We start from the raw sequence: 68,518 nt of genomic DNA on the forward strand, positions 1-68,518 counted from the left end.
CGACGTTGCCAGCGAATGGTTTTTAATTAAAAGCAGCCGCCGTTCCGCCGTGTCCCGGCTCCGGCGATGACCGCCGCTTCCATCCTCCGCCTTTGGTCTTCCTTTCCGCACAGCGTGAAGCGCGGAGATGAAAGGAACCCGAAAAGCGCCAGAAAGAAAACACCGAGGCGGCCGTAAAACCGCGCCGCCCCCGCTGCCCCCCGGGGCCGTGGGACGAGCTGCTCGGCCCCACCGAGCCGTGCCCGGAGCCGGTGCCTCCAGCACGGCTAAAAATAACAGCCCCGAGCGGCACCGACGGCGCCCAACTGGAAGCAGCTTCGGGGCGGCCGGCAGCAAACGGGGCTGTGGGTCCTTCTGGGAAAGAGCAATTAAAAATAGCGTTGGGTGAAAGCTGGATCTGAAAGCTGAGCCCCACCGCGGGTCCCACGCGTCCAGAGCAGCGACACGGCGCGGTGCTCCCAGCCCGCTGCCCCCACATTCCTGCAGTGCAGGCCGGGCAATGCGCCGTGCTCCTTCCGGCACCTTCCAGACCCTTCTGGGGGCTCCAGCCACGGTCCCGGTGGGGAATGGGGGCACAGCGCAGCTCCCGGCGCCTCTTCCCTTCTGCTGTGCCCGCACTGCTCCGTTCTGAGCGCCCAGCACGAGGAAGCAGCTCAGATCTGCCAGCCCGGAGCTGCGTGAGCCCCCCCAGCCGCTGTGACACGTTGTGGCGGTGGCAGGACACGGAGCAGCTGCCCGGCCCGTCTCCCTGCCCTCCTTCCACCTCTGAGCAGCAGCTGCTGCCGGGAGGTGCTGGCTGCGATGGCCCCATGTTGTCCTGCAATGGGGGCCTGCTGAGGAGCCCCCCTTCCTTGCTGGTGTCCCCGCTCTGCCCCATGAACAGCCGTGGCAGCGCAGCTCGGGGAGTTGCTCCTCAATGCAGTGAGCACCTGCTGGGCCCGCTCTGCAGTGGCACATTCACTTTGAGGTGACCCCAGGAGGGGTGCAGAGCTCCCCGCTCCCCCCACTCCCAGCTCTGCTCCCCCCAGCTGTGTCTGCCTGCAGCGCGCCCGGCCCCGCGTCCCCAAAATACTCGTAGGGCTGGAGCGGCTCTGCCACCCTCATCAATGCTGCCGGAGCCTATTTTAAGCCTTGCTAACGTAGGAGGATTAAATTTGGCTGGCTGAGACACGTCCTGCTCCCAGCTGTCCCCCGGCCTCCCCTGGGGCTGGCAGCGCTGCCACTCACTGCTTTGGGACCAAAGGGGGGGGGGCACCTCCTGCCTGGGGGGTCACGGTGGGACCGTGTGGGTGATGGATCAGGAGCAGCAGAGCTGTGCACCGAGGGGTGGCACAGGACACAGGGCAGCGCTGTGTCCCCATACACCATCACATTGCTGGTCCACACTGCTCCGGAGTCACTGTGAGTGCTCAGCAGAGCAGAGTATTGCACAGTGTGACTGAGCAGGGGGCACCTGCACGGCTGATCTCACCTGCAGAGCAACCTGCTGAGCCCACAGTGTGGGGATGGAGGGGGACACGGGGGGACATGGAGGGCACATGATATGGGGAGGGCATCAGTGGGACGTGGAGTGACACGGAGTGACACGGAGGGGACACGGCTGAGGCTGCCGTGGAGGCCGTTCCCGGTTTGTTCTGCCGGACGTTGGGTAACAATGGCTCCATCACCTCGGTGCCGCCACCGTGAATTGTCATGAGCCGCCACCGGAGCGGGGCTTTGAGCAGGAAAACTGCTGGATCAGCTCTACGCGATGATAAACAACACTCAGCATTTACATATTCAAAGCACTTTGATTAACTCTCGGGCTTTAAGGACCCGACCGAATTCCACCCCGGGGGCGGCCCGGCCCGGGGCAGCGCAGTCTGGGGCGGTGCGGAGCGATGCGGCGGTGCCGGCCCCGGGCGCGGAGCGACGGGAGCCGTCGGTTCTGGCCCAAACGCCGCAGCCGGGTGCGAAGTAGCTGCGCGGGGGATCGCGGCTCGGCTCACAGCGGAGCTGCCGAACGGAGGCGGTCGGCTTTAAAATACAAGGAGCCATCGCCGCCCCCCGCACCGCGGAGCTGCGGAGGGCACCGGACGGAGCGGGGCAGCGCTGTCCCTGCCGCCGTCGGGCCCGTCTCGTCGTTCCCCTTCGAGTCTCCGCCGCCGCGCGGTTCCCAACGATCCCCTCCCTCGGGCCGGCGCCGCTCCGCCTCCCCCCCCCCGGTAAGAGGATCGAGGATCCCGCGGCGTCACGACGAACATCCCCGGGAACGGGGCGCAGCGCGGAGCCGCCTCTGTCCGGCCGCGACCCGCCGCCTTCGGGGCGCCGCGGGTTTGGGCCCCGCCGGCCGGAGACCGCGTGGGGCCGCGCCGCAGCCCGAGCCGCGATCGATCCGCATCGACCGACCCCGCCGCGCTGCTCCACTTTCCAGCCAATGTCAGGCGGCGGCGGCGGCGGCGGCCCGGGGAGCCCCGGCGGTGGCACCGCGCGCCCGGCCTGGCGCACCGCCCGCACCGCGCTGCCACGAAGAGCCGGAATGGAGCACGGAGCCGAGCGGGGAGCGGGGCCGGGAGGGGCGGAGAGCGGGCACGGCGCTGAGCGGGGCGGGGCATCGCAACACGGGGCTGTGAGCAGCGCGGACAGCGGCAGCACCACGGTACAGGTGAACCCGCACCTCCACACCTGCACCTACACCTACATCCATACCTACATCCACACCTACATCCACACCTACATCTACACCACCGCCTGTATCTCAACCTGAGCCTATAGCTGCACCTTAACCTGCGCTCACACCGCGCCTGCACCTACAGCCAAACCTGCACCTACACCCGCATCTACCTCAACATTCACACCCACACCTACATCCCCCCCCCCATACTGCCCCCCTTCCTCCTGCTCCCAGCCCCACATCTGTCCCCACACACCACAACTCACAGCCACCACCTGCCCCTACACCCACACAGCTGCATCCATGCTCACACCCGACCCCCTACTCTCATTTACACCCACACCTCCATCTACACACACACACCTACACCCAGACCCACATCGAAGCCCACCCTGTGCCACCCCTGGCTCACTGTGCTGCAGCTGCCCCCATGGATTCCTTTGGGCTCTGGGGTCAGGGAGCAGCTCAGCAGCACGGCCGTGCCCAGTCACCCACCCCACCCGCAGCTTTGGGTTGCACACACTGGGGCTGCACAGCCGGGCTTTGGGGTGGGCGAGGAGGGGAGATGGGGGGGGGGGGAGACACTCTGTGCCTCGGTTTCCCCATGCTGCTGCTGCTCCTGCTGCTGGTGCTGGTGGTTCTGGTTCTGGTTCTGGTGCTGGTGCTGGTGCTGGTTCTGGTTCTGGTTCTGGTGCTGGCCCTGCGCTGGCAGCGTGCGGCCGCGGCGCTTCCTGTTTGTGCAGGATCCGCTGGCATTGTGCCGCACAGCGAGGGGGGCAGAGCCTCTTCTTGCACCTGCCCAGAGCATCTGCTAGGGAGAAAATCTCCATGGCAACTCGGCCGGCTCCTCCATCGCCGCTCCGCCGGGGGCCGGGGTTGCTCCCTCTGCGTCCCCTCGGCTGTTGGGGTCCCCGGGGCGCTGGGAGCTCAGTGCCAACCCACTGCCCCCCCCCCAGCGGGAACCCCGGGTCCCTGCACAGCGCCGGGAACACAGAGCGGGGCATCGCTGCACGTCAGGGTGCAACATTGAGCCTGGGGTCCCCGTGTGCCCCCAGGGGCTGAGGACGCAGCGCAGGGTGGGCGGCACGACGCTGCTCATCACGGTCTGTCCATGCCCTGGGGGCTGCCCGAGGGCTCCCAGTGCGATGTGTGTGCAATGGGGAGATGGGAGCTGAGAGCAGAGAGGGGTGGAGGGAAGTGGAAGCGGTTCCTGAGGGCTCCAGGAAGCATCACTGAACCACCCGGTGCTGGTGCCCATGGAGGCATGGGGGAGCACAGCAAACCCCTCCTGGCGATGGAGGACTCCACGTCCTGAAGGCCCCATTACCCCCCAGCTCCCGGCTGTGGGGACTGGGATGGGGCTGCTGGGGGCTGTGGGGCTGACCCACAGCACTCCAAGGCTTTGGCTCTAGGCAGCCCCTCAGTGCCATGGGGATGCTGGGGATCTGGGTGGGGGATGGACAGAATGCGCTCATGGCCCCAGTTTGGGCTGGGAGCTGCTATTTTGGTGGCTGTGACCTAATGCTCCGTAGGTGCCTCTGGAAACAGGGCTGGGTTACAGCGGGTGTGGTGCGGAGCTGCCTCGCAGCAGCGCTGGCTGTGTGCAGCCCCACGGCCATGGGGGTGTCAATGGGGCTGGCAGTGCATGACCTGTGTGTGCAGAGATGGCAGCGCAGGGAGCAGTGTGTGTTTTCTATGTGAGCGGTGGCCCCAAACGTGGCTTTTCCCGTGAGCTCTTCTGCCTGGAATGAAATTGTTTTTCCCAATCCAGCGGCTCCTGCAGGGGTTTAACTGCAGCCCCGTCTGAGAGCAGTAAAAAGCCTTTCCAAAATGTTTCCACTGCCCAGCAGCACTGGGGACAGGAAGGGCCGGGCAGGAGGGGCCGGGGTGGAGGCTGCGGGTGGGGCCTGAGAACGGGGCTGGGCACTGGGAGGCACTGGAGACCCCCACATCCATGTGGCACCGATGTCGCCATGCAGTGATGAAGGTCCTGGCATGGGGACTGCTCCGGGATCAGCTCCAGGCTGCAGCCATCCAGCAGAGCCACGGCAGAGCTGGAGCGTGGGGTGCCCGTGTGGGGCTGGGTGGGCACATCCTGCCGGTGCAGGGCTCCCACTGCCCGGTGCTGGCGGTGAGACCCCAAACCTCACCCCAGAGATCCCCACTGCTCCCCACTTCCCGACCCAGCCGTGCTGCTCTGCTCAGCACCAGCCCTTCCTCCCAGCATCCTCAGCCCTGAGTGGTTCCAAGGGCGATGCGCTGTGCTGCAGCGGTGGCACGGAGGCAGCAGCCAAGGCTGAGCCAGACAGAGAGAGGATTGAATCCCCCGAGTGTGCCTGAATCTGGAGGCACAGCAGGACGGTGGCCCAGGAGCCGTGCAGAGCCGTGCAGAGCCGTGCAGAGCCGTGGGGACGGGCTCTGGCTGTGGGTGCGTGGGGGCTCTGCACAGGGCCCCAGCGTGTGCCTCTAGGCAGAGCCATAGCGGGTTTGTTGGCTGGGCTGGGGGGCTTTTATGCTCGCTCTGTGCCTTCCCTCGCTCTCAGGAGTAATGAAACGCAGGAGCCAGCGCTAATGCACCATTAAGGCTGCAAATTTCAGCACGCAGCCATCGGAAACGCAGGCGCTCGGGTCCGTCGCCAGCTCCACCTCTGCTGCGACAGCGGAGGAAGGGGCTGGCGCTGCGCTGACCTTTGGCTCTGCGGCCCTGGCTGAGCCCCGGGCTGCCCGCGGGGCTGGGGGTGCCCAGGGGGGGCTGGGGCCGATGGGGGCAGGAAGGAGCCTCTGAGCAGCGCCGTCTGTTCCGCCTCGCCGCCGTGCCATGCTTCGCTGGCAGGGACCGTTCTCCATAAATTTGGGTGGAAGGGAGAGCTTGGCAGAGCCCCGGGCTGCAGGGGAGGATTTACTGCGGCTCCGCGCACTGCTCGCAGGCTGCGGCTCCTGCACCAGCACAGGGAGGAGGAGGAGGAAGGAGCCTGTGCTGGTGTCTGTGTGGGGACCTTCCCCCATTCCTGCAGAGGGTCTGAACTCGCTGGGGCCCGCAGGGTGCAAGCAGTGCCTGTGTTTGTAGCGCACCCCTTGGGAAGCACAGCCCAGCAGTGGGCTGCCTCCCTGCCCTGCAGGATGACGGATTCAGGGGCGCAGCCTCATGGCCACCTCCCCTCCTCCTCCCCTCCTCCTCCCCTGCTCTCTTTCAGCTGCCCCAGGAGGAGGAGGCCGTACAGTGCAGTTGTCCATCCCGTGCCTCCTGCACAAGGCGGGCGTTGGCTGCGCTGCCCGGGGATGGATGGAGGCTTTTCCAAGGCTTGGGAGCAAGGTGTGGACAGCACTGAGAATAGCATCTCGAAATCTCAACTGCCAAGCCCTTAGCCTAACCAGAAGGTTATTCTTCTTCCCTTATGCTCATACATATCCATTAGGATGGGACCATATGTGTGAGATGTAGATGAATTTCTTTCCTCTTGACAAGTCCAGTTGGTCGCCTAGGTAAGGAGATGGTGGTCTGTTCCCATCCAACTCAGCGCTGGCTCCTTGCCGTCATTCCTTGGGTTGGGCCCGTCCCGGAGGGAACCCAGTTCTGGCTGCTCCCAGCATCTTCCATCCACTGCGCTGTTTCTATTGGGCCTCTCCTTGGAGCAGCCCCTGGTCAGCATCCCCAAACTGGGACCATCCTGGTGTCTCTGTCAGCTGCCTCAGCAGCCCCATGTCCATCCTGTGCACATTCCTGTGCCCCGAGCAAATGGAAGTGCCCAGAATGACGCCGCTCATCTCCAGCTCGGTGCTTCACCACGGGCTTCAGCTGAGCACAAACACGAGTCCAGCCCCTCATTCAGCACAGGCTGTGGGCTGGCTGGAGCTGCCCCTTCCCCATGGGGTGTGGAGGCCGTTGTGTGGGGTGTCCTGGGCTCCATCCCGTGGGGCAGGTGGGCACCATTCCCAGTCGTTTCCCTGCAGCTCCTGACTCAGTCGTGCCCAAATTAGCTCCTGCCCTGAGTTGCTTCTGATATTTCCCGGGGCTGTGGTTTCTCTCCTGGATCTTTCTGCCCTGATGCTCTGCCCCTCACTGTCCCTCTGCCTGCAGGACCGGGCAGCAGCCGCGCTGCAGGAGCCCCATGTGGGCCATGTCCCAGCAGATGGCTTTTGCGGGCGCTGCGGATGCTGCAGCGAGGCGGCTATTTTGGACCACGTGGGCGTCTGAATTCCAGGCGAAATCCTGCTCAGAAAAGCGCCCGTCAGGGTCCCCGTGGCTGGGAATGCTGCGCTCTGTGTGTCCCCACGGCTCCTGCACGGCACCGCAGCCTCACGCAGCCCCATCCCCAACCCCTGGCTCTCCTCACCGTCCCATCTCCCTCCACGTTGCTGGCTCCATCCACCCTCCCGTGGGCAGACAGAGCCACCGGCCCACACCCCACGCTGCCCCATGGCAGCCCCACACCGCTCACAGTGGGGCACACAGCTGCGGGTGGGAGCGGGCAGGGCCAGGCGCTTCCTGCCCCTCTCCTGGCCGCCGCGGAGCGTGTTTGCTTTGAGGCCCGTGTCCTCCTGCCAGGACATTCCGGGCAGCTCGGCTGCAGCTCGCAGGGAGCCGTGGGACGGCCCCGACCACAGCTGCCCCGCTCCCAGCTCTGTGTGGGGCAGAGCCCCCCCCCCGGCCCCACACATCCCCAGAGCCGGGGCGACTGCCCGCCATGTGGGAGACAGCTGGGGTTAAAAATTAACGCGGCGCTGCCTCAATTAATGCAGCACGGCCGGCCCTGGGCTACGTGCTGCAGCAGGAAAGCAGCGCTGGCTGCGGGGCCCTGTTGCCTGGCAGTTCCCATTGCACCATCCCAATGGCCATTAATGGCCGCAGAGCCCAGGCCCCACCTCGGGGACACTCATGGCTGGGCGCTGACCCCGCTGTGCTCTTGGCACTGTGTCTCTGCAGCCCTGTCCCCATTCACTGATTCCAGATCACCGTGTGGAGCTGCTGAGCAGCCCCCAGCTCTGTCACCCCCTTGGTCTGTGGCATCCAGGCTCAGGGTTTGCAGGTCGGATTTGTTCTGGAACGTGCTTGTGTGCTGGGAGCCACAGGGACGCATCCTCTCACACAGCCCCACATCCCCACTGCTGTCCCATGTCCCATCAGCCCCACATCCCACTGACACCCCCACCTGCAGGGCCGTGTCCTGCCCGCTGCTTCCCCGCTGCTATGCCAGCAATGCTGCAGCAGCACGGCCGGCCTCCGCCTGGAGCCCAGAGCAGCTCCTGGCTTTGCTCAGCAGCCGGAGAGAGGAGACAGCACAGGGCCCCGCCGCGGGAGACACGTGCCCGGGTGGCGGGGATGGTTTTGGCACCGCTCCTGGCACACGGGGCTGGAGCAGCGCTGCCGCCTGCACGGCTGCTCTGTGCCCTCGTCCTCCAGCCCTGCCCTTCTCACTCCCCACCCCCGACTCCTCACCTTCCTTCCCATCCCCTGTGCCCTCTGTCCCTCCCCACCAGCTTCCTGCACTCAAGTGCCCTCCATCATCATCTCCATCCCATCCCCATCTTCATCCTCATCCCCACCCCTATCCCCATCCCATCCCCCGTGTAAGTGCCTCTTTGGCTCCATGCCTCAGTTTCCCCTCTTTTTGCTGCAGTCCCTGCAGGCTGCACCTTCCCTCAGCCCAGCTCACTGCAAATGACCTCAGCCCTCAGCTCAGCTTCATCCCAGCAGATGCACTTTGCAGTGTGCACAAAGCCCATGTGCAGTGCAGGACGTGGGGGGTTGTGGCCGTGGTGCCCCACTGTTATGGCACTGAGGGCCTCCATGTTACTGCTCACCAGCAGGACCTGTCCCCCCCCACCCCACCAGTGCCATCACAACCCCAGTGTGAGAACTGGTGCACGGGAGGGTCCGGCTGAGGGGCACTGAGTGGGACCTGGTGGGAACCCCCAGCCACGAGGTCAGCCCCACAGCCACACTCAGTTCACCACTGGGCTCATCCCATGACTGTGCTTATACTATCGCCACGCTCACCCCATACCCATGCTCACCCCATGGCCACGCTCACCCCACAGCCGCACTCACCCATGTGTCCCTGCTCGCCCCACACTGTGCTCTCCCCCACCCACGCCCACCCCACGGCTCCCACTTGTCCCACTGCGGCACCACGGGGAGATGTTGGGGGAAGCGGCCGCGTGGGGCTGAGGAGCTGCCGGGGAATTGGGAGCATCGTCACAGCAGCAGCAACCGCATTTGAAAATCCCAGTAGCTAAATATGTGAAACTTGCATAATTAACAAGACGTGGATCAAATACAAACAGCGCATTCACAGCGCTTCCACGTTCCGGTTCCCACCCCCCGCCCCCCCGGCACCGCTCACATTTTTGTTTCTCCGAGCGGACGGGATGGGGTGGGAAGTGATTCTGTGCCTGCGAGAGAAGCACGGGGATGTATTTAGATACAGCGATGAGCGCAACAAACCGGCTGCTGCTTTGTCAGGGCGCTGCCGGCCGGGCTGGGTGTTGGTGGGGCTGCAGGACGGAGCTGCGCCCCCAGAGCTGCGGGGCTGGGCAGGGAGCTGCGTCTCCTACAGCCCTACATGGGGATGGAGGTCCCACATCCCAGAGCTGTGCGGCCCCACAGAGCCCAGGGGAAGGGCTCCCCTCTGTGATGGGGTTTGGGGACATTGCCCAAGTGTGGGGGCAGCGACTGCCCCATGGGAACCGCTGGCCTCGTGTCCCTTGTGGGTGCCCCGTGTGCCACTGGGGACCGTCCCTGTCCCATGGGGCGCTGTGCTGACCTCCATGTTGCCCACCCCTGTGCTGGAAATGGGGTCAGGGGGACGGACACTGCACCGGGCTGAGATGTCATGGGGTGGTGGGGGAGCACAGCGGGGTGACACCCACAGAATGGATGTGTCGGTGACACCCGTGGGGACGCAGGCAGAGGGGGGGGTGTGCTGTGCTGTGCTGTGCTGTGCTGTGCTGTGCTGTGCTGTGCTGTGCTGTGCTGGGCAACAAAACAGCCCTAGGGAGGGTGGGTGACACCACTGGTGTGCATGGGACATGGGGGCACAGTGAGGTGACACTGCGTGGTGGAAGGACACGACTGCACAGCTGTGGTGGGACTCTGGGACTGGGGGGGTGCAGCGAGGTGACACCACGTGGGGGTGGGACGTGGGGAGCACACAATGGGGACAGGTGAGACCCAGGGGTCACATCATGGTGCCTATGGGAGCAGGTGGGGTGGGGGACACACGCTGAGGTGACACCCCTTGGGGGGGGGGTTGGCACTTAGTGAGGGGCAGAGAACAGTAACAGCCCACAGGGGGGGAGAGGACACAGCGGGGTCACTGGGCAGGGACGGCCCTGGGGTGGGTGTGACGTGGGGTGGGGGCGCAGCGCAGCGACACCCCACGGGGGACGGAAGGACACGGGGGTTCCCGGCTGCGATTCCCGACGGGAGCGGCGGGACACGGGGGGACGCGCCGAGGTGACACTCGTGGGGGCGCGGCGCCGTGGCACCGAACGGCGGCCAAAGGGACAGTGGGGGCCGCGGGGCGCCAACGGGAGGGAGGGACACCCGTGGGGGCGAGGAGGGGGCGGCTCTCGCGGCGCGGACACGCGCGGACAGCGGGGACACGGCGCGGCCGCACCCGGCGGGGACGCGGTTCGGTCACACGGAGCGGGGCGGGCGGCGGGGGGCGCGCGCGGCTCTCGGCGCGGTGCGGCGCGGGGCGGTCCGGTCCGGTCCGGGTTTTGCCGGCAGCCGCGGGCAGCGGCCGATGCAGCGCCGTGCAGCGATTCGGGGGCTGTGCACTCCCAGAGCGAGCAGCGATGTGGAGGTGGGTGTGCGGCGGCGGCGAGGCACCGCGCCCGGCTCGGCTCCGCTCCCGGCGGGGCCCGCTCCGCGCTGCGGGCAGGTGCCGAACCCGGCCCCGTTCGGCCGCCCGCGGTCCCCGGGCTCGGTGCGCGGCGCGGAGCGGCTCCGTTCCCCGACCGCCCCCCACCCCCCCCCTTCTCCGACCCCGGCCCGGCCCGGCCCGTCGGTGGGTGCCGGTACCGCGGGGCTGCCCCGGCGGGCGGAGTTGGGGGAAAAGTGTCGGGAAAAAGTTTGGCGGGGGGCGTTTGGGCCGGGGGCGGCTCTGATCCCGCTCTCGCTCTGCTGTGCTGTGCTGGTGCTGTACTGTGCCGTGCCGTGCCGTGCCGTGCCGTGCCGTGCCGTGCCGTGCCGTGCTCTGCTCCGCTCCGCTCCGCGCTGCGCTCCGCCCGGCGGTGCCGCTCCGCTCCGATACGCGGCGAGCAAAGTTTGGCGGCGGGATGCGCGGTGCGGTGCGGGGCCGGGGGGGGATCAGCGCCCGCACCGAGCTCCCGCTCCCCGTCCCCGCGGCCGCCGCCTCTCGGTGCCCGCCGCCGTTTCCCGGGTGACAATGGTGGCGGCCGGGGCGCGGGGGCGGCGGGCAGCGGGGCGCCGCTAGCGCCGAGCACGGGGGGGAGGCGGGGGGTCGGGGGGGGAGGGTTGTGCGGCGCCGGGCGGGAGGGGGCGGGGGGGGGGGTGCAGCGCCGCACCCCGGGGACCTTCTCGGGCGCGGGGAGGGCAGCGCGGCCGGGGGGCGGGGGGAGCTCGGCGCTCGGTGCCGGGTTCGGCCGGGGGCGGTGCGCGTTTTCCGGCGGCGACGGCAGCGGGGGGGACGTGGGAGCGGCGCGGCGGAGCCGTGCGTAACAAGTCCCGAACTTTGGGGGTTTGTCGTTTCGTCGCTTTTTTGGCGTGTCGGGTTTTTCCCTCTCCCGAAGTAAATCCCTCCGTTAACATCATTATTATTTTTCTTCCGCTCCGCCGCCGGCCCCGCGACGGGCGCGAGGGGAGGGAGGGAGCGGAGCGGAGCGGCGGGCGGCGCCGGGGATGACGGCGGAGCCGAGCGCGGTCGGTGCGGCGGGTGATGACCGAGCGCCGCGGTCCCCGCTCGGTGCTCCGCAGACCGCGGCCCCGCCGGGTTTCGTCGGGTTGTTGTTTTTTTTTTGCCCCCCCCCCCGTTTGTATTTTCTTGCCGCTCTTTTCCCTCTCATCTCATCCGGCTCCGGCGCTGCGCTCCTTCCCGCGGGGCCCCGCAGGCCGGGGGTCATTGCGCGGCGGTGATGGATGGTGCCGTGGGGGCAGGGGGCAGCTCCGCGTCCCGCGCACCAACAAAGCTGCTCCCGGCGGCGGCCGCGCGGTGCTCGGAGCCGTGCCGTGTCCCCCACCCCCCCCACGGCTCCCACGTGCGTGGCCTCGCGCCCCGGGAGCCGCCCGCCGGGCCGGGAGCTGCGCTGCTGGTAGCGGCCGAGCCGAGCCGTGTTGTGCCGTGTTGTGCCGTGCCGTGTTGTGCCGTGTTGTGCCGTGCCGTGCCGTGCCGTGTTGTGCTGTATCGAGCCGTGCCGTGCCGTGCCCCTCGTACCGGCTTTGTCCAACGCTGTGACCCCGCGGCCCGTGGACAGGCGCAACGCGCAGCGGGGACCCAAACCCGGAGCCGTCCCGCGGCCGCTGTGCGGCACCGTGTTCCCGCGGGCCGTGGCGGCGCTGCCGGGGCTCCCGGCCCCCTGCCACCCCCACCCCCCGCCCCGCCACCGCCACCGCCGTGCCCTGACCCCGCAGCGGCCGTGGGGGCCGCGCCAGCGGGTGACAACAAAAGCAAAGTAACAAAGGCCCCGCCGCGCGCAGAGCTGCGTCCCGGCCCCCCACGGCGGCACAGGGCGGCGGGGCCGTCGTGCAGCGGGAGGACGGGAACGCGGCGCTGCGCGTGGGGGGCTCCGCGCCGGGCGTTGGGGCGGGGGGTGTCGCGCCCCGCGGCTCCGTGAGCAGCGTCGCGTGGGAAACGTTGGGGGCGTGCGGGGCGCCGAGCCGGGCTGTGCTGGGGGGGGTCGTGGCGGGGATGCGGGGAGCGCGGTGCTGCCCGGGGGGGTCGGAGCCTGCGGAGCGGGTCGGTGGGCGCCGTGCTCCCACGTTCGGTCCCATGACGGGATGGGGGGGGGGGGGGGGGGGGGGGGGGGGGGGTGCAGAGGAGCTGCGGGAGCCTGCGCGGGCTCAGCACCCGTGGGCGGCCCCAGGCTGCGGCCAGGCACTGCGGGGCGCCGCGCTCCGATGTCCGGCCGTGGGGATGCCGGGTCCCCCTGGCACGGCCCCTCCCCGGGGTTGTCTCCTCTCCCCCGTGTGCGGCTCCGTCCCGCTCGGCCCCACGTGCTGCTCACACCGCCCCGTCCCGGTCCCTGCCGGCTGCGGTCCCACGGCCGGGCCGGACGCAGCCCCACGTCGTGCCGGCAGCTTTGCGGTGGGGCGGTGCGGGGCTGCCCGGCCCCATCTCCCAGCAGATTCCTCCACTCCTGCCCCGATGGTGCGTTTGTTTTCCCAAACCCCGGCTGTAGGAGCAACCTCTTGATTAAGAGTATTAATAGTTAAACTTTCAGCTCATAGCTTAGACTCACCAGACCACGAAAAGCCTCCGTCCTTTACTCATGCTCTGTTGCTCAACTAAAATATTGCACTCAAAAGGTTTTTCTTTTTTTTTTTTCCTTTCCTTTTCCCCTGACTCAACTTTGACTCCTGGGAGCTCAGGGGCCGCTCAGGGGCTCCTCGTGGCCCCGGCTGAGGGGGGTCCTGGCTGGCAGCCTCAGCACCTGTGGGCACGGGTCGGTGGGTGGGGAGGTGCGATGGGGGGCTGTGGGGCCAGGGGAAAAGAGGTCAGGAGTGGGGCCCTGGAGAGCACGGGGTGACCCACGTGGGTGGCCGAGGGCGAGTTGTGACCCCAGTGGTGATGGGGGAGCGTCGGGTGTCTGCAGGTGGGGGTGAAGGGCACCTATGGGTCCGCCCGTGTCGCTGCACTCGTGGCACCAGTTCTCTTGCCTTGCCCTCTGCCCCCTCCCTTTGGGGTGCTGCAGGGCTGTGCTGTGCTGCAGGGCTGTGCTGGGGTGGTTCTGTCCCAGCTTGCCTTTCCCTGTGCCTTGGAAGCAGGTGGAGGGCACTGTGCAGCCTGGGATGGCAGTCATCACCGTGTGCAGGTGGCAGCCTGTTATTAGATGAATAAAAGGATTTTTAAGGTCACTGGTTTTTCTAGAGGTGGAACAAAGGCCGTCCTGCTGCCCTGGGTGCCCGCTGCTCTGCGGGGCTGTCACTGCCCTGGGTGCCCCACTGGCATCTCCGGCCGTGGAGCTGCTGCTGGTGGTTGCAGGGCGATGTGCCACCCCCAGGGGTTGGTGGCCTCCTGGCAGCCCCCCATCCTGCTGCCCCAGCCAGGTGCTGCTGGAGCCTCGGGGCTGGGTGCTGGGGGGGGAACAGCCTTTATGGGGCACCCAGGCAGGGAAATTGTGAGGTGGGAAAGGGAGTGAGATAATGGCCCTGCTGGATCTGTGTGCTGAGGCTTGGCACTTGGTCTGTGGTCCTGCTGTGGGATCTGGGAATGTGACTCTGTTTCCTGTTGCTCAGGTGGTATTGCATGTACCAGAGGGTCTCCCATGGGCCTGGGCATCCTTAGCGCTGACAGAATGCAGAACTGTGGCCTCCATAGCACGGTGCTGTGGGGTTTCATGTTGGCCTCGTCCCTGCAGCTGATGGCACAGAGGTGTAGTGCTGTGTGCTGCCTGTCCAAGCGCGATGCTCTTAGTGCCGCAGCTCAGAGAGGTGAGGACAGTGACAGGCACTGGGTTGTGGCTCCGTCCCTCTCTGACGGTGTGATGTGGTTCCCCAGGCAGCTCAGTGTGGGTGTCCGTGGGCACTGTGCTGTACGATGTCACCACTCAGTGGTGGGGGAGGAGCTGGACCCATGGGGAGGTGCTGTGCTGGGCTGTGCTGGGCTGTACTGGGCTGTGCTGGGCTGTACTGGGCTGTGCTGGGCTGTGCTGTGCTGTCCTGGGCAGTGCTGTGCTGTGCTGTGCTGTGCTGCTCTCCATGCTGCTGGGCACGGTGGGACCCATTCAGCTCTGGTGTCAGCCTGGTGCCGGCTGTGTCCTGGGCATGGTCCAGGGCAGGGTGCAGGTGTGTGCCTCAGTGCATGTGTTGGGGTGCTCACCCCCTGCGCCTGCTGCCATCCCACAGCACTGCTTGGTGTGCTGGCACTTGGCAGCTGTGTCGGGGCAGCTCTGGCCCTGCCTGGGAGCGTGGTGTGATGGATGGTTAAATTTTGCCTTTGCAATCCTGCCTTGAGTTCTTGTCTCCACTCCAGCTCTTTGTAGAGATGTCTGGGCAGTATCCATCTCCCACAGTCTTCCTTTCAAGAGCCTTAATCTGTGCCCGAGCAGCTCCATCCATTCTGACCCCAGGTGGTCTCTTGGTGTCCAGCGAGTCCTGGGGTCACCATTTCTCATGTATTTTGCTAGACCTGCCCTCGGGCCTTTGTGCCTTGTTTTCCATCCGGCTTCATGAGAAGAGCTGTCTGCAGTCCAGCCCTGAGCTCAGAGCTTTCCACTTGGGCACCTCCCGGCCGTGCCTCTGCGTGATGCCATGTTGGCGGTGTGGCTGCTCTCTGTTCATGGCCCTGGCCCCAGGGCTGGCTGCCCCACAGGCTGTTCCATGTATCCCCATGTCTCTGTCTGGGGCTGAGATGCTCGAGAGCTGTTGGTGCTGGGATGGCGCGTGGGGCTCCTGTGGTGCTGTGCTCAATGAAGCTTTGGGTCCATGGCGATGCGCCCTCTGATGCTGTGTGCAGCTTGGCATGGTACCATCCCTGATCTCCGGGCCGCGGTCAGTGCCTGGCACTGTGGTGTCCCCCCGCACCAGTGCTGTCCCTGCTGTCCCTGCTGTCCCTGCTGTCCCTGTTGCCTGGCTCCCCATGTGCCACTGCTGGGACGTTTCCCCCATTTCCATACCCTGTGAGCATGGCCGAGCATGGCCGGCCCCAGGAGTGCTCGCCTTGCCCTCTGCTTTACCTTCTTCATCTCGCTAATCTGATGGCCGGAGGTATGCGAAGCATTTCAAATATGGCCTCGTTCTCTGGCTCCGGACAGAGCACGCAGGAGGCGTTGGTTCCTTCACACTCCTCCCCAGCCCTCCGCTCCCGTTCCCCCTCCCACAAGCATCCCGTGCTGTGGGCACAGCGCAGGGCACGGCGTGGTGTGAGCTATGGGGTGGGGATGGCTGATAGCTGCTATGGGGAGGGGGCTCCCACGGGCTCTGTGGTGCCACCGGTGGGGCCCAGAACTGGGGACAGCGGTGTCCCTTGCTGGGGGGTGGGGGCGACAAGGGCTGATGTGGGTGGGCACGGGGTGCAGGCTGTGAAGATCCCATGGGGTCCAGCTCTGCCAGGTGCCCCGCTCAGCTCTGCACCTGTATGGACACTGACCCTACAGAGCTGTTCATGACGTCATTTCTCACCCCTGGCGGCCAGGAGGGGGGCAGGGAACAGGGGCAGGGAACATGGGGGCAGGGAACAGGGGCAGGGAACATGGGGGCAGGGGGCAGGGGGCACAGCTCCTGGCAGCATGGTGGGGCCCAGCGCCGGGTGGGGGCTGCATGGGGAGGTGCTGCATCGCGCTGCGCTGCAGGAGAAGGCAGTGGGAGTCTGTCAGCGCTCCGGCTCAGCTGAAGTTGCTATTTAAAGCCAGGGCAGGAAAATCGAGGCGGGAGATGAGGAGGGGGAGGTTTTGGGAACAGCCTCGCATCCCTCTGCCCGTGGGAGCTGCGGCCCCAGGACAGCTGCAGAGCTGGATGGGGGGGGACTGGTGTGACGGGGGGCCGGGAGCCAACGCGAGGCGTCCACGCTGTAATGCATCAGGACAGCCTGCAAATCCCAGCAAGGTGCCGGCCGCGGCCGAGCTTGTGCTGCTGCACCACCGGGGGGGCTGCGCTGCCACAGCGAGTTGTCGTGGGGCACATTGGCTGGGGGGCACCCGCTGCTGCCTGGGGCGGGGGGAGATTTGCAGTGAGGGTGGAGGGACTGAGCCCCAGGGCTGAGGATGGGGAGGTGTGTGTGGGGAAAGTGAGGCAGAGGGTCGTGCTGCGCTGCAGCTGCCGGCACACGGTGGGCACAGGACGCAGCCCTGCTGACCCCTCCATCCCCAGCTCAGCTCTGTCCCCATGGCTGGGTGGCACCTGGCTGCTGCCCGGCCCCAGAGCCCCCTCCCTCTGCCTGCAGCACTGCGCCGTGCCAGCCTGACGCCGTTTGGCTCAGGAGAAGCTGTGTGCTCGCACATGGACGCTTCCAAAGCGAGCAGCTGGGTATGCGTGCGGAGGAGGAAGGAAGGAAGGGGAAAGCCAGCCGTCAGGGCGTTTCTATTGATGAGTTTGTTTTATCACGTAGGTGTCGAAATACTTTGCAAAGAGAGCAGCCGAGCAATGTTTGGGCCTGGCCTTTAGCAGGGGCGTGATGGAGGAAGGGGCCGAGCAGGGGCCGGGCTGTGCTGGGCTGTGCTGCCCCCTGGGCTGGGCGCTGTGCTGGAGGTGCCTCAGGCTGATTGCAGGGTTCAGTTGGCTGCTGTCCTTCCCTGGGGTCCTCCCTTCCCACGAGGCTGATTGTCATCCTTCCTCCCGCTGTCTGAGCTCCCAGGGGTCAGGATGAGAGCTGGAGGTTTGCCTCCATCCATCGGTGTGTCCAGATCCGCCTAACGCTGCTGTGTGCTTCCCTCCTCACCATCAGGTTTTGTTTCCTTAAATAAAGAGCCTTTAAAAGCGCTCATTATCCATCTGAATGGGAAAAGAGGAGTCACCTTGGATGTGATGCAGCGCTTCGGTGGGTGCAGTTGGTGGGTGGAAGTTGCTGCTCCCCTGCTCTGTGCCCGCACCTCCCCGGGGCACACAGCCCGGCCAGGATGGACCCTTTTATTTGTGAAGGCGTGGGGGGATCGGGGAGGATTAAGTGAATGTGACCCCAGGTAGAGATTAAGGCTGTAAAAAAAAAGCTGTTTTTTCCCTGCACTGATGCACCGTGAAGATGAACGTACATGGATTCGCAGGCAGCTGAGCGAGGGGTGGTTGTGGCAGGAGGGGTGGGGGGGGGGGGGTGGTGGGGGCTGTATGGCCTGGGGTGCCGGGAGCCCCAGGGGTGGGTGCTGGGGGCTCCTGCGGGTGGAAGCATCTGGGCTGCTGTCCCGGTGCCGAGTGCCGGTAATTGCAAGCAGCCGAATGCTGGCAGCTCCTGACACTCGCTGCGAGGCCGTGGCTGCGGCAGCTAATCTGAAAGGACGTAAACTCGACAGGGAAGGCTGGAAAACACTTGGAGCAGCTGAGGAGGTGGGAGCAGATCACCCCCCCCTCCCGGCCACAGCTCTCCCGTGCGTCAGGCTCCCTGTGCCCCAACCCTCACCCTGCAGATGGGCCTGGGGCTCCCTGCAGAGCTCCGGGATTAGCTGGGACCTGGGATCTCAGCTGCGTGCTGAGCATCCGTCAGATGAAGCCGTGTCCCACTGTGCTGCAGGCACAGGGCCTCAATAGGGGCTCTGAGGTGCCGGGAATCTGTGGGAGGACACTGGGGTATCCCTTCTTGGGGGGCTGGAGGGGTTCTCTGGTGCAGGATGGGAAGCAGGGGTGGCTCCAAGCCGTTGCTGGAGCAGCATGAGGGCCAGGCGGGGTCCCTGGTGAATCCTCACCCTGCTCCCTTCTCCCATCAGATGTTTGTGTTTCTGGCTCAGGGCTGAGGGGATTCCTGGAGCTGGGGCCCATCTCCCACGTTTGTGGTGTGCTCTGGGAGGCAAGCAGGGCTCTGCACATCCTGGCAGCCTTCACCCCTGCGTATGGGCTGTGCGTCGTGGCCCTGCTTTGCAGAAAGCAGGAGGGTGCTCTGCAGCTGCCAGAACTCCTGTGGGAGCTGGGGAGCAGACCCACTGTCCCACTGCAGCTGAGCTCCTGTGCCAAGGGAGGTGGGATGCACGTGGTGGTGTGAGCACTGTGCAGGGCTCAGAAACCCCATGTCTGTGTGTGCCTGGTTGGGTGCACCTTGGTGCTCCCTGAGGTGCAGAGATGCCCCTGGGTGGGGGGTCTGTGAGCTTCCAGGGCCGCTGCCTCCCACCAGTGCCAACCAGGTGTGTTGGTGCTCTGGGTACATTCCTGGGTGCCAGCCCGTGGTGCTGGTTGTGCTGCTGCAGTCAGTGTGGGGAGCACAGGGTCCCCCCTTCCCCGGGGCTGTGCCCTGCCCAGAGCCGTTCTCCTGGCAGCTGGGAGCGGAACAGGCATTGCTGTAGTGAGTGGAAAGTTGGAGGGGTGAAGCGCAGCCATTTCCCCTCTGAGAGCCACCTCCTGCAGCCGTGTCATCGGGCTGGCACAGGGACGGCCTGCAATGTGAGCGGCATCAGGGACGAGCGTTGCTGGCTGGGTGGCAGCGGGGGCACGAGCTCAGTGCGAGTCGCCTCCAGTCCCACAGGGCAGTGCTGTCCCAGGGCCCATCTGCCACCCTGCTTCCCATGGCAGCTCGTGGGAGCGGAGCGGCTGGGAGCCCTGCTGCCCCCAGGGAGTGTGAGGACAGGGGCAGGACTTCCTGCTGCAGGGCTGTGCTGTGCCATCCCCGCCTGCTGGGGATCTGTGGGTCTGTGCCCTCCTGTGGGTCTGCACTGTGCTGCGTCCCTGCAGGGTGTGCTGAGGGTGGGTTGGAGGGGTGCTGGGGTGGGAGATGCTGGCCCAGACCCCTGGATGTTGTGCTCTGCCTGCGTGGAGACCATGATTGTGACTGGTGTCCAAGTGGATCTGTTGTATTTGTGATGCAATCAATCATCCCGTGTCCCAGTGCCAGCAGCTCTGCACATCCCTGTGCTGGGGATGCAGCATGACCATGGCTTGGCCGGGATGTGTGCAGCGCTGCGGCTCCCTGCCCTGCTCCTGACACAGTGCTGCTGGGCTGCTGGGGCTTGTACAGCTCCGGGGTTCCTGTCCCTGCCCAGCTGCGCCCGCTGTGCTTGGGCTGGGGAAGAAATGCCTCCAAGGATGGTAGGAGGAAGAGGCTGCGATTTTATCAGCAAAAAAATACCAGCCCTCTAAAGACAGATTGATGATTTAAGCAAATCCCTGTGACACCCCCGCCTGTTTCAGGTAGGGTTTGACTCGGGGTGTCCTTGTGGTGGGGAGCTGCAGCATCCCCCATCCTTGGTGCCTGGACACCTTCTATGGGGAAGGTGTTTCCCAGGTTGGTGCCTGGGCTCCCGGCTCACCCCACATCCCCAGCGTGTCGGTGTGGGGCACGGCAGCCGTGGGGCTTCTCCTGCACTGGAGCTGTGGGGCCGCGCAGCAGCCGGAGAGGTGGTATTTGGAACAAGGGCTGTGGCTGATAGGAAATCACGTGGCACAGAGACCTGGGGCTTTACGGGAAGAGAGATTAGCGAGGCGAGGGGCAGCGCGGGGCTGCTGGGTGCCTGGGGCTGCTGCCTGCAGCACAGCTGGCTCTGCTGCCCGCTCACACACAGCCCGGCCATGGAGCTGTGGGGCACCGTGGGGCTCTGTGGGGCCGGGGAGTTGTGGGCAGGTGGGTGGTGGGCGCACCCTCCCCAAAGCACCGAAGCAGATGGTCCCTCCGAAGCGAGCTGCCCCTTCCGCATCGATTCTCCGCGCTGGATGGTTAACGATTGCTTTCCAGGGTTAATTAAACTCTCCTCGTCAGGGCTGCTGCACCGTGGGGGAGGAGCGTTCCCTACCTGCGCTGCTGCCTCCGACTGCGGCCCCGGGAGGGACGAGGCCATGGCTGCAGCCGGGATTTGCTTCCAGGCCGGCGCTCGCCTCGGTATAAATCCAGCAGCCTGGCAGTTGTGTGAGGAGGATCTCGGTGGTGGCTCTTCTCTCTGGGCCATGTGCAGTGTGGTGTTGTCAAGGTCAGCCCCGAGCCCGGCGCTCTCCGGCTGGCTGCGGCCTTGGATGCTGGAGGAGAGGCTGGCAGGCGCCTTCCCAACGTCTGTCGTTCTGTTTTTGAGGCCCGCCTGGTCCCTCCTCCCGCTCCCCTGGTCCTTTAGGTTTAGGCTGCAGACACGTCTCTATTTCCAATTATTTTTAAAGCCGTCAAATATTTGGCAGCTGGACAGTCATTGTAGAGTAGCGTGTTTTGCAGAGCGGGTCACCAGCCGTGCGATTGTTCGGAGTTTCTGATTCTTGCATATATAAATATGCCCTTTCATCGGGAGCTCTCAGTCGAAACTGCCATCTTTTGCCTCATTGTCAACATCGGCGAGGTTACGCATCGTTTGCTGACTCACAGCCTCCTGCTCTAATTACTCGGCTAAACTCCCTCTGCGGCGCGGGAAGCAGTCGGAGCCCCCGCCTTCCTTCCCTCCCTGCCCTGGTGGCCAACCCCCACATCCCTGCTCCCCATCCCTGCCCCAGAGCTCACCACCCCCCGGCCCATCTTTGCCCACTGTGCTGGCACAGGGAGCTGGTGCCATCTCAATGTACCCCCGTGGCAGCGCCGCTCGGAGCACTGAGTGCAGCTCAGGTGCTGGGGACCTGGGGCTGTGGGGGCTGGCAGTGGCTCATAGCCCTGCTCAGGGCTGGGGTGGATGGCACGGTGCACATTGCTGAGAGAGCATGTGGCATCAGCTGCCCCACTGATGCGGTGCCCACCCCCAGGTGCTGCCCCACTGAGGGCTGCTGGCTGGGTGCTGCTGCAGCACCAGGACCAGGCAGTGCTTTGTGCCAGGCAATGCGCCAGGGCCCTGGGTCAGCGGGAGCCTCCTCTCCTCCCTCTGCGGCAGCACCAACTCAGACAAGCTGTGCACTAAACCTGTTAGCTTATCCTCTTTTATCCCAGTCTGATATGATCATCCGCACTGTAAGCTTTCATCCGGGCCCAGCGTGATTTCCAGCGTTGGAGTGATTTGAACAGACGCCGCAATTACTGCAGGCTCGGTCTCACCCCACTCCTCCGTGCAGCTCGGGCTGCTCTGCAGGACCACGCAGGTGCCCAGGAGCAGAGCTGCAGAAGATGGCACAGCCTCTGGCGTTCATTACCAGCATCATCTCTTGCACGGCCCCAGCCTGCGCTCAGCAGTGTGCCCTGACACGGCCTCAGTGCTGGGGGCTCGCGCCTTCTTCCTCCCGAGGGCCCCCAGCCCTGCGTGCCCCCATCCCATGGAGCCCAGCGCTCTCGTTATCTTCCTGTGTGCTCGGTGCTAATATTGTGGTGGAAACAATGCCCTTGCAAATCCCGCTTGCTAGCAGAGGTGAAACCTAGACTGGTAATCCAGCGGTAGCGACCGAGCGCCAAGCCAGTAATGCAGCACTGCTGGCTTTGGAGGAGCAGATACCTTATTTATTTATATACATATATCAACATATACGTGTTTGCCCAGGCTTCTGTCTGTCACAGAATGGTACAACCTCGCATCTTATCTTGTAAAGCCATATTTTGGCCCTTTTTTCCAAAGAAAGTGAATTTGAAGCACAGGAGACAGCGCTGGTTTCTTTGGAGCCGTTACGATCTGCCATGTACAATAAATCCGTCTTAGTTTGTGGATTATTGGCCCAATAGACCGTAACAGCTCTGTCAGCCCCTCCTGGCATGCTGTGTCCAGCCAGCGCAGTGTTCTCTTGGTTCTCCCTTTATTTCTAACAGAAATTTCCGACGGGTTTTTCCACGCCGTGTGCATGTACAGCAGCTGATATGGAAATGGCAGGAGCTCTGCCGCCTGCCCAGGTTTTGTTGGTTTATTTCTTTACATGTATGTTTCCCCTCTGAAAATACCCACGGGCACAAATCTCCGTGAGGGAGTCCAAGTCCCTGAAATCTGTTAAAGCATGAAGGAGAGCTGTCACCATTGAGAGCAGCAGGACGACATGGGGCTGTGCTGGAGGAGCGGGTCGGTGTTTTGGGGTTGCTCGGCACGGCTTCCCATGGAGAACCCCAACCCTGCCTGGGGACAGCAGGGCCAGGCGAGGGGACGGGGACAGCAGGGACAAGGCCAGTGCTGCTTGGGGCCAGAGCAGGAGCTGTGTCCGTGGGGATTAGTGCCTTGGCAGCTGGTGGGGGAGATGCCTGCCCTTGTGCTCGGGGCTGTGTGGGGCTGCTCAGGGCCAGGGTAGGGCTTGGTGTAGGCTGAGCACTCAGGGCCGTTGGTGCTGGGTGGGCAGCGCGTGGCCACACTGTGACTTGCCCCCAGCGGCACCTTTAAGGCCCAGCTCTGTGCTGGGGGAGCCAGGCAGCCAAGCAGCCCCATAAGCCCATTAAGAGCTCAGTGAGCCCTGCGCCTCGGGGGGCTGTGCTGGGGACTTGCACCGCTCCACCAGAAACAGCCTGAGCCCCCAGCCCCACATCCCAGCATGGGGCTGCCTGCTGCACTGGGACCGTTACCTGTCCTTCACATGGATGTCCAGTGTGTTGGAAATGAGTGAAGGAGGAAAGAAAGCAGCATGGGTCTTTGTGAAGGCCTGCAATGGAAACGTGCCTTCTGCTGCTCATGCCCAGCGTCCTGCACAAAGGCTCTCAGTGAGCTCCTGCACTTCTTGATGAGGCAGTGTGTGAGATCCCAGTGAAACTCTACCTAGCCCTAGAGCTAACTCATGATCTGATCAAAGATGGACACTGGGGTTCCTTGGTGGAGCCTCTTGCTGTTGTTCCAGTATATCCAGGGGCACTGTGGGAGGTGTTTCCCAATGACTCTTCCCATCCTCTTGCTTAGGACTGCTGTTTTTCCATCCTGTCCCGGGAAGCTCGAATGGAAGGAGAAACCTTTGGTCTCGGCTTCAGTAAGTGTCAGGCACCAGGGGAGCTGGTGGACACCCCTCCAGCAAGGAGCTTGATGGGGGGCTCATTCCATGCACTGCTCAGCAGTACAATCTGGTGGAGCTCGGTGTTCCCCATGGCAGAGCGTGGTGTGCTGGTGGTGCAGGTTTACCTCTGCTCTGTGTGCCATGGTGCTCCTGGTGCTTGCAGGATGGATGGATGGAGCAATGGGAGTCCTGAACGAGTCTCCCTCAGCCCCCACTGTTGTCATGGCTGCGATGTCTCCCCTTCTCCCATGGCTGTTCCCAGCAGCAGGCAGCTCCTGGCTGCTCTCTCTCACTCTGGGGGGTCTCAGTGCCATTGATTGCAGTTTGCAGTTGTGGTGAGGAAGCTTTGTGGCTCTTTGTGGCTCTGCTCCGTGGGAAACAAGAAGCTGGGTGCTCTATGGTGTGCAGCAGGTATAAAGGAAGGAGGCCCTTGGGCAACCTTACCTAGCTGTCATCTCACTGCTTCTCCTGTGATGCTCCAGCTCACCCATGGTGTCACATGCTGTGCTGCTGTGCCTTCACTGACCCCAGGCTGACACTGTGATCGCTTTGGGGCTGTGCTGGTGGCAGTGGGGACGCAGCAGTTGCTTTGCTCAGTTTGGGGCCCTGAGGTTCCTGCCTGGTCTCTCCATCCTGCATCGCCCCAGCACTGGGCACCCTGTGAGCACACAGCTGGCACAGGGGATGCTGAGCTCGAGCGGCCGCCTGCTGCCCGCCCAGGTTTGATCTGTATTGTAGATTTTAAAAATGTGATTGCTCGTTCCCAGTTGCTGCGTTTCCTGAGAGCGGTCTCGTTTCTAGCTTATCTTCAGACAGCCTCAGGGGTATTCCCTGGGAGTTTGGGAGTTTAATCAGGCATTGCTGGGGCATGTGAACTCTGTGTATAGTGGCTGTTCCCATGGAGGGGAGAGCCTCTTGCAGATATTTAGGTTGGCGTGCCTGTGCTGGGGGCTGGGCCTGGCTGGGAACGCACGGCTCCTTTCCCCGGGAGGGGACATGGAGAGCAGGGTGACAGCTGCTGGCCAGGGGTGGCTGGTGAGCCGGGCGTGGGGACTTTGGGGGCTGCCCCTGCAGTGGGGCTCATTGGAGGGAGCGGCCGCACCGGCATTGATGTGTGCTCCAGCCTCAGCCAGGCAGCTCTGGTCCCCTCCATCCCTGGCTGTGCCGCCTGCACCCTTCCTTCCCAGCTGCCGAGTTCATGTTGGAGCATCCCGGCTGGGACCTGCCGTTCCCCCCATCCCATTGCCCTCCTCCTGCAGCTCCCTACCCCCCCCCCAGCCCTCACTTTGCTGCTCATTTTGGTTCGGGTGGTTTATAAGGGCAGGCAATCAGGAGCTGCGTGGAAATGACCGATAGGCGAGATGTTGGGCTTTGCTTTGCTGGTGAAACCGAGGGCTTTTGTTGCTGGCTGTTTAGCAGGCAGTATTTCTTTTTAGGCTGGATATATTCCTGGCAAGAAAAATGATGGATGCTCTGTTTCGTTTCCAGTGGCAGTGTTTCAGATTCCTTGCTCCAGGGCAGAAGCTGAGCTAACTCCGATTCCGGAGCAGCTCTGGTACCTTGGCAGCTTAAAGGCCACGGGGTTGCTTGAATGACAAGTGGCACTGAGCGCAGGGAAGGCTCGGGAGAGTCGGTTTTGTGCAGCGTGCCCTCAATCTCTTGCAGGAAGCGGGGCGGGAGGAGTGAGAGCCCACTGAGCGGGGAGGGAGCCTTTCATTGTCTTAGTGCTTTGCAGGCAGAACGTGTGGCAGAAAGCGAGCCCAGGCACAAAGGAGGAGCGCTGTGCCTTCCTGGCGAGCAGGGCTGTGCTGTGAGTTGCTGCCCAGGCAGTGGGGTAGGTGCTGAGAAGCGCTGAGTCTTGGGGTGCAGCTAATTCCTACGTCCTGGGAGCTCCTGTGCTCCCCTGGCCCCCCCTGAGTCCCACTGTGCCTGGCTGGGGGTCTGGATGCGGACCCTGGAGGCTCAGGGCAGCTCCTGTGCTGAGCTGGGGCTGTGGATTCTGTGGCACAGAGCAGCGCTGTGCCCACCCACCCCGGCCATCAGCCTTCCTCTTCTTTCTCCTTCTTCTTCCTATGTTCCTTATGCAAGCACGGCCAAGTGAAACATGGTGCTGACCAAAAATAACAACCACAAGCAGATCCAGACAATGGATAAGCCCCCAGTGAGGGCAAGGGCGACCCGAATCCTCCCAGAGGAAGACGGGATTATTCTGCGTCCTATTAGACATCTGTCAATAGCTGCCATTTGTGGACCCCGGCTGCTTCCCGACGGCGCAGCCGCCTTCCTGGTGCTACAAGGAGTCATTCAGCAGCCCATGTGTGCTGCACAGGGCTGCCTTTGGGGTGATGGCACGTGTCGCTGCTGTCGGTTTTGGTGTGGGCAGCTGAGATGCTCCCAGATCCCCTCATATGCCAACGTCTCATCAGCCTGCAGAGGGTGACCGGCTGGTCCACACCCTTGCTGCTCCCATCCTGTTGTGGCTCTTTCAGGCTGGGTCCTTGTGTTTGGGCAGCTGTGCAGCTCTGGGCAGCAGGATGCAGAGTCCTGAGCATCCCTTGGTGTGTGCTGTGCCCTCATGGGATTACAGGCGATGTGGTGCAGGTTGCTGGGGCTGCTCAGGGAGGTGGTGCTGGTTGGTCTGGGACTCTTCACCAACAAATACTCCCGGGTTGTTGTGCCTACAACTTTGTTTTTAATTAACTTCTAGAAGCTTTGCTGCTGCTGATCAGTCTCTCTGTGGCCCGGTTATCAGTTATACCCCATGTAATTTTATGCTTTAATCGGCCCATCTGTTAGCCATGGTGATTCACATGGCTCAGGGCTGCGGGGGTCTCCCTGGGCAGGGGTCCCTCTGCAGTGCTCAGTGCTCCTGCTGGGGCCACATGGGGCAGCTTGGTGGGGGTCCCAGCAGTGCTGCTGGCACATGGGAGGGCTGCATGTCTGCCAAACCTCCTTTGGTTCGCTTGTGTCCCCTCCCACACGAAGGGTCCAAGTCCCTTCCTTTGAGACACTGCCAGTTCTGCTTGGACACCCTTGCTGTGCACAGTGCTCGGGTAGCAGTGCCTGCTGTGGTGCTGCGCTCTTGCCCTGGGGTTCTTCAGCCGTGGGCTTGGTGTCTTCTGTTTGCTGGGATGTGCCAGTGCCCAGCGGGCAGTAAATGTGCCCAGTGTCCTTCCTGCGGGGTCGGTCAGCCCAGCCCCCGAGTGCTGCAGCCCCAAATGCCATCGGTCACCTCCTCTGGCAGCCCGATGGGGCCGTGCTGGAGGTTTCTCTCCAGGAGGGTCCGGGGGCTTTTCAAGGGAAGGTGGTTTTGCTGGACTGAGGCCACGTCTCCAGGGTGCGCCCCGTCTCCTGTCCCTGCGGGGTGGTTGCTGGCTGGCTGGGGGTTCGCAGCACCTCGTAGCATTATGTGGGACTCGGTGGGTTTCTGAGCCGCTCTCCAGCCCCGGCTCAGAGCCGTGCCGCCTCCTGTGGCCGCGGGTGGGGAGCGGCGCTGAGGAGTGGGCGACCATGGAAGCGCTCCCCAGCAGAGCCGTGCCATGGCGCGTGAATGTCAGATGCTGCTTGGCTGCGAGATCGGCTCTTGCAAACACAGATCTGTTCAATCCCATTTGGAGGGAGGTGGGGGAGGCGGGGGGGGCCCTTCCCGAGTCTCAATCTGGTAGGTTTTAGTTACAGTCGTTTTCGGATTTGGGCAGTGAACGGCGCAGCTTTGGCACGGGGGGATGGATGAGCCACGCGGGGAGCGCGCCGGGGGAGGTGACGCTGCCAGCCCCCGCTGTCCCCGGGCTGTGGGGCCGGCCGTGGTCGCGCTCGCCTTCGCTGCGTCCCCGGGCAGCAGCTGCGCCAACAGAGGAGGGGGAGGAGCCGCCCGGAGTTGTCCACAGGGCAAATGGAGCCCTGAAACACTCGGGTGGACGTTTCAAATCGCGTTATCTCCATAACCGCCCTGCTCTGGCCCTTCCAAGTGGCAGAGGAGATAAGTGGATTTCGAGGGAGCGCCTGGTCGTCTGACATTTAAGGCTCCGTAATCCATAACTGCCGCCCCTCAAAGGCAGGACGGAGCCACGCTCCCCAGCCAGGCAGCACGGGGCAGCCCCAGGGGTACCCGTGGCAGCGGTCGTGTGCTGGGGCAGGTTGGACCCTGGATCACTGCGGGGAGACAGAGCTGCTGCTGGCACCACGACGACGGGGCTCCTGTTACTGGTGTGGAGGTGGTTGTTTGCTTGGTGCAGCAGTCAAAGGCTCCTTGGAAAGCCAGGGCGCTTTGCTCTTGGTCTGAGTGCATTTGTGCAAGGCAGGAACCAGCGGGGAGCTGGCATTGCCTTCTGCATGGACACGTGCACGGAGCTGGTGTGAGCCCAGCACCCATCTCTGGCTGGGCAGTGTGTGAACTGTGAGCTGCTCTGGGAGGCAGCGTGGATGGAGAGCGGCTGTGAGTGAGGAGGAGGCTGGTGGAAGCCACTCGGTGCCATGATGCTGAGCCATCTGCTTTCGGGGCTAATTCCAGATGCTGGATTTAATCTTCCATAGCTTTTTTTAATTCGGGAGTTGGCTTCTTAGCGTCCCCCCGTGCCACCTTGGTAGTGGAGCAGCTGCCACTGCCAGCACTGTAAGAACGTTCTGGAGATGAACCACCTCTATGGAAGCACCCAGCTGGTGACCCGGCCCAGCTCTGGTCACGTCTCCTGCACTTACAGCACCACCCAAACCCACAGCAGCCTCTGCATCCTCTGCTGGTGCCCTGAGGAACCCAAGTGGGTGGCAGTGATTTGGTGCATCCGTGAGCGGAGCTGCTGGCTGGACCAGTTTTGGGGAAGATGAATGGGAAGAGCAGAGCTTGTGGGCTGTGAGTTGGCAGAGAAGACTTGCAGACAGAGAGGAGAAGTGTGCCCTTGTCTTTATCTGCTGGTATCTGTGCGTGTTATTGGGTACCATTAGAACCCCCCTGGATGGATGTCCTGCAGGGTCGTTCAGCCCTGTGCCTTGACTTCTCCCCTCATCCCTTGGCTCCCTTTGGTTTCCCCATGTCCATAGGTGGCAGTGCCATGGTCTCCGTCCCCGTGCCCTGCTCTCTCCTGCAGCTGGGCACTTGCTGGGTCCGGTGCCTCCAGGCCCGACCGGTGACAACGTGGGCCCTGCTCAGGGCTGGCCACGGCGCTGTGGGGTCGGTCTGTCCGCCTGTCCGTCCGTCTGTCTGTCCGCCTGTCCTGGCGCGTCGCTGGGAGGCGGGGGCTGTGCCGGGCGGCTGGCCGTGCCTCCACGGCGTGGGGAGGGGCGAGGGGGAGGAAGCGGGGACAAAAAGCCCGCGGTGGACACAATTACAGCCACGTAGAGCCTCCTTTTTAGAGGCTGAAAAGACGCTGGTTTCCCTTCCGTCGTCCGTCTGCTCCACCTCTGCCGGCCAGACAATGGCGGGCCCCGGTGCCCACCAAGCGGCACAATGGGGAGGGAGCCGCGCTACGGCATTTAAAGGGCTGAACTTTTAATTTCTGTCCCTTTGTCTCGGAGCAGCCCGGCTCCGGCTTTTCTTCCTTCCCTTTCTCTCTTTCCGTTGGTGTCTGTGCATGGCTGAACGAGCAGCGGCTCTTACGGGAGCAGATTGATTTATTTAAAATTAAAGGAAAGCAGAAGTTATTTTTAAAGACAAGAGTTTTTACATCTGAGGGAGCCGGTTGCTTTCCAGTAACGCCAGGCAGCAGGCGGTGAAATAGCGCAGGGGCTGCAAAGCTCCGTCCGTCGTTTCTCAGCGCTCCGCACCCTCAGCTCGGCGCTTCCTGCACCCACAGCGCCCAGTGCCCGCAGTTCAGCTCCGGTTTCTGGATGTGGAGCAGCCCGGCGCGGCGCTGGGCTGGGAGGCAGCGGGTGCCCGGTCTGCAGAGCTCGGGTTCTTGGTGGTGAAGCCCGCGGGCGGCGGAGGCGGTGGCAGGGCTGTGTTTTCGCTCCCCGGAGGCAGCGCCGCTGTCGGGGCACTGTCTGACTCCTGTCGGCTTCGAGCTCGCTGTGCTGGGGGCTGGGGGCCCTCCCGCCCTTGGTGGGTCCCCTTGAGCCCTGGCTCGGCTCCAGCCTAAGCCGAGCGGCGCAGACCTGGGCGCGGGTGCATCACATGCTGCTTAATGCCACACCGCGGCTAAGCACCTTCTGACAGGGACCCAGCTGACGCCGCACGGCGCCTTCCCCAGGGGATGGGGGCCGGGGCCGGGGGGCCGCGCTCTGCTTTTCCTGGGGTCAGCCATAAAGACGGGATTAAGATAATTAATTCCTTCCCCACCCCCATCCCCCTCCTCCGGCAATTAGCGACGCGGGGCCGGGGCGGCACGGCCGAGCTGCGGGGCGATACCGGGGGGTTGGGGGGGGGGCTCTGCCCGTGGGCACCTCGGGGCGAGGCAGCGCCAGGCGGGCACAGATGGCGGCAGGACAATGAGGGGATTGTGCGGTGCGGGGCCGGGAGCGGGCAGCTGGGATGGGTGAAGTGTGCTGGGATGGGTGCTGGGATGGGATGGGTGCTGTGTGCTGGGATGGGTGCTGTGTGCTGGGATGGGTGAAGTGTGCTGGGATGGGTGCTGGGATGGGTGCTGTGTGCTGGGATGGGTGCTGGGTGCTGGGATGGGATGGGTGCTGGGTGCTGTTGGGGTCTGGCCATTGCAGGGGAAGATGCGCCCTTGGAAATAACGGATGGGGACAGAGAGCGCCGGGTCCCGAGCTGCGGGGCTCGGGATGCTCGGGATGCTCGTTCCGTCCTGCAGCGCGGCGAGGCCGCCGGCACGTGGTGGAGGTTTAAGGGCGGCAGCTCAGCCAGGAGCCCCGAAGGTGTCTGAGCGCTGTCAGCGGCGGCTCAGGCCGCACCAGATTACACGGCGGGCCGCTAAATCCGGGGCTGCTCGTTGTGTCGCTCTCGGCTGCGGATCCCAGCCGGGCACGCAGAGCTGGGGACGGTTCCGCCGCTCCGTTCAGCGCGGCTCTTTGCCGCCGGCCCGGGGCGGTTCGGGGGCAGCGGGCAGGAGGCGGCGTGGGGCGAACCCGGGAGCTCCGCAGCGCCGTGCGGGGCCGGGGACCCCCAGCCCGTCGTCCCACCCCGGGCACGTGGTTCCTGCTCCGCCACCGGCCGAGGCGCTGCTCAGCGCCCACCGCGCTGCGCCCTTTGCGGGGCCGCCGCCGTGAGGGGCGGAAGAGGAGAAGGGCCGCAGGAAAGGCGGTCGCGGGCGGGCGTGAGATAATGCCGCCGGGCCGCTTTATCTCACATCCTCCCGTTCGATGCTTTTCCTGCCGCTCTCCCCTCCTGGCCCCAGCGCCGGCAGCTTTTGTCACCGAGGTGTGACCCATCCCCACGAGCTGCCCGGGCTCCGCTGCTGCCCGGCGCCCCCCGGCATCGCTGCCCACCTCCCCGCCGGGCTGTGCCGCCCACGTGGCCGCCGTCGGGAAGGGCAGCGTGTCCTGCGCCGCAGCGCTGCCTCCCTCCCACGTGAATCGGAGCTGCGGGCTGGAACCCGAGTCCTGCATCGATCCGCGCTGCATCTTAAATCCCACAGCAGCTGAAGCAAGCGGTTTTAGTGCGAGGGTGGGGGTGTTTTTCTCCGCAGGCGAGCTGTCTCCTGCGTCGGGGTGAGATGGGCTGCCTTCCTGTTCCAGTAATGTGATGTTTGGCACAGGCACCTCGCCCCCGTCCGCATCCAACGGCTGCTGGGCTGCTCTGTGGGCAGCGCCCCGGGCTGTGTCGCGGTGCAGGCACTGCCAGGCCGTGCAGGGCCGTGGGGTCCCGCGGAGCTCCGTGCGTGGGGCTGCTGCGGGGGGATGGGGGGGATGCGGGAATGTCGCCTACCTGCGCCCGGCCCTCCCCGGGGTGGTGGGACCGGCGAGGGGCCCCCTTAGGCACTGCCCTCCCCCAGCTGCCGCTGGGGTGGGGACGTGGGTTCCTGCTCCGCTAAGCCCTGGAGCTTTTCTCTAAAGCCTGATTACTCTGGCAGTGCCTGTGCGTGTGTGCGTGCTCGGGAGGGGAGGAGGAGGAATTTCACAACAAGTGTTGGCGGCCACAACGAGGCCCAGCTGCTCCTGACCCCCCCGGGGCTGTGGCAGTAAGGGGGGGCTCTGTCACCTCCCTGCAGTGATGTGTGGGCAGGGGATGTGGGGGTCATGGCACCGCGGGGTGGGCAGGAGGTGTGTGCTGCAGCTCTGCATGTTGCAGCTCGCCTCCCTTCCCCTGTTTGGTGCCGGTGTGAGCGCGGCCCTGGGGACAAGGGCCCGTGGAGGCAGTGAGCACAGCCATGGCAGTGTGCCACACTCCAGCTCCGTCCCGCATCGGGCACCGGCCCTGCAGGGCTGCGTGTTGCTGGAGCAGAGCAGGACGGGAGCCCCACAACTGCTATGGGGCGCTGGGGGAGGAGAGGCAGCGCTGGGAGCCCTTCAGCAGCACAGGGACGTGGCTGTGGGGCTGGGGCTCCCTTTGTGCCCCCCATCTGTGTCTGGATGGCCACCCTTTTAGAGAGCAGCGGAACGGATCTCCACCAAGGTCCGTTCCCTGGAGTTTCTTTGTTCGTGGCGCTGAGTTTCGTTGCAGGGGGAGGAAGAGCTGCTTTGAAAAGCCTGCTTGCTTTCACCAGTACTAACTCCCTTTTATTTTCTGCTTCCAGAGCCGTGTGTTTTGTATCAGAGCCGCCAACTATGTCTCTGCACTGAAACTGCTGCAGAGTTTTGCGGCCCAGCCTGGAGGACGCGCCCCGTGGATGAGTGCTCCCGCGTGAGCTGTGTCCGGTGGCCGCTGTGTGGGTGCTGCGCCAAGGGCGGCGGGGCTGCTCCGCTTCGGGGTGCTTCTCATTGGCTTTGGTTGTTCCTCTTCCTGCACCATGTCGAGTTCGGGCTCCCATCAAGGCGCTGGGAACAAGCCAGAGGCGGAAAAAAATAGCCAGGATGACTCTCATCCCCCCGTCAGCACTGAGAGGAGGAACAAAAGTGGGATAATTAGCGAACCTTTGAACAAAAGTCTTAAGAAGTCCCGTCCGCTCTCCCACTATTCCACCTTTGGTAGCAGCAGCTCGGTAAGCGAACATTCGGAGAAAGGCAACCCCTTAACTAACGGCAACGATGCGACTGTGGATAAAAGTAATTCTACCTCAAAGCACAAAAGCATCTCTAGTATGCTGAGCAAATTAGACAGGGTGGCGGAAATCTCCTCAGAAGGACAGAACGCCCTACAACAGTTTGCTCAGTCAACAGAAATGCTCAAAAGAGTGGTACAGGAGCATATTCCTCTCGCAAGTGACCACGGGACTGCTATCTCTGATATGGAGGCGGTCTCAGCTGCAGAGACAATGAACGGCCCCTCTGATTTTCCTTACCTGGGGGCTTTTCCCATCAACCCGGGCCTTTTCATTATGACCCCTGCTGGCGTGTTTCTGGCAGAGAGCGCGCTCCATATGGCTGGCTTGGCAGAGTATCCAATGCAGAATGAATTGGCATCTGCCATCAATTCGGGGAAAAAGAAACGGAAAAGATGTGGCATGTGCCCGCCGTGCCGAAGACGGATAAACTGCGAGCAGTGCAGCAGTTGTAGGAATCGCAAAACTGGCCACCAGATTTGCAAATTCCGAAAATGTGAAGAACTCAAAAAGAAGCCTTCTGCAGCACTGGAGGTAACCGGCCCCTGTCAGGCACCCTAACCCTTCCTGGGGCAGCTCTCCTGGGTTCGGATCTTGCCCTAGATAATAAAACGCCTGGTACTTCCTACTTTTTTTTCTTTTCCATTAACAGTTCTCACCACCAGCTGTGTGTGCTGCCCAGTGCCCCTGGCTGCCCCTCTGTGCTGGGTGAGGGCCGGGGATGCCTGGTGCTGGGGCCCTTTGTCAGCATTGAGGCAGCACAGGGCAGCAGTGTTGCTGCTCCTGCACCAGGCAGCAGCTCCGGACCCGGTGTGTGGGTCGGAGGGTGGCAGGGGTGTCTGTAGGGACAGACCTGCGGGCGGTAGCGCTGTGAAGCCGTGTTTGTGGGTTGCCTGCAGCCCAGCCCTTTGGCTCGCTGCTTCATTCCATGCACTAGTGGGGAGCCCTGTGTTCGGGTGGGAAGTGGCTGCAGGTGAAATCCAGCACACAGGGCTGTGCCTGCACTGGGGCAGAGCTGCTTCCAGCATCCCATGGTTCAGCTGCCTCCTGGAGTCCATGTGTTCCCAGGGGTGCTGGGATGGCCGCTGCAGTGCAGGATGCAGCCCTGCTCTGGATGTTGTGCCGAGCATCCCCTCCATTCCCTGCACGTACTGCATCTTCGCTCTGCAGGGCGATGCTTTGTGGCCATGGGGACTGTACCGTCACAGCAGTGCTGGCCCTGGAGCTGCCGACCCACACACTGGGCTGGGGCTGCCTTGCTGTGAGCCAGGGAGGGCACATTGCTGGCCCAGGGACTGCAGGAAGGGGCGGGTGGGCCGGGTCGTGGGCTGGACTGGAATTTGCCCTGGGCCGTGCACACCCAGCAGGCACACGGTTCTCTGGGTGAGGGCTTGGAGCACTGGGGAGCAGCTGTGCTGTGCCGAGGCCCCTCTGCAAATCCCCCACGTACTGTGTGTGATCTTTGTGGTGGCCCATCCGGCCATCAGCTGTGCTTCCCCATCCTTACGCTGCTGCTGCTGGAGGCCAGAAGTCACCCTGACATCGGCCAGATCGTGCGTCCTGGCACGAGGGCACGGCCTGTGCTCTGCCCTTCCCCAAGAGATAACCCACTGTTTCCTTAACCACGTCCCACGTTTTCAATTAGCATCAGCTCCGAATGAATCGTGAAGGGGGAAAAAAAATCTATTTGGGCGGTGGGGATGAGGAGAGGGGGACCGTGTCTTTCACAAACCGCTGTATTGCTAAATTATATTCTTGTTCTAATTTGCTGAGTCAGTGATCTGGAAAAAGGGAGAAAGGAAAAAAAAAGTTCATCTCTTCGGAAGAGTCCTAAAGCGGGTCAATAGAATCACAGCTCCCATCAGCCAGACAAGCTGCTCCCTTCTCCAGCGTGGTGCTGGTTTGGGGACAATAAATAGCACGGGGAGCCCGTGAAGCTCCCCTTGATTTGTTGTCCCATTCCACATCTGGCTGAGATCGGAGCTGCTCAGGTAGAGCTTTTGGTTTGATAGTGCTGGGCCCTACAGAGGATGCTCCTGTCATTCCCGGGGCTGTGGAGGCTGGGGATGGTGGGTGACGCTGGGCTGTCTGAGTTTTGGAGCAAGTGCTGCTGCAGCAGCCGTGGTCAAGACGTCAGCCTGCGCCCTGTATCTCCTTGGTAGGGCTGAATGCCACACGTGCAGGCAGCAGCGTCCTCAGAGAGCCCGGACAGGGGCTGCAGCTGTGATTAAACATTGATCTAAAATCAAGCAGTAAAAAAAATAGAATTAAACCTTTATGGAGGCATAAAAATCAGGCTAAGTCCCTATCCCGCCGTTAAGCTTTATCTGCACATCTAAAGAGCCTGAATAACTGGTTGCTGCTGGTGTCCTGCTGGAGTGGCTGCTGGACCAGGCGGGTCGTGGGCTTTGCAGCAGGCAGCAGCACAACCCTGCACCCACCGGGCTGCTCTGCAACCTGCCAGCCCCCGGCAGAGCTGCGGCCCTGGACATGTAGCTCGGGGCTTTGCTGCTGAGCTGTAGGGCACACGGAGGCCGCAGACGATGGGGATTTTACCCAATAGAGCTGTCCTCCATCTGTAAGAGCCTCGGTGAGCTGACTGTGCTGCTCCTGTTAATGCTGGTGTGGTGGTTGTTGTCACATTGCAGGGATGAGGCAAGATCTGCCCTTGGGCATCAGCACTACAGCCCTTTGTCTCCCTTTGGTAATGGAGAGCTGCCTCAGACACCTCCCAGGCCTGTTAGGAGTTCCCTCTCCTCTTCCTCCCAGGTGAGGGGTATCTGAAGAGCTGCCCCTTGCCCATCGCTGTGAGCCCCGTGACTCAGACGCATCGTGTTCCTCAGACCCTTGGTTACAGTTTGCAGGGATCACAGCTCATCCCGGAGAGCAGGGCTGGGTGCGGGGCTGTACCAGTGCAGGGTATGGCCACTGCCCTGGGAAGGTGCCGTGCTCCCTGTTGTGGCACCGCTGTGATGTGTGATGTGGGACCTGGGGGGCTCTCCAGCATCCGTCTCCCTCTGGTGCAGCAGCACGTGGGCTCAGGGAGCTCCCAGCTGTTCTGCAGGTGGTGTCAGAGAACCCATTGGTTCCTCACTGCTCCTCGTGGCCAGGCAGGGTTTGGCTGGGCTGGGATGGGGAATGTCCTCAACAAGCCCTGGGGCTGCTGCCACTGCTGTCCCGTGCTTGTTTGGGTGTGGAGAAGTGGAAGGAGAGGGCTTCTGTGGGTGCCCTCTGCTCTGTCCTGCTGTCCCTCTGACAGCTGGTGCTGGGTCTGCTCTGTGGGGTGGTGGGAGGTCACTGAGGCTGCTGGGAACATCTGCATCCCTGGGACACGTTGGTGTCCCCAGCAGCTCCTGGGTCCCACCGCCTCCAGCAGGACCTCGGCTGCTCCCAGCCTCCTGTGTGGGTGCTGTGTCCCTCCTGCCGTCTGTCCGACCCATCACAGGGTGGGCTGTGGGATGTTGTGGGGACAGGACTGGCTGTACCTGCCTGGCCACTGTGCTCACTATGGCTGAGGGGAAGCCGGGGGTTGTGCCACTGTGGCTGTGTGGCATGGGGAACAAACTGGGAGGGCTTCTCCAGGCCTCCCCTGCAGCGGGCAGTGGGCAGCGGGTCCTGCAGCACAGCCCTGCATTGCCTTAGCCGGGAGCCCCACACTGAGCCTGCTGGAGGCTGAGCTGTGGGGTTGGGCAGGGCTGGGTGCCCATCGCCTGCTCCAGCAGCTGCGGCCCCAGATCCCAGCCCTACAGCCCCAGATCCCAGCCCTACAGCCCCGCAGGGGTCGCAGCCGCCCTCCTAATGCCTTGTCCCTCTGTCCTGCCCCCCCCCTTCTCTCTTCCTTTCCAGAAGGTGATGCTTCCTACAGGAGCTGCGTTCAGATGGTTTCAGTAGGAACGGGAATCCCAAAGCTCTGTCATCCAAGTGCAATGTCACTGCTTGCTTGTGTTGTCTCAGGCAAGGGATTTTGGCTGAAATGAATGGATGCACCTGTGTCTCTTTAGAACCAAAAATATTTTCTCGCAAATTTCATTCCTGTTTTTATAATTCTTTTTTGTTTGTTTAACATCTCCGAGTCCTCGTCAGACATTTAACTGCTCTCAATTAAAATAATCAAAAGAGAAAAGCAATGGATCTGTAAAGTACCGAGACTTAATAGACAGAGTATGGACAATCAGTTTCTTTCTGTGTTTTGGTGTTGATGTTGTTTATGTGTGAAAGATGCAGTATTTGTGTAGGGAATGTAAATTTACAGTAACCTTTTCAAATCTAGTTACTAATAAGCACTACTGTAATTTAGCACAGTTGTTTAATTGCACCCTCATTTATACTTTTTATTTGATTCTTTCCCGTCATCCAATAGAGTGGATAGTTTCTAGAATGCCTCGACTTCATGTTTATAAATGAGAATATGTTTGAAGCGATGTAGTTCCCCTCTCCTCGCCGCTCACCTGCCTACGTTTAACCAGCGAGAGGTTTGGAATCGCGGACGGAAGGAAACAATTGCTGCACAAATGGCGGTTTGGGGGGAAAAGGAAAAGGAGAATTTAAGAAAGGAGAGGAAAAAAAGGCAGAAAAAGGTCCTTGTTTGTTAGTTTGTTCATGCAGAGCAAGAAATGCCACGTGCAGGAGAGCCCCGCGCTGCAGCGCTCCGCTCCTGGAAGCAATGTTTGTAAACGGGCCGAGGTTGGAATGGAAATCAAACCGACACGCAGGACCTGTGCTGAAGCAGTTCCGAAAAGCGATCTTTCTCTTCTGTTCAAATCCCCGTCTCCAGCTCTCCACACCATTAAATTGAAATGCTGTTTGTAATGTTTTAGCGATCCAGGCTGGTTTTGTGAATAAAATGAATGCATGTTTTGTGTCGTCATTCACAGCTCTGTTATTTCTCCCTGTCCCCACGTGCCACCTGCCCGGCCTGCAGGCGGTGCTGCAGCAGGGGGCTCTGCTGGGACGCTGCTGGGCCAGGGTGGGTGTGGGGCTGCTGGTGCTGCAGGGGCTCCTCCGGGTGAGCCAGGTGGGTCGCCGGGCAGGAAATGTCTGGTGTCAGGGATGGCTCCTGCAGTGCCTGGTCGGTGGGATGGGGCACATTGTGCTGTGTGGGCTGGGGGCTGCACTGTGCTCCCAGGACAGGGGGTGCCAGGTGGGTTGCAGTGTGCAGTGTCACCCCGGCTGGGAAGGGGATGCAGCCAAGCTTTGTCCTGGCTCCAGCATCTGCTGTCCAGATGTGTGCCCCGGGCAGCGGAGCAGTGGGGCAGCGTGCGAACGTGGGCTCCGTCCTGTGGGCAGCGAGCCCACAGCCAGGGCAGAGGGCAGCGCCTGGGGCCCCCATGGCTGCCTGCTCTCAGCACGTAGCACGGAGCCTTCTCCAGCAAGGAAAACAGGTTTGGGAGAAACAAAAGGCCGGAGAGCGTGGAGTTCGTGCCACTGTGGAGCGCCCAGGGAGGGCCCAGCAGTGCTGGTGTTGGGGCGGTGGGGGCTGCAGCCTGGCCCCGGGCTGACCCACCCCCCCCCCGCCCGGCACGGGCCGTGGGGCAGGATGCAGGAAGCACAGAACAAAATGTGCTTCAGCTGAGCCGGATGGCGGCCCGGCCTCGAGCAGCACCGGCCAGGCGTGACCTCCCACCGGCTGCGCCTGCCCGGCAGTGCTGGGGCCCAGGGTGGCAGCCCCCAGCTCTGCCCCGGCCCTGGTTGGTCGCTGGTGAGGTTGCCATGGGAAGGGGTCCAGCTCTGCCCCAGGTTTCCCCACGCAGCTCCACGTTTTTCACATCTGGGCTACAAACGCCCATCTTGTGGCCCCATCCCTGCCTGTGTTCCTCCCTGCCCTGGCAGTCCCGGGTGCTGGGATGTGCCGGGCACCACCTCTCCCTGCTCCATCCTCCGCCCCGTGGCACAGAGCAGCTGGCACTGAGCGGTGCTGCAGTGCTGCCCCCCGCCCTCAGCTCTCATTAATCCCAACCAGCCCCCGCGCCCCGACCCGCGGCCCCTCCAGCCGCTGTCTGCAGGCTGCAAAGTTCACACCAATCCTGCTAATCGCAGCCCGGCCGCTGCGCCAAGGCCGGCTCCAGCCCTGCGTCAGGATGCTTTAAGGGCACAGCAGTCAGGATTTGTGAGAAATAGGTCGGCCTGCGGCAGCAGCAGGAGGTTACTGAGAGATGCTGCGGCATCGGGGAAAAACTGCCGTGGCCTCTGCGCAGCGGGGAGGGATGGGAGGATGGTGGGGTAGTGTGGCCACAGCATGGCACTGCTGGGGGCTGAGCAGAGGAGCAGCGATGGGGAGCCTGGTTCTGAGCTGCCCGTGGGGGGTTTGCAGTGGGGCTGCCGACAGCCGGGGGCCAATGGGTCCTGCAACCCCCCACACACACACTACAGGTGGGTGCAGCACTTGTGCCCCAGGCTGTCCCATCACAGCCCAGCTCTGCAGCCCACAGTCTGCACTCAGCACATCGAGGTTCATTACTCAGGGGCTGCTGAGGTTCTGCCCCTCTTGAGGTGTGAGCGCCCATCCCTGGAGCTGCCCCATGCCGTGGATGGGCCCTGGGCAGCCTGAGGTGCGGAGGCATCCAGCCCATGGCAGGGATGGGGCTGGGAAGCTGGAGGGCTCTTCCACTCTGTGGCTCCGGGCAGCCCCACCCGGCACATGGGGCTGGCACCGGCTGCAGGGCACAACCGCAACAGAACGACCCCTGGCTGGTGGCTGTGAGTGACCCGGTGCGATCAGGGGCGGCCCTCGCTCATCAGGAGCAGCAGAGAGGGGCTCGTGGGGGTGGGGTCCTTACAGCCCCCACTTCACGTCGGTGTGTGCAGCCCCATCTCCCAGCAGCTCCCAGCAGCTCCCGCTCATGCTGGGCTCCCAGCGGCAGCACGACTCGCTGCTCGCGGCCAGCCCTGACATTTCGACACGGAGACAGCCGCAGGGGGAGGTTTAAATTGGCTCTGCTGGCAGTACGTGCCTGTGTGACGGGGCGGCACGGCTGCTCTGCGGGAGCCCGGCGTGGCCACAATGCGCTGCGGAGTGGGGGATGTGGGACGGACCCCGGCCCAGGGCAGGGGGTGGGGCTCATCCCCAGGGCAGCGAAAGGGGCCGGAGCCGGGTGACCCCGCTGGGTGCGGGGCAGGGCTGCGGGCTCTGCCCTCCACCTCCATTTTCTCCCATCGCCACCGAAGTGACCATTTTCCGCCGCGGTTCCGAGCCGTGAGCGCGGCGCTGCGCTCAGCCCCAGCTGGACACGGGCAAGAGGAGGAATGCGACCAGGCAGGTTTGTGCAAACACAGGCACTGCGTGGTCCCTCTCGGTCTTTAGTCTGGTAAGCAAAATCAGCATCTAATCCAGATCAAACAGGACTTTAGCTCCTGTCAGAGGACTGATCCCCTGTTCTGCCCAGGCCGTGGTATTTAAAGGGACACGGCCAGGTTAAGTACGGCTGGAAAACAAAGGGTTCGTGAAAATAATCGCCATGAAAATAAAAGCTGGGAAGGATCGGCTGGAGGAGAATTGGTAATGAAACAGAACTGCCAGAGAGTACTGTGGTTAATGGAGACATCTCCCCGGAGCGCCTGAAACCTCAGGTAGTGGAGGAGGAAAGAGATAAGCGAAACCACTTAGAGAGCAGCAGCAAAACAGCCCCGGCTGCACCCGGATCAGAGCAAAAACCTCCTCTCCTCTCCTCTCCTCTCCTCTCCTCTCCTCTCCTCTCCTCTCCGTCTCCTCTCCTCTCGCTCTCCTCCCGTCCCATCTGCCTCCTCTCCTCTCCCTCTCTCTCCTCTCCTCTCCTCTCCTCTCCTCTCCTCTCCTCTCCTCTCCTCTCCTCGTACCTTCTTCTTTCTCCTCTCCTCTCCTCTCCGCTGGGACAGCCCCATTAGGATTTAGCCACCCGACTTCTCCTGACCTTAATAACCAGCGCTGACATAGCTGGGAGCCTGGTGGCTAAATCCCGCGTGAGGCCGGGAGTGTAGGAGTTGGTGTCACAAGTAATTTATTCCGCACGTCTCATTCTCCTAAACTTGGGGAAGGAAGTTCTCAGTGGAGATCCCAGTGCTGCTGGCACAGAGCTGTTCCCCCATGGGCCGGGACCCATAGTCTGGTCACCCTCTGCAGCATCAGCTGCAGCTGTAGTTGATGGCAGGGTCTGCACAGTTCTCAGGCTGGGGCTGACTGTGGGGTTTGGGGTCGGGGCAGCCAGGACGGAGCTTTGAGGCTGCAGGGTTCAGGCTGGGTGACCATCGCTGCTGCAGTCTGAGCATCATATTCATATTCCAGTCACATTTTTTTTGGCATCGTTCCCCTCTTTGGACGTGGCTGAGCTCCAGGAGAGGAGGGTGAGGACACAAACGGGCTCCGTTTGGCTTCTCTTGGCTGCTCCGACTCTTCTGGATGAGTTTGCCATCTTCTTGAGTGATACCAGAGCAGAGCCCACAGCCTGGGCATCTCCTGGTGAGGGCACTTGGGGTCAGGTCACCACCCATCCCCCCTTGGCTTTGCAGTCACCACCATGGAAGGTCCCTGCTCAGGTCTTTGGAGCTCTGCTAGGAAGTTAAAGCCTCCTGAAAGCAGGAGGTCCTGCAGGAACACTGCACACAGTGCCGGGTGCTGAGCAGATCACACTGGGTTGCACTGGGCTGTGGGCTGTCTGTCCCACACAGCTCAAGGTGCTGGGGCAAGGGCAGCAAAGGGAGGAGTGAGCCTGGGGTGCAGCTCCAGCTTGAGGTGGGAGCCTGGAGCTGCCTGTCTGCCCCAGCCCCGTGGGCTCCGTGCTGTCCCCTTGCTCCAGGCCCAGGCACGTGTTTGGTGCCATTGGTGTCTGCAGACACACCTGTGAGTGGGCGCTTCTGGGGGCTGATGGGCACCTGGGTGCAGGCAGAAGTGTGGGATCCTTCAAGGAAGCAGATGGTACGTGGCAAAATGAAACCTGGGGGGTGAGAAGGAGCGGGGTGTTGTTGTTTGGGGGGTTAGATCAGAAGCCAGGGAGGAATCAACCACTTCAGCTCCATCCAAAAGGAACCGCTGTGATTTCCTTCTGAAACTAAGAAGGGCTGGTACAGAAGCAGGCGTTGCTTTCTTCCAGTACCGACACGAAGTGGAAATGTGCAAAGTTCCTCTGATCCCACAGAGGTAAAATAGAAACTGTTTATTCCACAGTGAGCCCCAGCAGCGCCGTGTCTGTGGGTCCGCTCCTGGGGGCCCTGGCAGTGTGTGTGTGTGTGGGGGGCTCTTGGGGCACTATGGGGTGCGCAGGGCCCCCCGCAGGGCCGTGCCCCCCTCTCTCCGCCCTCTCGGGCAGCAGCAGCAGCTCTGCCTTTTGCCTTTTGCCTTTTGCCTTTTGCCTTTTGCCTTCTGCCTTTGGCCGTGCCGGTTATGCAAGTGGCTTGGGGAAGCCGCGCAAATTGCAGCAGGAAGAAATCATCGGCCGGCTCTGCTGGGAACGGCTGGAATCGGCCCTGCCGGGGAGCCCGGCCGCGGCAGGTAGGGCCGGAGCGGAGCCGTGCTGCAGGATGAGCGCTGATAAGATGCCGGGTCCTGCTCCCACGGCCTCGGGAGACGGAAGCGCTGCGCCGTGAAGCTATGGAAACGGCGCGGCTCCGAGCGAGCGGTAATTGGGCCACTTCTGCTGGCGGCACAGAGCGCAGGCAGGTACACCTCGCTCTTTTGTGTGCGCGGGGGCATCGCGCTGCTCTGTTGGAAGCACGGGAGCCCCTCCAGCCCCCGCAGCCCCCTCCGCCCCCGCAGCCCCCTCCTGCCGCCCTCCCGGGGGGGCACCCCACGCGAAGGTCACGCCGTGAGTTGGCCGCGGCCGGGAGCGGTGCTGCCAAATCCGGCCCTTTGTTGGGGAGGGGGCTGCGGTGAGACCCCAGAGTCACCTTCCAGGGAGGGGCTCACCGCGTCCTTTGTTGTTTGCCGAGAAGCGCCCGCCCAGAGGGCCGTGAAATTGTCAGGATGTGTGAAATCAGGCAGTGCCGGGCAGCTCAACCGCATGACCACGTTAAATATTTAATGTGTCGGTTGTGGGGGATTTGTACCCACGGCGCAGACCTGCGGCACAGCTCAGCCCCACTGCAGCGGGGCCGGGGGCTGCACGGGGCGCCCGGCAGCTCCTGAGAGTGACAAACGCGCTCGGGAGCAGGAATTCATTCCTGTAAATATGTTTGCATTATTTATTTTAAGCATTTTTATAAATCATAATAGGAGAGACATCTGCTGTTAAAACTGCAAACTGCATTCATGCCTACGGCAAGATGGGAAGAGGCTGATCCCCGGGAAAGCCTGGCAAACTTTGGGGAGCGCGGCCGTGGGGGGCTGCGGGGGGGCAATGGCCGGGGGTGCGGCGGGGCACACTGACAGCAGCTGCCCGCTCCTCCCGGGCTCTGTTTAATTGCCTGCAGCTCTCCCGCGGCCCTCCCGCTTTTGACACCTCTTTATATGCAGCTTTATCACGGGGATGGCATCTTGTGCTCGCTCTCCAGACGGCCAAAGGAGAAACCAGGACTAGAGCTCCCTGCTGACATCCATCGCTGTGCGCTCTCCCCCGTGCCTTCTCCCCTCGCTGCCTGTGGAGGTGCCGGAGTTGGGGGTGGCCCCTCTGCATGGAGGGCAGCTCGTCCCAGCCCGTGCCATTTCCAAGCCCGGAGCCGGAGGCGGAGGCGGCTTTGGGTGCGGGGAGGAAGCTCCGGGTGACTGTGACTCACTGCGGCGCAAGATTAATTGCCAGGCGTTGCAGGAGGTTTATCACTGCCACCCTCGGCTCGCTGGACCGCACCTCTCGCTGCAGCTCCGTGTGCCCGGGGAGCAGTGGGGGTGCTGGGCAGGGAGCACGGTCCCCATCGGTCACCTTGGGGCCGGGGCGGTCCTTGCTCCTTCCTCGAGCTGTGCCGCAGCCCCTCGCAGCAGGGCCCGCTGTGGGAAGCACTCCCCGGGGCTCGTCCCTGTGTCTGTGGGGACTGTGTGTCCCACATCCAGAGCTGCGAGGTCCCTCAGCAGCACCGAGTTCTGCAGCTGTGATGAACCGAATCTTTTGCATAATCAATAATTAATGTCTGGGCTTTCCAAGCAGTTAATTAATCTCTTGGTGAAGGGAAAACAATTTTTAGAATCAGTGTGGGTGTTTCTCAGCCAGGTGAGATGGATGCCACCCTCCATCCAGGCTCTTCTTCCATCCCCTGTCCTTCCCAGCCATCCCCGGAGAGCTCCTTGCTACAAGTGATGCTATTCATTGCCAGGGAGAGGACCATATTGATCATAAATATTTGCCTAATGAGATCATATCTGCTTTCCAGCGTGCGCAGCGAGTGACCTCGCGAGGCCCGTGTCCTTTGCAGAGCCTGCAGAGCGCTGCATTGCCTGGCACTGTGCTCTGTGTTAGCAGTGAGCCTGCAGTGCTGTGCCCGGCTCGGTGCAGGTTCCATTCCTGCCAATGGAGTGGAGCAGATACCTTAGAGTGGGGGCTCTTTGTACCCCACAGCTGGCAGCACTCAGGTACTGAACTGTCCTTGGGGCACCTTGTGACTTTTGGTGACCACGTGGCTGTCTCCAAATCACAGTGAATGTTCCTCTGTGGCTCCTCAGTGGTGAAGGACGGGGCTCTGTGGGCCCCTGCTCAGCACAATATTCTGCTCTGCCTCCATGCTGGGCGTTGCTGAATCCAGGTTTGCTGCAGCCCATTGCTGTGCTAGCAGGCGATGAATTTGCTCTCCCCAGCACTGGCTCCTCAGCTCGTCCCAGAATAGCCAAGTCACTGACTCGTGGCTCATGCTGAACAATTGCCAAGCAGCTGCAGCTGTCCTTGACTTTATCTCTGCTCCAGTGTGGCTTTGCCCAGCTCCACAAGTTCACACTAGGAGACTCCACTCCCCCTTCCCAGAATAGAAGACATCCACGGCCCAGCGTCAGCAAGTTCAGCAGCTGTGGGAAGCGTCCTCTGAGCCACCAATAATTAGGCTGGTGGAAAGGCCGCTCCATCAGTAATGAGTAGCTCAGGATGAGACCTGAGGTCTTCTCGCCCTCCTGAAATCTTGCTGGTGGCTTCCAAAGATGACTTGGCTCACTCCCACCCTCACCCCAGCTCACAGCCATCCTTCCATGGGAGCTGGTCAGCTCCAGTAGGCACAGAACTCATGGCCCCATAGCACTGGTTCTCTCCTGCTCCTCCCCACGCTGCTCTCAGCTGCCCATTTCCTTCACAGCGGGGCTGGATGTGTTAAATCCAGAGTTGTTACAGGCCAGGAGCATTAATTGCCCCATGGTATTGTGTTGGCTGAAGGGTGGGCACACCTTGGGCTGAGGTAGTTCCATTGCTTTGCCATAGCCACTTCTTAGAGCAGTCCCAAGCACAGGGAGCTGTCACATACTCATCTGCCTTCGTGTTTAGTGGGGTTGAGGAGGGGAGAATACATAAGCTCAGGATGAAGACAATCAGGCACCAGCAGACAGCCCAGAGAGACGGCGCTGTCTCCATCCTCTGGGGTTTTCCAGCCCCCACTGGACAACAGAATCTTCTCTGATAGCTGACTTTGCTTTGATTAGAGGTTGGGCTGGAGACCTCCCGGGGTCCCATCCAGCCCAAGGTGTTCTGCAACACTGTGATGAGGATGAGATGTAGAGCTGATAGGGAGGGCAGCACTCCACACAGGACCACCTCCAGCCAGCAGCTCTCCTGCTCCTGAGGGCTGGAGCTGGGAGGCTGAGCCTTGCCTAAGGCTGTGGATCACAAGGCACAGGGCTCTTTTGTTCTTGTGCTTTTTGGACATGAGCTTGGATGGGGGTCTGACAGCTTGCAGCCCACACCTGTGCCCCCCCTTCACATCTCCCCATGAATGAGGGGAAACAGGAGGTGCCCACAGGGCTCAGCAGTGACACAAGGGACAGCGATGGCTCACAGAAATGGCTCCAATCACTATTGGGCTCTTGTACTATGAGAGCTTACCACAAGGGAACCACAACCCTGATTGCAACAGGCCTGGACCGGTGGGACCCCAGAGCCTGGGCAGACCACCAGGGACAGGAATGGAACAAGGAGGCCTCAGTGCCTCTCTGTCTGGCTTAGCAGAAGCATCACCCAGCAGGTCCCCAGGTCACCCCTCGCACAGCTGCATGAACTGTTCACGCTGAAGCCCATCAGTTGGGGTTAGGATCAGCTTCTGGTCTGCTCCACTGCTGCTGCCAACACTTCTAGTGCCCACTGATCCTGAAGGAAGTGGGGAGGGCAGCAGCAGACCTGGCATGCCAGCACACAAAGACCCATAGCAGGCAAACATGAGCCTGGGGAGCAGGGCTGGCAGTGGGACTTACAGCTCCTGGGGGGCTGGGAGCAGCCTCAACCCTCCTGGCCACTGCCTGGCCACATGGGACACAGTATGTGATGGGCACACAGTGAGCTCCAGGATACAGGGACAGACCCCAGCCCAGCTCTATCCCCACGCATCCCCAGCTCTGTGCCGATGGAGGCAGCGTGGGGCTCAGGCTGACTCCTCCAGGCCCACACTGGGATGCACAGCAGCCTCCCACCCACCTGAACACCAGCCTGTGGCTTTTACAGAGCAAAGAATGCCCTGACATGAGTGCTCCAAAGCAGGCAGTGCCACTGCACAGAAGTCTATGCCCAAATGTTCCATAGCATAGCCTACCACACACATCTAGAGTCAGGCCAACAAATTCAGACCTGGAGATGTGTATAATTGCCAGGTAGGACTTGGAGGCTGGAGGAACTTCAAAGAGAATTGACCTGGTGTGCCTTGACAGCAACGTGCTGGTGCTCGGTGGGACAAACCCAAGATCTGTGTGTTGCAGCGTGAGCAGCACCCCAAGGTCCAACCCGTCGTGTTGCAGAGCCTGCTCCAGCTGAGAAACTTGCAGCACTTCAGTGTTTGTTGGCTCTCCTCAGAAATGAAGCCAGCTGGGTTTAGCACCACACTCACTATTCCCATGCAGCTCTTTTTCTCTCCTCATCCTATTTCTGCAGCTCTGCGCTGCCTACAGGCTGCCCTGCCAAAGTGGGAAATGCCGTTGCTGGCGGTGGGTCTCATCCAGCGACGCTCCCCCTCCCCGTGCAGCACCTGGTGGCCCCCATTGCCCGCCCGCTCACAGAGCCCAGGTGAAACCCAGCGGTCTGAGGCTCTGCTGGCAGAGAGCAGCGAGCAGATGGTGCCCTAAAAGCGCCGTGCCCCGACGAGCGCGACAGGGACCGTTCCCGAAGCTCTGGAGATATTTTTGCGGCTCCTGCTGAGCCGGGCGAGCGCCGTAATTGCGGCTTGGACTGGCTGCAGAGGGCAATACCCGGATGGGCTCCCTGCCTTCCCCGCTGTAATTGGGCCCTGGTGATACAAAGCACAAAGCTCTTTCCTTCCTGTTTGCCGCTCTCCCTCTGTGAAACCTTCCCCTGCCTGTGCTGTGCATGCTGGAAAATATGTAAATACCAGGGCACAGGAGAATGACTCCCTCGTGCCTGCGCCGCGTCTGAAATCCCCATTAAAAATATATGTTCCAAAAAGAGCACCTCTGCACCAAAGCAGAAGCTCTCCCGGCAATGAGGGGCTGTTTGAAGGGAGCGGGAGGAGCGGATCAAAGGGTTCGGCTGCACGCCTTGCCGGGAGAAGGGACAGCGCAGCAGCCCCGGCTAAATTAGCTGCAGGAAGGGGCTGTGGAGGCTGCACTGAATCAATAGGGCTACCTGGAAACGCCTGCCACTCACAGCCGAGGTTGCGACGCAGCACTGGGAACGACGACCAGGAGAGAGCAGCCCTAGGGAAGAGCTGCAGCCAATGGGGCCGTGGGGCTTTCAACCCACAGCCATGGGCCTCATCCTAGCCGGGGGTATGGGCTGGGGACGCTGGGTTGTTCTAAAGCCCCCAAAGCTACGTAGGAGTGCAATTGTATGGTACTATGGGGCCTGGGAGGGTGTGGGAGGAGGAGGCTGGTGATGCCCGGCCCCATCTCCTCCAAAGCACCTTGGGGGATGTGGCAGCTCCTGGCTGCAGGATGGGGCTGGCATCCCTGGCGGCTCCAGCCGGTGAGAAAGGGCAACCCACAGAGAGGTGTTCTGCTCTTCAAAGGGATTCAGTGTTCGGCAGGAGCTTTCAAAGGAGATTTAAAGAGAGAAGATAAAAAAGAAAGTTAAAAGCTGCCCAGCAAGGGGTGGAAAGGGGAATGTGGGGGGAGACGAGGGGCAGACTGGCAGCGGGGAGCAGCAGCCGTCCTCACCTGGCCGCATGGCCAGAGCATCCCTCCTGTGCCAGCATCCCATGGGGACACGGAGGGGACACCGGGAGGGAACATGTTAACGACGGCGGTGCCTCCCCGAGACGAGCCAAATGTAAATGAGATAATTAAGCTATTATTTAAAGCCAGGAGACGGTGGGGACAGGCCGGGGTGGCCGGACTGCATGTTAATCAGCTGCCTGGCGGGGCTGCCGCCCACGTGTGCCCACTGCTATCCCCTCACTGCGATGTGCCCGGCGTGGGTTTGGCTCTGACACTGCTGCAGGAGCAGCTCAGTGCTGCCAGCATGGCACCCAGCAACCAGGATGGGTGGGGTGATGTGACCAGGACAAATCCATCCAAGGAAAAATAGAATGTAAATGCTCCAGCAGTGCTGGCTGGGATGGGTCATTTGGGAGCACTTTGATGCCCCATGGTGTGGTGTCGGAGGGGACCAAGGGAATGGGATGGTTCTGTGGCTCAGCTCCCCACCCCAAGAAGCAGCGCTGGTGCTGCAGAGCGGCCCTGAGCACAGTGGGAGCTCCGAGGTCACCACAAGGCAGGGGAGGAGGCAGGGTGGGATGTCCTTCCCTCCTGTCTCTATTTCAGTCAGGAATGGAAAACTACACCCTGCTCAGAACCATCCCCAGCAAGAGGTGTGAACTGACTACGTGCCCCGTCCTTCCCTGCTGGGGACCCAGTGGCTGGAGGCAGGGAGAGGGCGGGTGGCTGGTCTCTGTGTGTCCTCAGCCAGCAGCTGGGCACAGGGCAGATGGGATGTTTGGGGGCCAGGTTGGAGGGATACCCAGGGAGATGTCCGTTCTGAGGAGCATCTCTATGGGCTGGAGCGCCTCTCTGCTTTCTGGACTGGGAGATTGGTTTGAACTGCTGTCCTCTCCTTTTCTTTTCCACTCAGCACTCGGTGCCCTAGAATGAAGACAGCAGATCCCCTGCAGTTCACAGAGCTGACCCCACAGGAACCAAACGGTGATGCTGAGGATGCACACACAGCGCACAGACGCCCAAGGGAAGCTGTTTCCTCAAGGGTTTGTTGTGCAGCCAAGGCTCCCATTCTCCCAGCAGGGAAAGCAGAGAAAAAACCTGCGCACAAGAGCTGCAGGCGCAGAGCTGGATGGAAGGGGTGAGCACTGGATGGAAGGGGTGAGCACTGGGCCCCATGTGGTGGCAGTAATTTCCCACTGTGGTGGTTGAGGTGAAGCATTTGGTCAGGAGCAAATTCTGGCTTTTCTTTTTCCCCTTCCTCTCCACCTGGGGAGTGCGGTGTTGGATGGAAGCCTGGGAGAGGCGAGATAAAGGTCTCCTCTATCAGACAGCTGTGCAGAGATCTCAAAAAAAGAGGCAGGCATCGCTCCGAAACCGTTTGGGGCAGCAAATGCAAAAGAATACTGCAGAACAGATTGTGTTTGTCACCATGAGTGACCCTTGGAGCTGCCTTCTCTCCCAGCCAGGTAACCCCTGGCTCCCCAGGCAGGGCTGGGCAAGCTGTGCTTGGTGACTCCTGGTCCACAGTGTGGTGGTCGCCTTGCTGAGAACTCCTCTGCACCTGGTTGGGGGCCGCTGCCCCGGGGCCGCCTCAGACCCATCCCCTCCAAGGCAGCAGCCCCGTCCTCAGCTCTGCAGCACTACAAGGGGTCAAGGCACGGTTGGAGGTGGCAGCAGGGCGGTCTGCAGCCACATGTCTGGGTCTGCCTGAGCTGCTGACCGTGCCTGGCGAGCACCCACCGGCAGTAATGGAGGGGAGGAGGGGGTGCCCCGGGCAGCCCGCTGCCCCCCTGTGCCAGAGCCCCCGGCAGCGCTGGACACGCACACAGGGCCGGCCGTCACGTCCTCGCCGCGCTGCGGTGTGTCACAAACCTAATCAGATCTCACGCTCCGGGGAGCAATTTGCTTCCCCATGGGAAAGCGTGAGATGCTTGTGCCTGGCCGTGCACGTGGCCTCCCGCCTCCGGCACAGGGCCCTGCAGGACATGGGGCAGAGCTATGGGGCCAGCAGGGACTGCTGGGGCTGCTGGGGCTGCTGGGCAAGGGCGTGTTGCACGCTTTGCCATGGGCTGCCTGGGCCACCCCTGTGTGCCATGGGGAGCAGGCTCTGAGGTTTCCTGCCCCTCTCATCCCTGCCTCATTCCCTCCTGTCCACCTGATCTCACTTCATCTCTTATCTTCTCCTCTTCCCACCCTTTTGTTTGGTCCCAGCCCATCTCCTTTGTTTTATCCCACCTCATCACAGTCCTGTCTCATCCCCTCTGCTTTATCCATCCCATCCCTTCTGCTTTATCCCATCGTATCCCATCCTATCCCAGCTCATCCCATTCCCTCTTCTTTATCCTATCCATCTTATCCCATCCTGCCCATCCCACCATTCCTGTCTCATCCTGTCCTGTCCCAGTGCTCCTCCCACATAGCACCTTCTGCTATTGCACTCCATCCTCTCCTGGCCAACTTATCACACCCTTCCATCTCTCCCATCCTGTCCCATCCTATCCTGTCCTCACTCCAACAACATCCACATCTCTGTCTGCAGCTCCTGCGTACCATGGAAGTGTCTGCTCCTTGTGGATCCCACACTAACTCCTCAGATTTCATCCCTTTCCCAACCAGAGGCAGGTCCTCCTTGGATTTCCATCTGCATGCAGGCAGGATCCATGGGCAAGCAACACACAGGAATTGATTTATTCCAAATGGAGCGATGCAGGTCTGACTCTGCAGCAGACAGACTGGCTTGGCTGCATCCTGGCCCTGGGGAAGGCAGGACAGGGGGATCAACGCTGCTCTCACCACACTGGGGTGCAGCTGCTGTTGTGATTGTGCCATTACTGAGGCAAGTGACACAGACGTGTCCTTGACTCAGCCATTTTATAGCAGCTCTTGAGCTCAGTGGAGCTGGCGTTAAACCTCAGTCGCTTTGATCATGACAAATAGGAGCTGGGAAACCAAATTCAGTGCAAAGCCACCGGCTGCCTGCGAAGCTGCTGCTTTTCCAGGGCTTGGGTACCTATATGGAACTGTGCTGATGCGGTGTGGGGGCAGTCAGGGTGGGCGCTGTGCTGCAGCCAGGGCTGCTGCTGGGACGTCCTGCCCATCTTTGCTCTTCCTCCTGCAGCACCAGAGGCTCCGCTGATGGCACAGCTGTGCTTTGGCTCATCCACTGTGCCTCCCTGGGTTGCAGCTGTGCAGTGGAGGTTGTCCAGACAGAGAAACTGGGGGCTGTAGGGATGTCGTGCTGGTTTGTTCTATGGGGGCGATCGCCCATGAGGATGTTGGTGGTCCCCCAGCTCTGGATTTGTGGCATGGTCAGGGGGCACAGCACAGAGCCCTTGGGATCCTGCAGCGGGGCATGAGTGGGGCACACTCACAGAATCAGGACAGCGCTGGCACAGGTACCCCAGGCACAGGTACACCCAGACACACCCCCTCGGTGGGGCTGCAGCTCCACTGAGCTGGGCACAGTGTGGAGGGGCTGTGTCAGGAGCAGAAGGGGTGCGAGGGAGGGAGGGTTGAGGCAGCGGCTCCCGCAGTGCCTCGCTCTACTTGCCTCGGTCCCCAGGCTCCCTTCCCTTTCCTTCCCTTTCCTTCCCCTCCGCTGCCTTTTATGCCGCTCGCCCAAGGCTGCAGGGCCTGGGGATCTTTCCAGTCCTCCCCAGCTGGGGTTTGGCAGCTCTAATTTTAGGCACTTCGCAGTTTTGCTTTCTTGCTGCTCAGCCGAGGAGCAGCGCCTGTACGGGAGGCGAGCCCGGCCCTTCCCCACCGCCGCGGCTTTGTCTTTGTTTCGCTTTGGTGCCTCGGTGCTGCTGCTCGCTGCGGCCGAGCCCTTCCGGAGCTGGGGCTGACACGTGGCCGCCCATCGGAGCTGGGGCTGCCCAGCGCTTTTGCTGCCCCACGGAGGGACCCCAGCCCCATCCCGGCACCTCACGGTGGGCTCCGGGCAAAGCTGTGCGCGCTGCCCGCGGGCACTAACGCGCACACACCGGCTGTTATCCTCTGTAAGCGACGGGTTTTCATCTTCCAGCGGGGAAAGGCTGGGGCTGGGGCTGTCTAACCGCACCGCGAGCCGCCTGCTCCTGGAAGGGCTCCGCATCCCATTATCCAGAAACGTGTTCATGGCACTCGGCTAATTCGGGCAATTTGCGACACGTTTACGCTGTCGATATGATCACCGATCCGCTGGCCCCAGCCGGGCTGCAGCACCGTGTCATGAACGGCAGCCTGCAAATCACGCTCCTAATGTGGGCGCTGCCGACCCGCGGCCGGGGACACCCGAGGTGGGATGAAGGGGGACGCGGTTGGGACACGGGGACGCGTGCCGAGCTGCAGGGACGTGGGCAATATGGCCTGGGGAGATGGGGGGCTGCGCTGCTGCCGGTGCCTGGCACCGCTCTTGTCACAGCCTCACAGGGCCCAAATCCCCGTTATCAAAGGGCCCAGCTGCCGCTCGTGCCCTCCTCTCCCCATCGCTCACGCGGAGCGGCGGGTGGACGCGGCTCCGGCTCCGCTGCCAGATTATTTCTGGGCATCGCCGCAGCCGGACGCGGCAGGGAGCTCAGGGAGCGGGCCGGGCCGGGGGCACGGCGGGGCGGGCGGTGGGACACGACAGCCGGGTGCCCGCAGCCCCCGCCGCCCCCAACCACGCGGTGCGTCATCCGCACCCGGCTGATCGGGACACCTCCCGCCGCCCCCGCAGCCCCCCCCCCCCCCTCCGACCCGCTGCCTCCGTAACCAAGGAGAGAAACGAGCGCCGTGCTCTGACGCAGGGCTCGAGCCGCTGCCCGCACGGTGCCCGACCCCACGCGCTGGGGGGTGAGTGAGGGCTGAGGCCGCGCTGGGGCTGAGCCGTCGGTGCGAGGCTGCGCTGCGGCAGCCTCTATGGGGCAGGAGAGGAGATGCTGCGGGGCTGCCTGGGTGCCCGGGCCGCGTGCTGCAGGAGGCACGTACCCTTCTGGGAAAGGAAGGAGTGGGAGTTTGCCCTGGGGAGTGCTGCTCACATTGAGCTTGCCTTCCCTGTGACCCCCACGCTGCACTACCAACATATCTCATGAGCTGGAGTAAGGTGGGGGGAGCATCCCCCAGATGAGAGCATCCCTACATATAGGAGCATCCCCTCAGACAGGAGCATCTCCCAGATAGGAGCAGCCTGGGTGGGAGCTGCACCCCAACAGGGAATGTCCTCCCCAAATGAGACCTTCTCCCAGTGGGAGCATCCCCTTGAATAGGAGCATCTCCCCCGGTGGGAACATCCCCCCATACAAGAGCTTCCCCCCAAATAGGATCATCCCCCAAACTGGAGCATCCTCACAGATAGCAGCATCCCCCACATGGGAGCATCCCGATGCTCAGTGTCCCCCAAGAGAGCTCTGAGGGCTCAGCCACCAGCTGGGCTGTCCCTGGGCTGCATGCAATGCTGCGCTGAGCTCTGACACACATACACATGCACACACACAGAGCTGCATTAAATCCCATCAGGACTCCTCAGAGCTGGGGCTGATTTCCATGAAGCTGTGGGATCTGATGTCACCCAGAATGGACAGGCAAAGGAGCTCACACAGGCTGTGCTGCTCTGTGCGACCACGTTCCCCATCCAACCAAGGGCAGCGCTGCAGGGGAGGGTGGGAGGGAACAGCTCACAGCCCCCACGGGACCCCTGGGCTAAACAAGCAAAGTCCCCGCGGACACTCGTGGGGGTCGTGTGGCCCCTGTGAGGACGTGGCACGTTCCCCCCCACGTACATGCAGCAGGATGTGCAGGGCAGGGCAGTTTCAAGCAGTCAATTTCCATCGCTGAAAGCTGACAAGTTTAAAACAGCTAATGTGCTCCACAAGATGAGGCCTTCCGAGATTTACAGCTCTCCTCGGCTGACTGCTCCCATACGGTGTGTGTGTCAGCCAGGGAGCCTTTTAGAGAACCAAGATAAAGCTGCAGCGTGGCCGCATCGCCCACCAAATGGATGGCAGGAGGAGGCAGGAAGCAGCGGCTGCCGCGGGGTTTTTCCCAGCAGACAAGCTGCTGAGCTCATGTCCCAATGCAGACACTGCCCGGCACTGCGCCGGGTCAAGGTCAGATGGAGGAGGTGCTGGGGGGGGGGGCAGCCAGAATGCCCCACTCTGGGGTGGGTGGGATGGCAGAATGGAGCTCCTGGGTGGGCAGTGGAACCTGCAGGTCTCATTCAGCACCCAGCTGTCACACGTGGCCATGTCTGCCATGTGCTGCCACATGCCTGAGCACCCCGTGACCAGCGCAGGACTGGCTGTGGCCCTGGGGCACATGGGGTGTCATGGGGCCTGCCCACCTCCCATCCTTGTGGTGTCTGTGGTATGGAAGCATGTTGACATCACGGCCAGCTCCTGCACTGCGCAGTGCAGATGTGGCCAGGAGGCATTTCCCCTTCCCTGAAGTCTGTCTGGAAAGACATTCTGTGCCCCCACATTCCCCTCCATCATCCAGGAGCTTCGCTGAGATGGCGCCTGGGGCCTGGAGGAGCTTTGCCCTTATGGAAAGCCCAGGAGGGGCCAAGCTCCTGCAGGCACCCCTTGGCCAATAGCACCCAGAGGCATTAGGATGGCTTTTCTGCATTCCCACCCCCTCAGAGGCAGTTTGGCTCCCTGCCACCCCGGGGTTGCAGACAAAGGCTCTGTCTGATCCGTTCATGGGATGGTTGGGAAGGGCTCTGCATGCTGGTGCTGGGGCCTGGAGGACTGTGGGCTGCAGGAGACTTCTCTCCGTGCTGGCCACCCCATCCCATGGCTGGGACACAGCGCTGTGTCTGGAGATGCTCTTCATCATTTCTACTACCCCAGAGGCCAGGAGACTCGAGTTCCTTCCATCAGGGGAAGTGTCCCAGCACTGCAGCCAATGCACTGGGTGCTGTGCTGTCCCCTGGGCACAAGGAGATGGAGATGAGTCTGGCACGTCTCTGACTCCTGCAGTTCTTGGTGCAGTTGAATGAAAGAGGCCATGAACATCGTGGCACTGCTGTGCACCCAGGGCAGCTGCCAGCCCTGCCACTGCAGCCCCAGGAGCCTCATGCAGGGGGGGATCCACTGTCCAGGTGCTTTGCTGGGTGAGGCCATATCTCAGGCCCAGACTCCCACTCCTTTATCTCTCCTCCCTTTGTGCACACAGCCGAGCCCTCCCGGAGCTGCCGGCTGATGCTGCCAGCCGAAAAGCTGCAGAGGTGGGGAGGTTGCCCAGCTTCTGTCTCCTTCCCAGCAGGTGTGGCTGGCCCTGCCAGGCAGATGGCTCAGCGCCTGGTGGAGATGAGCGCCGGCGCCAGGAGCAGCTGCCTCCATCCCCACCCGGGCCAAGAGCAGAGATGCTGAGCAGTGCAGGGAGCTCATGGCAGGCAAGTGGGGCGGTGACCCCCCCCGCCAGGCTCCACTTGTTCCCTGCACACCTTTCTCCTGCAAAGCTTGCGGTGTGCAGGCCACAATGACAGCAGTGGGGGACCAAGAGGGCAGCTCTGCTCTGCCGGCCATGCTCACAAGCACAACATGCAGCAGCCTCGCACCGCTCGTTGCACGGCCTCATTTTCTGCAGTTATTAATACATGCATTCGCCTGGCTCCAAGTGGAGGCAGAGAGCAAAAGCAAATGAAGATCATGGGGGCTGGCAGCCCTCTGAGCTCCGTGTTAGTGTCTTGAAGGAACTTTTTCGAGGGGCAGAGGGGGACCAGGGGGATAAAGGGGGCTGCTCCATCTTTGCCTTGCAGCCGGTGCTGGAAGTGGAAGTTTTGAAGTCATGCATGGAGCTGTTTGCTTGGTATTTCCTGCCCCCGAGAACAGGAAGCAGCAGCAGAGCTCAGGAGGGAGCTGCTCTTGGGAGGTTTCCAGCCCAACACATTTCGGTCTCTGCCCGCGGGAAGGGGGAGAGCTCCGCACTGCTTCCCCAGCACCGCCGTCATGGTGGGACGTGGTGGGGAGGGCAGTGCGTGGTGCTGGGCTGGAGCTCGGTGCGGAGCTGCCCTGGCAGCACACAGCAGGCTGCGAGGGACGTGAGCAGCGCGCCATTAACTGGCTCTGAAAGCGCTGCCATGTGCCCCCGGCCCCTGCTTCTTTCTGTGTGCGGCTGGTCCGATGGCGAATGCCGCATTCATAAGTGATGCTATCTCTGCTCGAGGTGGTCTGTTGCTCACCCCCATCAGCTCGTGCAATAGGCAATTATTCCTCTGGGCAAGGACACAGCCCTACGGAAGGAGGGGTTTATTCTCCTTTTACATCATTCCTGCCCTTCTGTTCCTTCTTGCAGGGGCTGTGTTTGTGCAAAGCAGACGTTGTCCAATGCTGCCCAGGCTGGGGCATGTTGCTCTCTGCTCTTGAAGTGCTGGGTCTGAGGGTGCTTGGGCTGTTTCTGTGCAACCCCTGAGGTGGAGAGATACAAGGAGGAGGGTGGCATGGCCTGAGGGGCAGTGATGTGCCTGTGGAGCTGACGGGTGAGGGATGAGTGGCATGGGACGGCAGTGCCACAGCCCAGCTCCTGTCTCATACTGTGGTATCAACCCATCCACAGGGCACTCCAAATTGGCCTGAAAAGGGACCTGTACTCCACTGCCCACCGCAGCCATCCCTGGGAGTCCACTAACCCCAGTGGAGGATTTGGGGTTGGGTGTTGGCATGGATTGCCAGGTGCAAATGGATGGAGAGCGAAGGGCTGTGGGCAGCGGGGCCACCCCCACACCTCACCTTTTGCCTGCACAGAGCGACATTCCCCCCATTACTAACTGCAGTGAATGTGCACGCACACATGCCTGGAGCAGCAGTGCAGCTGTAGAGGGAGGGGGTTCCCACCTGCCTGCAGAGCTGCAGAGCTGCCTTGTTCCTGGTGCTGCTCCCCGCGATGTGCGGGGGCTCTCCACGTTCTCGTGCTCAGCTCAGCCTGAAGCCCCTGCCAAGAAGGATGGCGCAGCCAGGCCTGGAAAAAGCAGCAGGGACGGGCTGCCATTAACCCCTCACTGCCCACACTGCTCCCCTCGGCTCCTTCCCACGTGCCTGTGAGAAGTGCAGGGATCTGGGGAAAGAAAAGAAAACCATTTTGAAAGAGAGATGCAGAGAGGGACGAAACACCCCGAGCGGTTCAGGCAGGAGCCCGGGGCACGGAGCGCGTTGGATGCGCGGCGCTTCGCCCGGCGCAAATTCCGGAGAACCATTTGCACGGTGTGATGGGAAAAAAGGCTCCCGGGGCCGGGGAGCTGTGAGGGGGCGGCTGAACTATCTGCCGAGCGCGGGGGCTGCCGGTGTGCCGACATTTCCAAGGCTATTTGTGAAGGTGAAATGGTCTGTAAAGATTCCAGGACACCATGTGGCAGGACAGTTAGCGGGGCCGCTCCTCCGGTGTTTGCACAGAGCTGCCGGGCTGCAGAGAGGCTGTGTGTGCAGAATGCCTCGCGGTGATTAGAGCATCTGCAAATTTCAGCTTAATACGCAGCATAATGAGACATGGAATATTATTAGCCCGCAGCCATCCCCCCGCCCCAGCGGCGATCTTTGCAGCCTGAGCTGCTTTCGCCTTCTCGGTGCTTTGCTGCAGGAGCCCCGCTGGGAGCTGCCTGCTGCCCTCGCGGGGCACAACCCCATGGCACGACTCAGCCCCACGGCAGGACCCAGCTCTGCAGCAGGACGCAGCCCCACGGGTCTTTTCACACAGGGTGACCCCAGCCTGGTGTGGGGAAGCAGCTCCGGCTCTTCCAAGCAGAAATCAGCCGGGATGCTGCGCCCGCTGGCAGGACCCGGCCATGCATGTGCAGACATGCACAGTGCTGAGCTCTCCCCTCCTGCAGCTTGTGCTCCTCCTGCAGTTGCAGCTCGTGCAGGGCCCACTGCACCGCTCGGTTCCTCCCAGTTGCAGACAAGCAATCCCAGCTGCAGTGCCAGGAGGCAGCTCTGCAGCAGGGTCAGCAGGTTGAGTGGTGAGTCCCACTTAATGGGGTCCGGTGCTTGGTGGAGGGCTCTGCAAAGCCCTGCTTTGGGCATGGGCTGAGCCAGGAGCTGCCATGCAGCATCGAGATTTGTGGGGTCCTGGGAGGACAGGGAACAGATGCAGCCCCCAGCCTGCAAGCACAGCTCCTGTGGACAACTGCAGGCACACACATATATGTGGGCGTTCATGTGTGTGAAGTGGGTTTGGATGGGTGAGCAGGAGCGTGTGTGCACGAATATGTGTGTGTGCACATATCTGCAGCAGTGCACATGCTTGTAAGCGAGGCATGGCATTATGGATCCCAGCTCCCCAAAGCTGCTGCCAGCTGCCCCAGCACCGCGGGTCTCAGCCCACAGCGGGCGGCAGCCCCCGCTCAGCCGCTCCCACCTCCCCCACCTCCTGCTGCTGACCCATGCGTCCGTGTGACCTTGGAGCTGCCGCAGAGCGGAACCTTCCCTTGTTTTGCCCGCGGTATTTTCCAGCGAGATCAGCTCCCCTGCCTGCTTCAAAGCTGGCATTTGCTGCCAAAGGTTATGACAGTGACATCTGCAGCCAGGGGCACCCCCTGGAGATGCTCGGAGCTGAGCGCAGCCCATCCCTGCTCACCGCTATAACTGCACCATCGATACAATGAGAAAAGCAAGAGCAGAGCAGGGGAAGGCGTCACCAAAGCAGAAGCAGCTGGGAGTGCCGTTAAACTAATGCTAACTGCTGCTGCTGTTAATCTGCACCGAGGTCAGATTCACAAATCGGCAGGTTAGTTTCAGTTCCAGCCTGAAATTAGATCATCAATTAGTTAAATCATCACTTTGATGCAGAAGGAGAACTGGAGCGGACCCAGTCCTCATAAATCCTGCAGAAGGGTTTGGGAAGGTGGATCTGCAGCTTATTGGGGAGAATTTGACCAAAGAGATCCAGCTCCATATCTGGGCAACAGCTAAATGCTGCAACAGCCAGCACAGCACCCACTGCCACGGCCATGGCCTCCAAACCTGCGTGGATGTGCCCACGTGGGGAGCATTCCCTGTCCCCAGCAGATGCTACAGCACAGCAACAGGGAGGCTCCATGCACACCACAGTGCACTGAGGGTGGCTCCAGGCTCCTAAGGACTCAGAAGCCCAAAACCCACCTCGGTTTTGTGAGTGGCTTTATGAGATGACCTTTAGGGCTGTGAAAACTGGAAGCTTCTCCTTTGGGTTCCTCGACCCACCTGCCCATGGGAGGAGCCCTGTACACTGTCATCCAATCACTCTCAAGTTTAGAGCTATAAAAAGGGTGGGATATCTCCCGGTTAAAAAATAAATTGAAGGGGGGAAAAAAGGAGAAACGCAGCTAAAGATAAAGATAAAGGTGCTGCCAGCCCTCCCTCCTGCAGAGCGTCACCGTGCGGGGGCTGGCGGCTGAATCAGCAGCCAGATGGTGAGGTCCTGCAGGCACGGCGTGCTGCGGCTGGCTGCCCGCAGAGCACTTGGGGCTGGCAGTGGGGTGCTCATGGGGTGCTCGTGGGGTGCTCGTGGGGTGCTCGTGGGGTGCTGTGCTGCAGGGCAGGCAGGGCTGGGTCACTGCAAAGCTGTGCAGGCGTTGGGAGGACCCCACACAGCACAGCTCAGGCTCTGCGCAGGGCTCTGGGCTCCTGCCCTGCTGATGGGGGCACAGCTGTGTGCTGGGAGGCGCTGAGGACGTGTGGGAATGGCACAGGCTTCGTGCCCATGCCTGCAGATATCTGAGTGCACACAGCGGTGTCGGTGTGGAGGTTCTGTCAGTGGGGCAGACTCTGGCTATGGTCACAAGTGTGGGTTAATCGCGCCACAAGTGGCATCCTACAATGAAAACCCTTCTGTTCTGCATTCAGCGCCATGTTCCAGGCTGTGACCCAGCCACGTCTAACTGGGTTGTGACACGGACATGGTCCCACCTCTCCCATGATCACACCCAGGGCTGTTCCTGCAGCCCCAGCCCTACACATGGGCACACTCCTCTCAGCTCCGCGACCCTCAGTACCTCTAACTCCTTGCTCATCCTCTCCAGCTGACTCCACCATTACATCTATCGACAAATACCGTCTGCTGGCAACTTCTCCTCCACCTCTTCAAGAGAGAACTTGGGCCCACACACACTTCCTTCCCCCAAACCCTCTCTCCACCAAGAGCCCTGACAACAAACAACGCCGTGTCATTTGTTTTTATTACTCCAGGAGGGCAAGCTGCTGTGCGTGACCAAGGAAACCGAGTGCTGGCTGCCCTTGTGAACTTGCTGAGCGCCTGATGGAGAGCGTGAGGAGTGGAGAGCTGGGGGAGTATGGAAAACATCGCTTCCCTTCTGCTCATTGGAGGAGGAGAGATTGATTGACTGTACTTGCTATAGCCGAGAGCACATCGTGGTTGGCACAAAAGTGTGGTTAGTGCTGGAAAACCACTGGCCGTGGGGTGAGCAGTGTGGGGTGCTGTGCCAGGATGGAGCTTTTGGTGATGTACCAGAAGAGGTGGTTGATAAGAGCAGTTGGATTTGCCACGCCTGTGATGGCTTCAGCATCAGTCATTTCTAAGGACAGTTCTGTGTTCTCCCCATTTGGATGCTCTCAGCCTCCAGTTTTCCATAAAGGTGCGGAGCAGTGAGTGTGCTGGCAAAGGGACAGCAGCGTGCAGGGAGAAGGGAAGGAGTGAAGGTCACAGACTCCGTGTCTCACAGCACTGTGTGTCTGCTGCAGGGGTGGTGTGTCCAGGGCATGATCCAGACCTCATGGCACAGGGAGCGAGCTGGCACTGTGAGCCCACTGCTGCACTGCATGCCATGCTGGGTGCAGGCCGGGCTGCAGCTGGGCTGTACCTCCAGCACTAAGAGCAACGACCTGCTACATCAGGATCCTCCTTCACCACAGGAGCCCAGAGGGGATGCAGAGGGGACATAGGGAGGACACAGTAGGGACACAGTGGGGACACAGAGTGGATGCAGAGACGATGCAGCTGTGGCTGCAGCAGAGTTGCAGTGGGGCCACAGAGGGGCTGCAGCGGGGATTCAGCTCTGGCTGCAGTGTTGATGCAGTGCTGGCTGCAGTGTTGATGCAGTGCTGGCTGCAGTGGGGATGCAGTGTTGGATGCAGTGGGGATGCAGTGCTGGCTGCAGTGTTGATGCAGTGCTGGCTGCAGTGTTGATGCAGTGCTGGCTGCAGTGTTGATGCAGTGCTGGCTGCAGTGTTGATGCAGTGCTGGCTGCAGTGTTGCAGTGCTGGCTGCAGTGAGGTTGCAGTGCTGGCTGCAGTGGGGCTGCGGGCAGAGCCGCCGTGGCCGCTGATCGCAGGCTGCCGGCTGCCCTGCGGGAGGCGCGGGCAGGGCCGGGGGGGCTGTTGGAGGGGAATTGTGAATCTACTTTCTTACACGGCTGCGTAGCACTGTGCAGCGGTAATCCCCTGAGCAGGGTGAAGCGGAGGCCTAGCTACCATGACCTCCTCTGTAGGTTTCCATGGATACCATGTACTATAAATAAAAAAAGGAATTTCAAACCAGTTTTCAATCCCGCTTAGTGGGAATAGGAAACCTCTTTTGAATTTAGTTTCCTATCTCACCTTACAGGGGTTATTTTGCAGCCCGTTTGAAACAAATAATTACCCCTTCAGCCAGGAAATTACCACCAATCATAGCGATTTACTTCCAAACACTCGGCTAATTAGCGCGATGAGGAGAGCGCCTGTTTGCGGGCGGGAGATGGGGCTGAGCCGCCGGGCTGCGATGGAGCCGGCAAAAAGGACGGGGCCAGGGGTCAGCGAGGGGCGGCGGAGACAGAACAAATAATGCCGGGCACGGCAGAGCTGCAAAACTGGAACCGCCGCGACGCCGCGAGAATGAGCGTGCGAGGAGCACGGCGAAAAGGGGAATATTACATCTGCATCCTTTTGCAATGAATCAGAGTCACGCTGCAGATTTTGTCTGGCATACTGGGTCTCTGGAGGATAGAAAATAATTTGGTCGCAGCAGTGGGAGGTGTGTGTGCGTGGAGAAGGGAGTTGCTTTCCAACAGCCTGCTGTGGTGAGAACATGCCTGACACTTCATTCCTTTCCAGTTAATGCAGCGAGGCCGGGAGGAAACTTAACCCTCTAATTGCTAAAGTGAATGGGGGACGGGAAGGTCCCCGCTCCGCACAGGGCGCCCGCGGGTCGCACCTCGGCGCTGCCCTGCCCGGGGGGGGCGGGGAGGCTTAATACGAACCAGGCGCGGGGCAGGGACAGGACAGAGGGGTTGTGTTTGTCAGACCTCGGGGCTGGCAAACGGCCTGAGAGCGGGGCTCGTCACAATGCTGGGCCGCAGCCAGCTGGACATGTGGCGCTCGGCTGCGGGGTCTCATGGTCTGGGCTTCCCACACGGCTCCACGGCCCCAGTGCACGTTGTGCTCTGTGCTCCCGCATCGAGGGGTTGGTGCCCCCAGCGCCATGTCCTCTGCAAACCCACCGAGCCCACGAGGTCCTTCTGTAGGCCCGAGGGGTGAAGGACACCTCCTGTGCCTGCGGGGCTGCCTGGTGGTCACAGAGCATCCCTCTGTGCACCGAGCACATTGGGGTGCACAGTGTCCCTTTGCTTTGCTCGCCCTGGGCAGTGCAGATTGGGGCTGGCCAACATGAGCACCCAGCAGCCAGGGAGGATGAGGAGGGGAGGCAGCCCTGCCAGCAGAGAGGATGCACAAAGTACCCAGGGCTCCGCTGCTGCCACACACGATCTGCTGCCAGCTAATGGCACCGGCTGATGGGGCATCTGACATCCAGCCTGTTCTCTGCTGCCCTCCTGAAGCTGCTCATTAGCATTTCCAGAACGTGGATGTGTGCTCGGATATACGGGAAGGAGCTCGGAGCTGCACAGCGGCGATATATCAACGTTAGAGAAGGGCCCATTTAAGCTTAATATCAGAGGCCGGGTTTTTCTGGAGTCAGGTGTCTCGTCTCCATTGAAATTCAACGGGTGTTGGAGTCTCTGCTCCCAGGGCTTCTTTGAAAGTCCCAGACTTAATTAGTATTTATCTTAATTAGGGGGACGTTACCTTCTCTGGGAACCTCGTGCTATTGGTGGTGCTCATCCCTGCAGCGCCCTGGGAAGGCCTCCATCTGAGGGAGGGGCTGACTGCAGTGGGGCTCGGGCTGGGTGTGGGGCTGTGGGGCACAGCCGTGTCCTCCTGTAGGGCTGGGTGATGCAGAGCCCTCTTGTGATGCCAGAATCCCGTCGTGACGCTGGAGCCTCATGGCTGGATACAGGGCCAGCCTTGAACACAGGGCTCTGGGGAAGGAGGAGGGAAGAGGAGGCAGGAGGTGATGGAGCACATTCAGGGCTGGTCCCTGAGGGACAACATGGGCAGAGCTGGTGCCCACACCTAGCCTGAGTGGGAGAAGTTGGACAGCAGGTGAGCCAGGAAGAGCAGGGCTGGGATGGATGGTCTGCAAACACCAGAGGGATGCAGTGTGGGGTTGTGAGTCTTATTGGAGAGGAGATACTGGGGCCTACATGCAGCCAGGTCACAGGAGATGGACAGGTGGGAGGCACAGCAGCCAGCCTTGGTTATGGTTTTTGGGCCTGGTGACAGGGTGCTCCACCCAGGGCTTCCCAAAGGTAGGAGATGCTTCCAAGCCAGACCACTCTGCTGTGGTGCTGAGCACCTCAAGGAGCCCCACGAGTGCTTGTGGGGCTTGTTGCAAAGGTCAGGGCTGAGATCAAGGTCACCTGTCAGGAGCTGAGTGATGTCCCTGGAACCTTGCAGGCAACTCACGGGGACATGGCAGGGATAGCGCCCATGAGCAGGCTGAGAGCTGCTGTCACGCAGCTGGATGGGCAGGAGGAGTCTTGGGGAGGAGGGGCCTGGGACTTTGTGCAGGTGTGATTCCTGAAGGTGATGTTCCAGATTTGCTTCCAGATCGCATGGCTGGCAGCTGGGGGAGGGCTGGGATGGAGAGCAGGCCCAGAGGAAATGAACATGGCTTCCTAAGGAAGAAAGAGAAGGAATTAGTCACTGGGAGAAAGGGAGTAGTCCCAACACGAAACATGTTGCAGACATTGATTCCTGAAGATGCTGATCATTCTTACCTCCTCTCTTCCAGCTGATTTTCCATTACCAGCAGGAGGAGAACAGCAAAAGTTTCGTAAGGGAAGGGAAACTCCCAGAAAGAAACCAAGGGTTCACATTGAATGTGGAAATTCCTGGAAATGTGACCAGCTGCAATCAGGAGCCGCATCAACACAGACGATGCTGGGAGCTGTGAGGGAAGCATTCTCTCCAAATCCTGGTGAATCAGAAATAACATCTAATGCTGCCCTTAAGGTTTTGTGTTCAGCCAGGAAACAAGTGGGAGCTGGAAAGGTGGACAGACTCAATCATTTCATTCTGCATCGTGTCAAACTACCACTTACCTTACCAGATATTTTGTGGAAGCCCTGCTGGTCTCAGCCCGTAGGTTTGAGGCTGTAGACAATGTGCTAAAGTAAAGTTGTTTGAGCTTATGGAAGATCTCGAAAGCTTGGTTCCCATGTGTTGCGACTGGCACCGTATCAGAAAAACAGCTGAATACACGGAGCAGGGGGCTGCAGGGTGGGAGGAAGGCTGGGATCTGCCTGGGGCTGCGGCTCAGGTGGGGGCACCCACCAAGTTGGGTGATGCAGTGGTCGGGTGGGATGTGCAGTGGTGAGGAGCGATGTGGGGCAGGGTGCTGGCTGCCTCTGCAGGGCTTGGGCCTCAGGAATGCTTGCAGGGCTACAGGGCAAGGACAGCACATGGAGAACGGCTGCTTTTAACTTGTGGGGTGCTTCTAGTTGGCAGTCAGTGAAGGAGGTCATCTCCACTCCAGAGCTCTGGTGGCAGCTCTGTCCTGCTGTCCCTCCCTGCTGGCACCAGCTGGCCGTGCTGCGGGGCACAGCACAAGGCTGGCCCTGCCCTTTGGGTCTCCGCTGTCTGACACATCCCTGTCCCTTCACATCCAGGTGATGTCCCAGCAGCCCAATGTAAACCAGAGCCCAGCTGAGGCTGTGCAAACCTCGGCGTCCTTCCAGCCTGTGGATGGGGCTGGGGAACCGACCCCAACCCCTCCACCTCAGCCTGGGATAAAGGGAGCTTGTTTCTGCTTTAGCTCACTGCAATATCTTCTGCTGGCAGACTTTCCAATTAGGGAGCCAAGTGGGAGTTGGGAGAGACCCCAGGGTGGATTTCACACTCGCTCTTTATTTATATGTAAACCTGGATGCGGGGCTGAGCTGCCGAGAGAGTGAGAGAAGCAGAGTTGAGGGAGGGGAGCCAGCGTGGGGAACTGCGGCCTTTGCAGCTCTCATTTGAAATGTGTGTATGGGACAGGGCTGAGCAGGGTGCCTTGCCTCTCCCACCCTCTTCAGCTGCTGGGAGGGTGCTGTGTGCTCTTAGCTGTCCCAGCCTATGGCACTTAAGCACCACTGAGCACTGGGGTTTGTGGGCGCTCTCCTGGTGATGCAGGCACCCCCTGGCTGCACGCAGCACATGGCCCAGGTCTGGCTGTGGTCCCAGTTCTTCCCCTCCTGCCCTGCTCCTGTTGGTGCCCCAGAGCCCAGCACTGAATCCAGCTGCCATAGTCCCCTGTGGTGCTTCTGCTCTGTGCAGTTCTGGTCAGCCAGGCCCCCTGTCCAGGCCTGAACAAGGGCTGCTTTCCTGGGACTTCTGCCCACCCTTGTGTCCACACACGTGGTCCCATTGGCTCAGCTGCAGCCCTCCCTCTCTCCTTTCCTTTCTTTTGTTTGTGAAATGTGACTTTTCTCCTGTTAGCTTTTTTCAGGCATCCAACCGGTGACATCACCAGGCGATGCCCACAGACATCTTGGGGTCGGTGACTGCAGAGACAAGACAGGCTCTGGGCAGCTGGTTGGGTGACCTGAGCAGAGCACCCTCAGATGGGAAGCAGGAGGTGTGGGTTCACTCCCTGCTTCTCAAGCACTTGTTTGGTGAATTGGGAGTGTTTGATACTTGGCCTCATTAGAACAGGGGAAACAGGATTTCTGAGCTTGGCAGGTGTGCTGGAAAGATAAATTCAGCAGCATTCGGAGGGTATCACAAAGCTGCAGCTTCATTCGGGCAAGTCTGTGGGCCACAGCAATGCTCACTGTGCAACTGAACCTCTCGTGAACAACCAGAAGAGATGCTGGAGGGATTGTTGAGAGAGATCCAGGGGAAGATGAGCAGCGCAGGGATGGTGGATGGAATTGCTCATTCTCTCTCCCAGCTGACAAACAGCAGCATGGAGCAAAGTCAATAAAAGTCATCTTCAAAGCAGGCGGAGGGAAGCAATTTTTCACACAATGTGTTGTGGTGCCATGGAGCTCCTTGAGAGAGGGCACCGGAGCAGCTTGACACGGACTTTGGATGAGAAACCGATTGAAAATACACCCTGCAGAATGCACCTCGTCTGGGAAAAATGGCTCAGGGCAGGGAAATGATGGGGGAAGTGCTGTGTTCATCTGCTTCTCACATCCATCCATTGACTGCTGGGATGTAGGCATGGTGCGCCTCTGGGCTGGCTGGAGAGGTGCAAAGCAAAAAGCTTCCAGTGCACATCAGAGGTCTGAGCAGACCCTGGTAAGGCTGGGAAGGGTGCAGCACAGCTGGGTAGGGTGCAACAAGGCACAGGAAGGCATCTCCTCATGGGACAGCAGGTGACTGGTGCTCAAGGAGGGGCTGCTGGTGCTCACCGCATGGGGTTGGTCTGGAAGGCAAAGCTGTGGGGTGCTTATTGTGCTCCAACCTGGGTCCACATGCAGCCTGTGGGGGTGTGGGCAACAGAGTGTGAAGATGAAGGGGAGCCCAGCAACAGGGCACTGCCATGCTGCAGTGAAAGGGGCAGCTGTGGGGGTGGCTGTGGTGGGGTGATGCTCCCAGGATTTTTAGAGTGGGAGAACCAAGCTCCACAATGTGTGGAATGTGCATCTGTTTGGGCACAGACCAGTACCTGAAATCTCCATCTATAGCTAAAATGGCCTGAAGGGAGCGGGTGAGACTGGGCAGAGCTGGGCCCACTGAGATGCTCAGCACCTGAGAACTCCTTGCTGCCTTGGAGCCAAAATAACAGCCCAGTAAGGCAGCAGCCAGGCTGCGTCAGAGACCACCTTCAGAGCCAAAGTCACAGGGCCTGAACAGAGACATTCCCACCTCCTGCAGCCTGAGCACAGCTGAGCCCCCATGCCCCCTCCCGAGCACCCAGGGAGCCAGCAGGCAGCCCTTCAGCACATGGCCGCTGTGCTATTTAATGACCCTGATGCAATTAGCGAGGCATTGCAGAGCAGCCAGTACGAACTGCAGGTGTTAGTGCCTCTCCAGGGCATGGACATCGAACAGCTGGGCTCCACCTTCCTGGCTTGCAGCTCTCAAGGGCAGGCCCAAAAATAGGCTGCAGCAATCACCTTGGCCAGAGACCCTGCTGACACAAATCACCCTGGCAGAACCGCGGGAGGAAGAAAACAGTGCAATTTGCACAGAGATGAGCACAGAGGCAACAGAAAGGTGATGATGGAGGCACTGCGCTACTCTGCAGCCCCATCCCACTGAAGGGGGTAGAGCCAGGCCGGCAGGATCATATGATGCAACCTCCCAGTTTCTAACCCCACCAACCCGCCCTCTTCCTTCACTGTCAGACTGTTTCACCACCGCTCCTGGCCCCACTGAATCTTGTTTCACCTCCTCTCTTCCCACCAACCAAACCTGTTTTGCCATCTCGTCCCTGGCAGGAGCACCCAGCTGCCAGCAGGCGCTGTAATTAGCAGGTGAGGCTGCTCTCCTCTCTCTGATCTCTGTTTTCATTGCTCTCTGCTGCTCATGGGAAATCTGATAGGCAGTATCCAGGGTCTCGTGTCATGCAACAGTCGCTGCAGAGCCGAGCACCTTGGCAACAGGGCGAAAATGATGGGATGGGAACACTGCAGTCGGGGGTGCACAGTGTCCATTTGGGCGGGCATCTCGTGGAAAGGAGACCACAGATTCAGCTGCTGCAGGAATCCATAGCAGCCTTTGTGGCTTTGTGGATGAGAGGGAAGGGCAGCAGGATGTCCTTGCAGGACTCGGTTGCTCAGGCTGTGTTAGACAAGGCCCAAGGACGGATGAATCTGCCTCCTCCACACACATGAAAACTGTCCTTCACGACTCCTCATCACTGTTTTTCTGCAGCCTGACTCAGAGGAGGCATCCTCCAAAATGTCACTTGGAACAGACCTGCCTGGTTATGTCACTACCTGCTGGGCACTCAACAAAGGGAGGAGGGACGCAGCACAGTCTTCCAGGATGGCTGTCTTTGTGCTGCTCTCCTCGGCTGTCCTTAAATGCCTCCAGGAAGCTGGTTGCCTTCCCGAGCTGGCAAGGCACATCTGCACGCTCATCTGCTGCCCTGAGTGTGCCCCAAGGTTCTCCTCTGTCCTGAGCTGGGATTCTTTAGAGCTAACAAAAAACATCTCTTGAGTTTATCATGCACAAGGAGTCTGGTGGGAGCGAGCACAGCCTGCCTGGTGCTCCCAGTGGGCTCTTTTGAAGATGTGAACCTTCTCCTGAGCACGGAGGGATCAGAGAGAACGCTGGAAAGTCAGAATTTCAGAACTGACACCTGCCCTGTCCCCATTCACTCAGGATGTGGGCAAGTCCCGTTTGGGTCTCAAGGCTGCCTGCTGGAACTGTGCATTCGCAAGGGTGACACCAAACAGAGCCAAGTCTTGAGGGGTCAGTGGGTAAAACTGCTTGGAGCAGGAGGAGAAATAACACATGGTCTCTGTGGGAAAACAGAGAGAGACAGACTGGGTCCAGATGAGTCTGGGAGTGTTGCTGCAGGAGTGCTGGGCATAAGGGACCAAGAAGAAACCAGTGCCCCAACCCAACGGTCCACACCCTGGTGTGCCGTGTTGTCTGCTGGGTGCACACACAGCATGGGGACAGCCCTGCCTTCCTCATCCCCTCCCCTTAACACTTCACTTCTACCCCTGGGCCGTACCCCTCATCACTGTGGCACGGTTCCCTCTGACCAGCTGTCCCTTACAGAGGGGTTGGGGGAACAGCCACTCACATGTGTGTGACACAGGAGGAGCCTGTGGG

General features: G+C 61.4%; 1 protein-coding gene and 2 long non-coding RNA genes across 6 annotated transcripts; all 3 read left to right on the forward strand.

Moving 5' to 3' along the window:
* The first annotated feature begins 10,343 nt into the window (after positions 1 to 10,343).
* On the forward strand, positions 10,344 to 37,217 carry CXXC5 (CXXC finger protein 5). 4 transcript variants are annotated; one of them, XM_015876317.1, is made up of 3 exons: positions 10,344 to 10,461; positions 31,886 to 32,884; positions 36,197 to 37,217. In XM_015876317.1, the coding sequence occupies exons 2-3, from the start codon at positions 32,099 to 32,101 to the stop codon at positions 36,239 to 36,241; spliced, it is 831 nt and encodes a 276-aa protein (XP_015731803.1). In that variant the 5' UTR covers positions 10,344 to 10,461; positions 31,886 to 32,098; the 3' UTR covers positions 36,242 to 37,217. The 4 variants fall into 4 exon arrangements, with proteins under 4 accessions (XP_015731803.1, XP_015731806.1, XP_015731804.1 ...); XM_015876320.1 differs by having other exon boundaries at positions 36,200 to 37,217; XM_015876318.2 differs by lacking the exon at positions 10,344 to 10,461 and adding an exon at positions 11,269 to 11,358.
* Positions 37,218 to 41,672: 4,455 nt separating this feature from the next.
* LOC116654058 lies at positions 41,673 to 43,604 on the forward strand. Its single transcript, XR_004308925.1, has 2 exons — positions 41,673 to 41,978; positions 42,771 to 43,604. It is a non-coding gene; the product is annotated as an uncharacterized LOC116654058 (long non-coding RNA).
* Positions 43,605 to 60,798: 17,194 nt separating this feature from the next.
* Positions 60,799 to 63,938, forward strand: LOC107320492. The gene is made up of 2 exons (XR_001558283.2): positions 60,799 to 61,482; positions 63,534 to 63,938. It is a non-coding gene; the product is annotated as an uncharacterized LOC107320492 (long non-coding RNA).
* The last annotated feature ends 4,580 nt before the right edge of the window (positions 63,939 to 68,518 follow it).

The sequence above is a fragment of the Coturnix japonica genome, chromosome 13, assembly GCF_001577835.2.
Source record: "Coturnix japonica isolate 7356 chromosome 13, Coturnix japonica 2.1, whole genome shotgun sequence".
Taxonomy (NCBI): Eukaryota; Metazoa; Chordata; class Aves; order Galliformes; family Phasianidae; genus Coturnix; species Coturnix japonica.

Coding starts and splice junctions, on each gene's coding strand:
- CXXC5 (XM_015876317.1), top strand. CDS start 32,099: ATGTCGAGTTCGGGCTCCCATCAAGGCGCTGGGAACAAGCCAGAGGCG. Junction 32,885..36,196: donor AGCCTTCTGCAGCACTGGAG/GTAACCGGCCCC, acceptor CTTCCTTTCCAG/AAGGTGATGCTTCCTACAGG.